Source organism: Ipomoea nil, unplaced genomic scaffold (genome assembly GCF_001879475.1).
Source record: "Ipomoea nil cultivar Tokyo-kokei standard unplaced genomic scaffold, Asagao_1.1 scaffold1770, whole genome shotgun sequence".
Taxonomy (NCBI): Eukaryota; Viridiplantae; Streptophyta; class Magnoliopsida; order Solanales; family Convolvulaceae; genus Ipomoea; species Ipomoea nil.
This window is the reverse complement of record NW_017618198.1, coordinates 2,536,081-2,606,117: the sequence shown is the minus strand read 5'-3', so window position 1 is coordinate 2,606,117 and position 70,037 is coordinate 2,536,081. Positions and strand designations below refer to the sequence as shown.

General features: G+C 35.1%; 7 protein-coding genes, 2 long non-coding RNA genes and 1 other non-coding gene across 13 annotated transcripts in view; 7 read left to right on the top strand and 3 right to left on the bottom strand.

Annotated features, from left to right (window-relative positions):
* Positions 1-386, top strand: part of LOC109192523 — a 598-nt gene extending 212 nt beyond the window's left edge. The window contains exons 1-2 of the long non-coding RNA XR_002056114.1: positions 1-49; positions 315-386. The exon at positions 1-49 is cut by the window's left edge and continues 212 nt beyond it. This is a non-coding gene — a long non-coding RNA (uncharacterized LOC109192523). The remainder of the gene's footprint in view (positions 50-314) is intronic.
* A 6,713-nt stretch (positions 387-7,099) lies between these two features.
* LOC109192522 (protein ROOT HAIR DEFECTIVE 3-like) lies at positions 7,100-16,133 on the top strand. The gene is made up of 23 exons (XM_019343202.1): positions 7,100-7,245; positions 8,241-8,390; positions 8,680-8,746; positions 8,830-8,932; positions 9,125-9,195; positions 9,303-9,366; positions 9,476-9,541; positions 9,653-9,700; positions 9,781-9,843; positions 9,933-9,989; positions 10,126-10,284; positions 10,371-10,439; positions 10,554-10,645; positions 11,192-11,270; positions 11,701-11,866; positions 12,610-12,734; positions 13,056-13,318; positions 13,417-13,513; positions 13,601-13,762; positions 14,224-14,328; positions 14,587-14,681; positions 14,859-14,955; positions 15,417-16,133. The coding sequence occupies exons 1-23, from the start codon at positions 7,242-7,244 to the stop codon at positions 15,663-15,665; spliced, it is 2,451 nt and encodes an 816-aa protein (XP_019198747.1). The 5' UTR covers positions 7,100-7,241; the 3' UTR covers positions 15,666-16,133.
* A 4,704-nt stretch (positions 16,134-20,837) lies between these two features.
* Positions 20,838-21,942, top strand: LOC109192247 (protein YLS9-like). The gene has a single exon (XM_019342818.1). It carries the CDS (start codon positions 20,922-20,924, stop codon positions 21,675-21,677), a length of 756 nt encoding a protein of 251 aa, XP_019198363.1. The 5' UTR covers positions 20,838-20,921; the 3' UTR covers positions 21,678-21,942.
* A 1,516-nt stretch (positions 21,943-23,458) lies between these two features.
* Positions 23,459-28,343, top strand: LOC109192536 (chaperonin CPN60-like 2, mitochondrial). Its single transcript, XM_019343217.1, has 18 exons — positions 23,459-23,611; positions 23,711-23,732; positions 23,950-24,081; positions 24,378-24,537; positions 24,653-24,828; positions 25,126-25,221; positions 25,311-25,415; positions 25,592-25,678; positions 25,798-25,887; positions 25,989-26,069; positions 26,182-26,250; positions 26,358-26,435; positions 26,895-26,990; positions 27,071-27,170; positions 27,282-27,385; positions 27,499-27,604; positions 27,773-27,851; positions 27,955-28,343. Exons 1-18 carry the CDS (start codon positions 23,574-23,576, stop codon positions 28,049-28,051), a joined length of 1,716 nt encoding a protein of 571 aa, XP_019198762.1. The 5' UTR covers positions 23,459-23,573; the 3' UTR covers positions 28,052-28,343.
* A 949-nt stretch (positions 28,344-29,292) lies between these two features.
* On the bottom strand, positions 29,293-31,994 carry LOC109192537 (nucleosome assembly protein 1;4-like). Of its 2 annotated transcripts, none has more exons than XM_019343219.1 (11): positions 31,791-31,994; positions 31,655-31,698; positions 31,440-31,535; positions 31,145-31,237; positions 30,880-30,964; positions 30,692-30,753; positions 30,426-30,610; positions 30,174-30,351; positions 30,024-30,067; positions 29,671-29,851; positions 29,293-29,525 (listed from the first exon to the last, which is right to left on the bottom strand). In XM_019343219.1, the coding sequence occupies exons 1-11, from the start codon at positions 31,858-31,860 to the stop codon at positions 29,523-29,525; spliced, it is 1,041 nt and encodes a 346-aa protein (XP_019198764.1). In that variant the 5' UTR covers positions 31,861-31,994; the 3' UTR covers positions 29,293-29,522. The 2 variants fall into 2 exon arrangements, with proteins under 2 accessions (XP_019198764.1, XP_019198763.1); XM_019343218.1 differs by having other exon boundaries at positions 29,293-29,515.
* A 4,406-nt stretch (positions 31,995-36,400) lies between these two features.
* On the bottom strand, positions 36,401-41,457 carry LOC109192538. Of its 3 annotated transcripts, XR_002056119.1 has the most exons (9): positions 41,207-41,457; positions 39,568-40,660; positions 39,355-39,458; positions 38,413-39,159; positions 38,138-38,270; positions 37,846-38,029; positions 37,278-37,354; positions 37,120-37,192; positions 36,401-36,984 (listed from the first exon to the last, which is right to left on the bottom strand). It is a non-coding gene; the product is annotated as an uncharacterized LOC109192538 (long non-coding RNA). The 3 variants fall into 3 exon arrangements; XR_002056118.1 differs by having other exon boundaries at positions 36,401-37,192; positions 39,355-39,479; XR_002056117.1 differs by having other exon boundaries at positions 36,401-37,192.
* Positions 41,458-48,849: 7,392 nt separating this feature from the next.
* On the top strand, positions 48,850-50,683 carry LOC109192226 (glutamic acid-rich protein). The gene is made up of 2 exons (XM_019342793.1): positions 48,850-49,353; positions 50,045-50,683. Exons 1-2 carry the CDS (start codon positions 48,879-48,881, stop codon positions 50,521-50,523), a joined length of 954 nt encoding a protein of 317 aa, XP_019198338.1. The 5' UTR covers positions 48,850-48,878; the 3' UTR covers positions 50,524-50,683.
* Positions 50,684-56,492: 5,809 nt separating this feature from the next.
* On the top strand, positions 56,493-61,413 carry LOC109192561 (5'-nucleotidase SurE-like). Its single transcript, XM_019343255.1, has 11 exons — positions 56,493-57,170; positions 57,738-57,832; positions 58,038-58,105; positions 58,243-58,286; positions 58,521-58,598; positions 58,684-58,837; positions 59,289-59,441; positions 60,186-60,296; positions 60,565-60,630; positions 60,857-61,196; positions 61,244-61,413. Exons 1-10 carry the CDS (start codon positions 56,839-56,841, stop codon positions 60,953-60,955), a joined length of 1,200 nt encoding a protein of 399 aa, XP_019198800.1. The 5' UTR covers positions 56,493-56,838; the 3' UTR covers positions 60,956-61,196; positions 61,244-61,413.
* A 1,393-nt stretch (positions 61,414-62,806) lies between these two features.
* TRNAN-GUU lies at positions 62,807-62,880 on the top strand. Its single transcript has one exon. It is a non-coding gene; the product is annotated as a tRNA-Asn (tRNA).
* An 87-nt stretch (positions 62,881-62,967) lies between these two features.
* On the bottom strand, positions 62,968-65,113 carry LOC109192253 (protein IQ-DOMAIN 1-like). The gene is made up of 5 exons (XM_019342826.1): positions 64,980-65,113; positions 64,626-64,880; positions 64,314-64,514; positions 63,801-63,914; positions 62,968-63,710 (listed from the first exon to the last, which is right to left on the bottom strand). Exons 1-5 carry the CDS (start codon positions 65,043-65,045, stop codon positions 63,177-63,179), a joined length of 1,170 nt encoding a protein of 389 aa, XP_019198371.1. The 5' UTR covers positions 65,046-65,113; the 3' UTR covers positions 62,968-63,176.
* Between the last annotated feature and the right edge of the window lie 4,924 nt (positions 65,114-70,037).

The window sequence follows — 70,037 nt, the reverse complement described above, 5'->3', positions numbered from 1 at the left end:
TGCTGTAGTCCGTGCATCCAAGCTGGCTGAACTTACAACACTTTATGAGGTATGATCAGAAGCAGACTTTTAGACCAAGTAGTACCAATGGGACAATATGACTAATCATAAATTTGTATTCTGTGCTATAAGATCCAGTGATCGTTGCCTTTGAACATCTTTTGGATATATGAACATATTTCATGATTTAAATTAAAGCCACAAAGAAAGTTGTTTCTTTATTTATTATTCTTTTTTTGGGGGGTTTGGGAGGGGGGTGCGGAATATTGGACTCTCAATATAATTAATTAACATTTGTGGGAGTTTTTGTGCAGACAAAGTTGAATGACGAATTATTTGGACCAGTTGGGTCTGTATTAGCTGGAGTTAGTGATGATCCATGGACACAAATAAGACAACTCCTACTGGATGAGATAGAAGCTGCAGTATCATCTTTTTCTGCAGCACTTTCTGGCTTTGAGATGGATAAAGAAACCAAAGATAATATGCTATCAAAGTTGAAGGATTATGCAAGAGGGGTAGTTGAAACAAAAGCAAAAGAAGAAGCTGGAAGGGTTTTGATCCATATGAAAGATAGGTACTTAATGACTTAATGTTTTGGTTGTAGCAACTTCAAGCCTTATATTTTCTAAAAATATTAAATGTATGAGCATATTGAGAAGTGCTCCAGAATTGTTGGCAGGTTTATAACATCATTTAGGTATGATTCCGATTCAAAGACCCGACTTTGGATATGGAACGAAGACATCGATGCAATTACCAAAACTGCAGACTCATCTGTATGGCTATCTCATTTTTACTCAAAACTAGGCTTCACAGAGCCAAATCTAAAGAGGAATCCATGGGGTTATACCTCTTGTAGTCTAGCCTTCTTGCTTGAATCTCTTCTTCCTCTTGACCTAGCTTGAGCCTCCTTCACCACCTACACTTCCCAAACACACCTTCTATCCTTAGCCTAGAACCTCAAAGACTAAAGAAACTATAAGAGAAAAGAGGCTAGAATGAAGGATGAACAAGCTTACTAGGTTGTTGTCTCTCTTCTTGTTCTTGGCAGACAAAGATATGAGGAAGAGGCAAAGAATGCGATCAGGAAAATGAGATGGAATAAGAGGGTTTATATAGGGTTCAAAACCCTATGATGATTCACAATAATTGGTTGAGGGCAAAGGGGTAATTTCCCAAGCTAAAAGATGATTCTATAAGGGATTTTGGATGTCTTGTGGTCCACCGTGTAACATGAACAATGGGCTAGAAATGTTATCTTTTATTACTTTGGGGTTGAAAGTGAATTTTCCCAAAAGCTACATGAATGAACACTTCTTCAAAATTCCCTTTTGAATTCTCCCGGTCTCACTCAGATAAAATTCTCGATTTAAATCTTGGTACACGAAGTACCCGAAAACATTGGAATTTTTGAATGGGATTCATTTCTTCGGTGTCGAATAAATTTTAAAATGCGACAAAAATTATTTTATTCATACACCGATTGATCGCAAAAATTTTTAATGGAGTGAAAAAGCTACTTTGGAATTTCTTAATACTGGATTTATAAAATGAAATTTTGGGTTGTTACATACAGGCTTATGCCTACCCTTGTAAGGCTTTTTGGTCTAGCGACCGTGCTGGGACGGACCCGGACTTGTGCATACCCTCGTAGGGCTTCTTGGTCTACCGACCATGTTGAGACAGACACGGGCTTATATCGGTGATGGCAAGACCATGATCACTTCTTAAACGCATGATTTTTCCTATTTTTCTTTCTTTTTCAGTTTCAATCTTATTGACAAGGATTTTGAAGCTTTTGAAGGTATATGATTTTTCTCTTAGGAACATGACCCATGTGAAACGAGAGTAATCATCTACTGTTACATGAACATACCTTTTTCCTCATATGCTTTCAACTTGAGTTGGACCAAAAAGATCCATGTGCAGGAGTTCCATAATTCTTGTGGTGTGGATTCCTGATGTTTTCTTATGGGTTTTCCTTGTTAGTTTGTTCTCAAGACACGTTTCACAAGTTTTGTTCTCGTTAATTTCGAGTTGTCGTGGTAATCCTCGATAAGTTCCAAGTTTCATTCCTTTCTTCATGTCATGAAAGTTTATGTGTCTCATTCGTTGGTGCCAAATTTGTGCTTCAATTTCTTTTGAGAGATTACATGTGAATTGATTTGTCCAGACGTAGCATTTGTCTGATGATCTATTGCCTTGCATTACACAGTGTTCATTTTGATCATAGACTTGGCAACTGTTTTTGGAGAATTTCACTTGTAGATTGTCATCACACAGTTGACTAATGCTGATTAGATTTGCTTTGAGTCCTTTTACCAAGAAGACTTGCGTAAGCCTCGGTAATCCGGTCACATTTAGTGTTCCACTTCCAATGATTTGGCCTTTTCCTCCATCTCCAAATGTAACATGTCCTCCTTGTTTTGGTAGTATGTTAACTAGATGTTCTGGTTTCCCAGTCATGTGGCGTGAACATCCACTATCGAAGTACCATATTTCTGTGTTCTTTTCTGTTTTGGAGGTGAGAGCAACTGTTTGGGTTTGATCCTTTTTGACCCATACCTTTCTGATTTGTGATTGTTTCCTCATAAGACGATTTTGTCTAATCCACCAGTGTGCTTTAATATGACCTGGTTTGTGGCAGTAATAGCATCTGACCCTTCGATGTTGGAAACGTTGTTGCAACATCTCTGGATTTTCTGATTGTCTTTCATTAGCATATTCAATCCTTTGTGAGTTTTCCTTCAGAATTTCTCCTTCAAGATCTTTTTCCTTTTCTTGGAGTTTCTTTAGTTCATCTTTTGTTTTCTGATGATCTCGAATTTCTCTTTCCTTTTCAATTTGTAGATCACGGTTCTGTTGCATGAGTTATGTATTGACTCTAATAAGCTCCTGCCATTTTGATTGTAGTAATGTGTATGCCACGAATAATCCTTGAATGTCTTCTTGGGAAGTGTCTTCCTCTTCTTGTCTAATGGTGAATGCAATGAAATTTGTATTTTCATTCTCACTGTCGGAGTCATCACTGAGTGTGGTAACATAGTTTTTATTTTTCCTTTTCAGATAGGTTGCACATTCTGATTGGATGTGTCCGTATCCCTTGCATTCGTAGCACTGTATTCCATCGGTGTTTTGGGAGGATTTTCCCTTTTTCTGATTTTCATATGAGCGGGGTTGTGAGTTTGAGTTGTTTCCATTGTTGTTTGGGAAACTCTTGTTTTTACTTCTGAACTTATTGAATTTTTTAACCACTTTATTAAAATTCTTGGTGAGTAAGGCAATGGTTTCTTCCATGGTTTGTGTGTCGTCATCTGAATTAGTAGTTTGAGTAGTTTGTAATGCGATTCCTTTGTTTGACACATTAGGTTTTCTTTGAAGCATCTCAAGTTCGTATGTTTGCAGGTTTCCCATCAGATCACTGAGCTTGTATGTGTCCAGATTGGTACTTTCTTGTATGACAGTGACTTTCATGAGGAATCTCTCTGGTAGGGATCTGAGTACCTTTTTGACCAATTTTGGTTTGGGAAAAGGTTCTCCTAGATTGTATGCTGCTCTAGCTATGTCAAGAATCTTTGCATTGAACTGTGTGATATTTTCGTTTTCTTCCATTTTCAAAGTTTCGAATTGAGTCTGTATCATATGTAGTTTTGATTGTTTGACAATGGTGTTGCCTTCATGATGATTGCACAGGATTGTCCAGGCTTCTTTGGCTATTTCAGTGTTTGATATCAGCTTAAATGCCTCTTCACTAACTGCTCCATAGATGGAGTTCATGGCTTTAGAGTTGTAGTCAGCTTCTTTGATTTCTTCTTTAGACCATTTTCTTTTAAGATTCTTTTCTCCTTGTTCATCAGTAGGTGGCACCCACCCTTCTTCTACTGACCTCCATACTCTCTCACCTTGGGACATGATATAAACTCTCATTCTTGCCTTCCAATAGGAGTAGTTTGCACTGTTTAATGCTGGGGGTCTGCTGCTTGACAAACCTTCTCTGGGAAAATCCATTGTGTTGTTCCTTTGGGTGTTGTAGGATCCTGCTAGTAGTTTTAGCAACCCGCTCTGATACCAATTGAAAAATTAAGGAGCAACACGCACAGTAGTGTTGAAACGTAAGTTTGTAACACCAGGAAATTGTAACGCAGTTTAGGCGAAATACCCTAATCTGCGAGGCACTTCTCGTATTGAGAATTAGCCTAAATTCACTATGAGCAACTTCAAAAATACAGAGTATAGGAAGATGAAAGCTTTACACAATAGATCTCACAATCTCTCATAATCTATTGAAACCTAACTCTTGTATTACTCCTAAGTGATAGACTCTCTCTCTCTCTCTCAATATATCTATATGCACTCGATCAGATTCCACCGGTAAGATCGCTGCTTCTATTCATCTAAGAGTCTTCTTAAATAGGTGATATTTGATCATAATCCTAGTTGAAGTATGAATCCAAGTTAGACTAGGATTTGAATGATACTTGTAGTTTGACTGGGAGACAATTGAATCTGTATTTTCAATTATCCTTTTTGCCAATAATATTTTTGACAATTTATTTATTCAATAGATGTGATTATGTATATTTGTTCACACAATTATGTATATTTGTTCATACAATTATGTATATTTGTTCATACAGTTATGTACATTTTTATACAATTATGTACATTCTTTTTATACAATTATGTACATCCGAATCAGAAAATTTGTGTGTATTATGTTAAGAGTTTATGTGTATTATGTTAAAAATTTATGTTTATTATGTATTATGTTAGATCATGTGTATTATCGTTTAAAAAGAGTATGTATATTTTGTTATATAATTATGTACATTCATGTATACAATTATGTGTATTCTAGTATAACATTATGTACATTTTTGAACAAGATTTTTTTTTTAAAGAAAAAATAACTATCAATTCACTGGGATGAGAAATTTCAAAAAAAAAAAAAAAATTAAACAACTCGTTTTGCATCTGGGCGCACAGTGCAACGCGCGCCATGGTGTAGGATATAAATTGCCATCAGCCACCATCCACCAATGAAAGAGAAGCTTTGGCACCAAGCTTCTTCTTTTTCATTTTCAAGAGAGGGCTCAGCAAAGAGCTACCGTCACTGCAGCTTCGTCGCAAAGCTCTTCCAGTCTTCATCCCGCAGGGCCGTGACGACTCCTCCGTGCATGGATGGTGGAACAGGATAATACTAAGAAGCTTCTTTGTAGATAACTCTAGTGAAAAGAGGTTCTAAGAGCCCGGGGACGAAGGAGAAGATACGTCTCACGCTGGCGATGGCCGGATATTGAACGTCAAGAAATGGTATGTGTTTATGACTTCAGTACAGGTTTTTCAGTGGACGAAAACACAGAGAGGATTAGAGTTCTATAACGAAGCAGAAGCAATGCATGGTACCGGATCATCTTCTAAAGCTGATGACAAGGAAGATTCTGATTTTAAATCCTCTTCTTATGCTGTGTTTTCCCTTGCACGCATGAGAGATTAAGAGAGGCTCTCTCCTTCCCGCTCTATATCGGTCGTGGCATCTGCCGGCGGCGGTTTTCTGGAGTTGCGATGGAGAGAACGGCGGTGGCCGGGCGACGGAGCTAGGATCTCCGGCGACCAAGCTCTGGCGTGGATGGCATGCATGCAATGAATGAACCCATTTCTGGGTTATTTTGATGGACAAAGCGGCGCGACACGAGATAGCTCCGGCTTGTGACACGGTTGGACCTCCGGCGACCGAACCATCGAAATGAACTGCGGCTGATGACGCGACTGGACTGCGGACGGCGGCAGGCGGTCGAACCGGCGGCACTCTGGCTTCGCAGACAGAGCCAGCTTGCCGGACTTGGCTGTTGGCGTCGGAGACAACACCGGCAGGAATTGAACTGTGCTTCGGTTTGCTTTTTCAGCTTGAACTTGGCTTCCAGTTGGAACGTTCCAAAGTGCACTAACAGAGAAAATGAACTAATAAGCATCATGGCATAGTGGTTAAGGCATTAGACCTCCAGTTTGGACGCGCCTGGGTTTGAGTCCCTCATCTTTCTCCAGAACAACTACATTGTTTTTCTTTGCCTTCCAACAGAGCAGTCTGGTGGTTGGGGTGTTGGTGTAGCCAGCTTGAACACCTGGGTTTGAACCCCCCCTATGTTTTGTCAATTTTCAGTAGTTTTTTGTTTGATGATAGGACCGTAACCTCTTGTCTCCATCCCCACAGACGGCACCATTTGATATGGATAATTCCCCATATAGAGAGTATATTGTATGTATGAACAATGTATGTAAACTCAAAGACTCTTTTGTTGTTTAGAGAGAAGGGAGAGGATGGAACAATCTAGAGAGAGAGTGGAGAGGGAAAAAAAAAGGCCCCCTATCAAAGGGTTAGGTGCCCTTATATAGGTGCAACCATTGACGGTTGACCTACGACCCAACTCTTGACCTGAACCGTTTGATCGAGACCCAAACTGGAGCATGAAGCGTGGCCAAAAGTTCTAAGAACGAAAGAAAATTATATCACGATTTTGTTTGAAATACTCATAATTTTTACAATATAATATATGTTTTATATTTTCATAGGTCATGTTCGGTAAAATGGTTAGCATATTAATCAATTTTGACTTATTTAATTACTATTAACTATTTGACTTGGTTAAACAATTAATACAAATATTCGATTAAATAATTTTTTGTTACAACTTGTTGCTCCAAAATGTTAAAATTCAAAAAATTGTTCAGAGTAACTTTTTGAAAAAATAATTTTACATGTAATCAGCTAACAATTACCGATTAACATATAAATTACCTAAAACTTTTTTACAATTAACTAATGTTATCAATTAGTCATACACTAACACAATCAACTAATAACTATTTACCAAACACCTCATAAACATTTTCAACCCCAAAATCTAACTCCCATTATTAAGATTCAAACCTATAAGGTTTGGCAAGTGTTCAAAAACAAGTTTTGGGAAGTGTTTAGAAGTCTTTGACGAGTGTGCTAAAAAAATGTGTTCACCTGTTAATTTTTTGGTTAAATTATCCCGCAGATTGACCAGCGCTGTTAAAAAAGTCTAATAACAAAGCGCTCTTTTTAAGACATGAGGGGTAGGCGATGCGTTAGTACTACCCGAGATCGCTCGCATTCCTTTTCTCCCAACTCGCCGATTATCGAACCCGGTCCAAACTCAGCGGACTAATCGTCTTCGCCCTCCCTGAATCTCGATCGTGCTTCGTCTTTCAGAATGGGTACTTTCATCTCTGCACCGCCTCGATCCATTCTTAATTATCATCGTATCAGTGTATCACTACTGAATCGCTGTCTTATTCGAACCTCTCCAATTTAGTGATCTGCTTTTAATCTCCGCATCCATTTATTATATTTGCTGTTTTTAATTAGGGCTTTTGCTCATATTACTGAGTGATATTTATTACTTGTTTTTATCCGCGGGTTGATCTTGCATTTCAGTTTAATTTTATGTAGTTTTGTTGCTGATGTTGCTCTGTAGCAACTTGATCTTGATTGCAAGTTTGGATTTTTTGTTAGTGTCTTGATGGACAAGTTTAGCTCAGAACTGGAAGATTATGCTTAGTTTTTTTTTTTTTTTTGATTAATTTTTTATTGGACTAATTTATTATTCAGATTGGAGATTCTACAGTGTTTTTAGTGCTGCTACAAGTTGCTGCTTAAGCTGAAGTGTGCAATACTACATATGCAAACACACATACATTACACACACATGCATACACAAGTATTGGCATTACATTACTTGTCAGAAGTTGGTTACAGAGTAAATTTATTTATTTAATTTTATTTTCTGAGTTTGGTGGGTAGTAGAATGGAGGAAAGGTTGGTAGCTCTGAGCATAGAGTTTATTAGAATGCTTTCTTTTGTTGAACTTTTCTACTTTTCCCTTTTCTGGCTATAAACCTTGTCCATCCTGTGGAGGAAAGGTTTCAAGGATAGAGTGGAAAAAGTGAAAGTGCAAACTTTTTGCCATACATTGATGGATTTGTGTTGCACATTTTTATGGAATGGGTATAAGTGCTATCAGATATACTGAAGGATAACTTCATTTGTTTCATATGCCTGATATCTTCTTTTACATATTAACTAATGATATTGGCCTGTGGGACTGTAGAATGCAGATGCCCTCTTGTTTTCTGCTTCTCCCTGTTAAGAATGAATATTTATTTTCTGTTTCATTAATAGAACATTTTGCTAATGTAATTTATTGTCACAGAAAAAACCGACGTGTGTTGTTCAACTCAACTCCTTGATGGGGATGGTGTATTCAATGTTACTGGAATTGAAAATTTCATGAAGGAGGTTAAACTGGCAGAATGTGGGCTTTCATATGCTGTTGTATCAATTATGGGCCCACAAAGTAGCGGTGTGTTTTCTTTTTTCTTGAAAAAGAATTTTAAGCGATCTTCCTCATACTTTTAGTCATGTCAATTTTTAAAATTTTTAGCTATATAAAACTGTTCATGTTTATCACGTGCATCATCAAACTTATTCAGAATCATGCCTCCTTTTGGAGGCCCCGAGAAATACTGTTTTTCATTAGAACTGCTCAGTGGCCCTAATACTGCTAGCAAACAAGGAAAAGCCTGTATCAACATATTCTAATTTGATGATATCCTCAAAAAATGATGATTTCAGTACTGTGATTTTGACAGGAAAGAGCACACTGTTGAATCATCTATTCCATACAAACTTTAGAGAGATGGATGCTTTTAAAGGAAGGCATGTGTTCATCAAGATCCTGTCATTATACTATTTGTGTGTTTCTGTAGTCAGAACAAACGGACTAAATTTCCTCTTTCTAGGTCACAAACCACAAAAGGTATTTGGATGGCTCGATGTGTTGGAATTGAACCCTGCACCCTTGTAATGGATTTAGAGGGCACCGATGGAAGAGAGAGAGGAGAGGTATGGTTTATATATATATAAATCATATCCCTTGGTAAATTATTTGCAAATATCCATCCGTGGTTGGCAGTAGTACTGATTGACACTAAGCTGGTAATGCTTGATGGTTCCTTTAGCTTACCTGCCTCTGCAGCCATTGGTGGTTTGATGTGACGTATATATTTTTAAATTTGTCTTTTATTTTCTTGTTAGGATGATACGGCATTTGAAAAGCAGAGTGCCTTGTTTGCCCTTGCTGTTTCTGATATAGTTTTAATAAACATGTAAGTTTGTCTTTAACGTAACACATACACATGAAGTACAATATTACATATTACAGAGTATATTATACAATCGAAAGCTTTTGTCTAACTAAGGTTGTAATATTCAGGTGGTGTCATGATATTGGCCGTGAGCAAGCAGCAAATAAGCCTCTATTGAAAACTGTTTTCCAGGTAAGCTTTGCAATTTTGAATTTGTCTTTATTTATTTATTTATTTTTGTGCATGGATGGGTGGGGAGGGGGCTATGGCAGATGTTCTGATTCAATTTCATCATTTGCAGGTCATGATGAGATTATTTAGTCCCCGTAAAACTACCCTACTGTTTGTTATACGTGACAAAACAAGGGTACATGCCTTCCTTCTTATTTTTCTTTCACTTATTTCATGAAGTTAAAACTTAGATCTCATGGGATATGAGTTTTCTTTTTCTTGATAAGCTTTAAAATTTTGCTTTTAGACACCCCTCGAAAATTTGGAGCCTGTTTTAAGGGAAGATATTCAGAAGGTACTGCATGTTTTCATTCTTTTTATTTCTTACTTGTATTGTAGTTGATTTTATTTATGCATTTACTTTGTTCACTTCAGATCTGGGATACAGTCCCAAAGCCAGAAGCTCACAGGGAAACTCCTCTTAGTGAATTTTTCAATGTGAGTCCCACTCAGATAAGCTCTGACATAACTGTACCTTTTCAATGCTGTCTGTGAGTACACATTTATTAAATTGAGTATGATGCTAGGTTGAGGTTGTCGCTCTTAATAGTTATGAGGAGAAAGAAGAACTGTTCTTAGAGCAGGTAATAAACACATTTGGCCTTGAAATTCATATATGTTTTGAGTTTTCGATACTTTCTATTGCCATGTGTTTTTTTTACTAATATAATAACTGAAAGTGTTATTTTCTTTTGTTTGTTTTTTATTTATTTTTTAAAGGTGGCTAATCTAAGACAACGGTTCTTTCACTCTATTGCACCTGGTGGGCTTGCCGGAGATAGGCGGGCAGTTGTTCCAGCTTCAGGTTTTTCATTTAGTGCACAACAAATTTGGAAGGTTATAAAGGAGAACAAAGACCTTGACCTGCCTGCACACAAGGTTGTGACCTGAAAATCTGCTGTAAATATTCAGGTTTAACATTTTTCTACTTGTTTCTGATGTACATGATTATGCTCCAACTACAGGTTATGGTGGCTACTGTACGATGTGAAGAAATTGCAAATGAAAAATATGCCTCTTTTACTGCAAATGAGGTATATTTTGATATTTGAGAAGATTTTATTTATTTATTTATTTATTGGTGTGAGCAGTACACTGTTTCCTCAACAATTTATAACAGTACAATCCTGCAACTATATAACTTGTAGGAATGGTGTCAACTTGATGAAGCAGTTCAGTCTCATGCTGTGCCTGGCTTTGGGAAGAAGCTTAGTTCAATGCTGGGTACTTGTCTAACAGAGTAAGCAATTAAGCATATCTACTTTTGCCAGATAACATGAAATGCATTTATAAATTTGCATGTGTTTATCTACTTAAGTACCCTATAGCTAATCTTGTTAGTACTTGGTTGTCATAAGTCAATACATTGGCTCTGTGATCTGAGAATTAAATGTATACATTTTCAGACAGTAATTTTATGTTTTGGTATAAGCATTTCTTTGAAATAATGTTTCTTATCCTCTATTTTCATATTCCACTGGGCCCTTTTTGCAACTGAACAATTGAGATGCAATGAATATTATCATCAAATAGGAAAAAGAGAATATCATTTCTCTCTTATTTAAGATTGTGGGACAGATAAAGTAAAACTGAAGTACCAAGTTGCACCATAAGTAGAGCTAGCCTTTGCCACTCCATGAATTCCATAATTTTGATTTTTGTTGTTTTACTGCATTTTTATGTGTGACTATCTTCTTGTCTAGTCAATTACTTTTCACATACGAAATAATTTTTTTAATAATTTAGATGATATAGACAATGGGTTCAAAATTCTTTGCATTTTCAGGTATGAGTCAGAGGTCACATTTTTTGATGAAGGTGTGAGATTGGCTAAGAGAAAGCAGTTGGAGGAAAAACTGCTGCAGGTAATGGTTTTTAGTAATTTGTTGATATTTTTCTAGTTTCTATTTGTCCTGCAAACTGGTGAAGAAATAGGCATTTATCCCCTAGAATTCCCGTTTGATTATCTGGTCTTTAAAAGTCAAAATAGGGTGTTTTTTCAAAGCTTTAGCAACTGCCAGAACTTCATATTGCTATCCAGTTTAGGAGGCTTCAATATCTTTGACATTCTAGGCTCATATATGGTGCCAGAATTTATCCGTCTTTTAATGGGAAATCAGCTATATCAAAGTTTGCTATTAGAAACGTGCTTGAAAACCAATCAAGTGTGTAAATGAAACGGAATTTCACTGAGATAATACAGTTCCAGGAATGAAAATTTGTTGTTTTCTCTGTTACTATTTGCTCTAATGCATATGCTGATTTGCATGAACTATTGTTTCCTTGTGTTTGTAGCTTACTCTACCAGCCTATCAATCCATGCTGGGACATATACGATCTGAAACTTTAGAAACATTCAAAAAGGAATTTGATATTGCATTGAACGAAGGGAAAGGCTTTGCTATGGCTGCTCGTGGCTGCACCGAGTCCTCTATGGCCCGGTTTGATGAAAGATGTGCAGGTAAGAAATGTAGAATTATCATTTACTTTGCCTCTTGGCTTTGTTTTAAGGAAAATGCTATTTTTCCTTCCTAAGTTTCCCCTAATAATTCACCCCATTATGTGGCTTATATTCATTGGGTGCCATGTATTGGCTGACCCCACATACTTTTAATTAAATACTAAATAACCCAATTAGATGGTACCAAATTGAGAGGGAAATTTTAGGAGAGGTGCCTATCATTACTCTTGTTTTAATGTCCATTCAAGACGTTGCTAACAAACATCAATCACTATACACCCTCTATTGGGCAGTAGGGAAGTGGAAAGTAGGTACTATTCATTATTTTATTTTGCTACTTACCACATATGAACAAAGAAAGTACTATGCTTTTATCAGGAGTATCTCTATAAAGGAGTGAACTCTCTTCTGTTTATGATTGAATGTTATAAACTTGTGTTATATGAAGTAAAGAGGATTTGATAAAGGAATATTTTTCAAACATGCCAGTCATTTAATAAGAGACTTTTCCTTAGGTCTTCTGTTCTCTGTCCCAATCTTAAAGTAACAAGGTAAGAAGGGGAATACGGAAGTGCCCTGAACTTCTCTGACTATTCATAAATCTTCTTTGCACTTGGGTGGTTATTGTATCTTTAGAATTCAAGGGTCATAGTTTTTTGGTAGTACTAATTTAAAGTTAATATGGAGTTTGAAGATTTTGTTCTGATTTCATCTAAAATAAGCACAAATAATTCTTTTTGCAGATGCTGTCATTGACCAAGCTAATTGGGACTCGTCTAAAACAAGAGATAAGCTCACACGTGATATAGATGGACATATTGCTGCAGTCCGTGCATCCAAGCTGGCTGAACTTACAACACTTTATGAGGTATGATCACATGCAGACTTTTAGCCCAAGTAGTACCAATGGGACAATATGACTAATCATAAATTTGTATTCTGTGCTATAAGATCCAATGATCATTTTCTTTGAACATCTTTTGGATATATGAACATATTTCATGATTTAAATTAAAGGCCACAAAGAAATTTGTTTATTTATTTATTGTTCCTTTTTTTTTTTTTGTGTGTGTGTGTGTGTGTGTGGGGGGGGGGGGGGGGGGTGGATCAATTGTTGTGAAACACATTTTCTTGATAAGTTTTGGGCTCTCAATACAATTAATTAACATTTGTGAGAGTTTTTGTGCAGACAAAGTTGAATGATGCATTATTTGGACCTGTTGAGTCTCTATTAGATGGAGCTAGTGATGATACATGGCCAGCAATAAGAAAACTCCTACGGCGTGAGACAGAAGCTGCAGTATCTTCTTTTTCTGCAGCACTTTCAGGCTTTGAGATGGATGAAGAAACCAAAGATAATATGCTCTCAAAGTTGAAGGATTATGCGAGAGGGGTAGTTGAAACAAAAGCAAAAGAAGAAGCTGGAAGGGTTTTGATCCGTATGAAAGATAGGTACTTAAATGTTTTGGTTGTAGCAACTTCCAGCCTAATATTTTATAAAATATTAAATGTATGAAACTTATTGAGAAGTGTTCCGAAATTGTTAACAGGTTTTCAACATTATTTAGCCATGATTCCGATTCAATGCCCCGACTTTGGACAGGGAAGGAAGACATCAGAGCAATTACCAAAACAGCACGTTCATCTGTATGGCTATGATTAATTGAAGATTGTGATGTCTGATCACCTATTTCAGTGGTGCACTTAAGTCTGACTTTTTTAATGTTTTCCCAGTCTCTCAAATTACTCTCAGTTATGGCTGCTATTCGCTTGGAGGAAGACACTGACAATATTGGAAACACCCTTGCCCTTGCTTTAATCGAAAGTAAATCAGGTGGTGCTGCCAACAAAAGCACCACATCATCTGACCCTCTAGCATCAAGCTCTTGGGATGAGGTAATTATTTGGCTTGGTGCATTGATGAAACAGTCAGTTAATTTGTAGTTAGAAAAGAAAGGAGAAGAAAGTGGCCCTTTATATATTTTACAAGTTGGAATGTTGTCGCTGTTAACAATTGAACATCAATGTTTTCCTATGCATTTTGTGCTTTATCAAAATTTCACTTGCTTCTCCTGTGGTCCACCCTTCTTGGCTTCTTCCACACTCCCAGTTATGGCTCCTGACTTTATTTCATTCTAACCCCCAATGTTCCTAGAGTTGCTTATGATTTTTCAATTTGAAATGCTATTGCTGTTAAATATTTGATATTTTCTTATTCATTGTTAAGGCCTATCACCATCTGCATCTTGATTGATTGAAGTTATGCATTTTCAAAAAATTCACTTGCTTTTCCTATGCTCCTGGCTCTCTCCCAATTATAGCCCCTGACTTTATTTTTTTTATTCTAACCCTTACAGGTTCCTACATCAAAAACGTTGATAACACCGGTCCAGTGCAAATCTTTGTGGAGACAATTTACAACTGAGACAGAATATACCGTCACCCAAGCTATTGCTGCTCAGGCATGATATTTCAATTACATGTGCAAATGCCTCTCTTTTTTATGGCAGGCTTTTAATTTGTCACGTGGTATTTGATGGATTTCAAAAATTGAAGCAAACAAATATGTGACTGAGCAACTGCATAAAATAATGAGTTGACAACTGTTTGCATAATGATTACAAGCATAGTGCATCAGATTTAAGTTTGTAGTTGCTTATGGGGAGTGTATTTGTTGTCATCTCTCATTCAAGAATTCTTACCTGTTTCTTAATTTTCAGGAGGCTAGCAAGAGAAATAACAATTGGTTACCGCCTCCATGGGCAATTGCTGCCATGGTTATTTTGGGATTCAATGAATTTATGACACTTTTGAGGTATTCTGTCTCGTGCTCCCCCCACCCCCCACCCCCCCCCCCCACCTTTTAATTTATTTTTTTCCTTTCCAGTGCCTTTTTTTTTTTTTTTTTTTTCTTTCAGGATTATTCTCTCTTCCTTTTCACTGTATGGGTATTGCTCATCATGTGGCTCACATCTGATTTTACTTGTTTCAGGAATCCTTTGTATTTGGGTGTTATATTTGTTGGATATCTGCTTCTTAAAGCTCTTTGGGTGCAGCTAGACATTTCGGGTGAATTTCGCAATGGTGCTGTAAGTTGTTATCTACTTGACTTATTTACAAATTAATTTGTAATTTGAATGAAACATCACAGGTTGCTTGTTCCCTTTACCTATAAAGCTATTTTCCCAACTTCTGATTTCAACTAGGGTGTTTATAACCTTTTCGAATTCTGCCTGACTAAAGTTTTAATCTGTTAATATTGCATGAAAAATTATGTTCAAAACTCATTTTCTGGAATTGGCATGATATAGCTTTAAATGGCTTCCCAAAAGTAAGATAAAAATGTATTTCTTATTCGATATTTCCTTGACATGCCTAGGATTGAGTATATTTTGAAATTTTTGGATTTTGACTTGCAAGTGGCACCTGATTCCAATGAGGAGCAAGTAATTTACCTGATTAGTTTTTTCACAAAATGGCGTTCAAAGTCTCGAGATTACTACTATAGCTTTGCTGAGGGTCTGATATTTAAATTTTCATGCATACACAGCTTCCTGGACTTCTTTCATTATCCACAAAGTTCCTCCCTACTGTCATGAACCTTCTTAAAAAGCTCGCAGAGCAAGGGCAAGCTCAAGGTCAGACGAATGGTGTACCTCAACATAATCCCCCCCTTGCAGCAAAGAGCTTCAGAAGTGGCAACGATCACGGTGATTTGTCATCAACAGGTTCATCCGAGGTAACCACAGATAACGGAGATGAATCCACAAGCCCCTTGTTTGATAGGAAAGTGAAGTGAGTTGCGGTTTACAAAGAAAGCACTCTCCTCTTCCTCTTGGCAAAGATGTAAGTTTAAGGTTAGCTCATCTGCATTTGGTGTGGTGCATGGTTTTGGTCTGTGGATTTCACCTTTAATGCAAGCAAGCAAGCATGTGAAGGATCACATATTATAGGCGCCTTCATTTCTCATGTAGAGCATACAGTGAGGCAGGCTGTAGCCTAGCCTGCCTGTTTCAGATTGTTCATCAAGAAAAGCCCCTTCCACACAGCCTTTATTTTCTGCCTTTTATTAGATTTTTTTTTTTGAAGTATTCTATGGCCTTGATTGTTCTTGATTTCATCTTGTCCGTCAATTTTGTCTTCCCAGATTGCAAGAGGCGTTACAAGATTGTCTGTATTTATGGATTACTGATTACTGGTAATACTATTATCTTCTGACTAGAAGAATGAACGTTTCATTATTGTTATTATTATTATTGTTGTTATTTTGGCCTCTTAAACGAATGAAGTTGATCATTTGATAAATATCAGTCTCTCAGATAAGCATTGTTATCTAAACAAATCTTAATCATTGTATAATCACGACCAAGGTTATATTTGCTTGGTAATTAAGCAAATATAAGATTTCCATATTTGGTTCAGGTTATTCTCAGGGAATGTCAATAACTTCCTCATTAAATTTTTAGCTATTGGAAGGGAATGTGAGATACCCTTTAATTTCTTAGGTAATTTCACATTCCATTGTCTTATTACTAATGTTGGGCTTTGGACGTTTTTATCAATTTATCTTATTACCGTGGTCTTAGTTTTAAACCAGACACAAGAATCTAACCTTCCTAGTAATTTGATATTTCCGGCAATCTAACATTCCGTGAACCAAACGTTACAAAATCATTTGACAAAGAATGAACAATGGAATCCTACCGACTTATGGCAAGAAAGTATAATTAAGGAGGAAGAAAAGAAAATTATTTCAGGCGGCCAATAATCCTGGAAATTTAACTAAAGACGCCTTTAATTAGGTGGAGGCTCACCAACTGTGACCGTTGTTGGGTTCCTCTCCGATTTGGGTGTTTAGTATTTTATTACAGGCAAAAATTTCAAACCTTTAACTCATTTGTAATAAAATAATATAAGTTTTGACATTCATATGATACTATGCAAAATTGACATTGCCATAATTCTACCAAATTTTTTAACCAAGAACTAACCATCTTAATTGACTTACACATTTGTTATATATGTTCTTTCACAAGTTTAAAATAATACTAAAATATTGTTCACAAATTATATTAAAATTTAATTTAATTGTATGTGAATAATATAACATATATAATTGGGGTCTAAACTACCGGAGAGTTATTATTGAAATTGACTGCGTTAATGCTTACAATCTTATTGCAAATAACAAGCCCTATGACGGCCCGGGAAGGAATATTGTTGACTTTTACAGAGCAGTCAAAAACTGGGACTGGAGCATCAAGTTTGGACACATTTCAAGAAAGCAAAATAAAGTGGCCGATATCATTGCCAAGCAAACTGCCGTTGACGATGAGCAAACAAGATTTTTTGCAGAGGTTAGTGGAGATATGCGGAGAGCAATGCGTGATGACGAGCTTGGCTTGCTGGGAGCTTATTCTTCTGTGAGGATCAGCCATTGATCTTAGATTTTATTTCCTCCCTTTTACTTAAAAAATAAAAAATAAATAATCGATATTTTTTTTATTGTATTGAGGGTACTATCAGCACCACCGAAAATTCTTAAATTATCCTCATATATGAGTCTTATTAATATTTTTAAACCAAATGAATAAACAAATTTAGCGTTTCATGAATTTGATAAACTTTTTAAAAATATTGTAAGTCAAATCGTGTTATTTTTTTTTTGTTAATTTTTTTTTGGACGGAATAAAAATTATTGAAATTGCAGGAACGGTAGAATTTTTACACTAAATCATTTCTTAGAAGTGTAAATTGAAATCATCTTTATGTCTAAAGTCTAAACTCATGGGTACACGGAGCTGGTTGAAGAATTTGGTAGAAATCAACAGTTCAACGGCGATGTGGAGCCCATACATAGCATAAGCGATACGCCAATATCAGCCGTTGGATGTTATGAGAGAGAGAGAGAGATGAGAGATCGCTATCCCACGTAGAAAGGAATATAACTCCACGTAAGAGAGAGGATGCAATTACGCCCATGCCAGTTGTTGAGGTGGAAACATCTCTTTTGCGTAGCTACTTCCCTTTCATCTTCCTCACCACACGCGTCTACTTCACTCACATTTTCTCACCTTTTTTTTCTTTTTTTTTTTTTTTTTGTTGAGGAAAATTTGAAATTATTATTCGAGGATGTTTACGATGTTAGAAATATTATGTACAATGAACTTGACTAAAAATGTATTAATAATAATTGAACTTATGATTTTTGATAATTAATTATATTTCACTTACTCGGTTATTTATTTTCAGTAATTTTGTCACTATTTTTTCAAATTTATAATGATGTTGTATATAATTAGCTTTAGTGAAATTGTATATGTATTTTGTCAGTGATATAAAAGTAACAATAATATTTTGTATAATTTCATTAAACAATAGAGAGTATATATATATATATATATATATATATATATATATATATATATATACACGCACACTATTGGGTAGTAAAAGTATTCATTGCTACTAAAATCATGGGTATCATTTTGCCTACTTAAACTTCTCTCAATTTTGATTATTAACTATGAACGTGTCGTATTTAAGATTTGGAAGGTCAAGTGTCTATTTTTACTTAAGCCATTATCATTCCTACATGATTAAACAATAAGCTCTGCTTAGTAAAAAATATGAAATTTTAAAAAATTATTTTGAAATGTAAATCCCCATCCCCATAGCATTTTAAAATAAGCTAAGCCATGAACTTTTAATTATTTATTCGAGAAAATTTTAATTTTGGTCATATGATTATATGGGTTTGTTAATTTTAGTTTTTGACTTTGAAAAATGTCAATTTAGTACCTTTTTTTTTTTTAATGTTACTGGCTCTATTACATTGTAGTATCTGTTCATATACTTTCTCAACCTACTGAAACACAAAGAACCAATAACACATCCACTAAGGTTCGAACTCACAATCTTCCAAATGGAGACCACATAGTCTTGGTGTCAATTTAGTACAATTTTTGTCAATTTTGGTCACTCCGGTCAAATTGCCGGCCAAATTCCGCCGGAAAATTTTAATTGTTAAAATAATGAAGGTATTTTGATCATTTCACGTCTTTTTTCTTCTTTCCAAGCGAGTCCATCCTTTCCTCTCGTGTTTCCGGCGAATGCAGCAATGAACTAAGATGATGGGGAAAGGAGGCTTAATGATATTAAAGATAGGATTCACAAGGAGAAAGAACGCCGAAAACGGGAGAGAAATGGATGGACTCCCTGGAGAAGAAGAAAAGATGCGTGAAACGACCAAAATACCCTCACTATTTTAATTATTAAAATTTTCCGGCGAAATTTGACCCGCAATTCTTCTCATTAAAACCTAACTCGTCTGCATTCTCATTACAATATTGCATTTATTATGCGATATTAAATGATTAAGTGACATAATTTTATTATTGTTGCTATTATTTAAAAAATAATTTATTATTATTAATATTAATTAAAAGGAATTTATTATTATTAATATTATTTAAAAGGAATTTATTATTAATACACATATAATTTTACCTCTAATAATATACATTTTATATTAAAAAAAAAAACAAAAACATTTTGTGTATACAATCCATTGAATTTTTTAAAATACAATAATTAAAATTTTTTGTTAAAATATATATATATATATTATCAATATATCACTAAATAAAATTTTAATTGTCAATCACCTAGTGCTCATATGGTACATTTGTGGCTCCCCTTGAGGGAAGGTCACAGGATTGAAACGATGGTTTTTTTTCAAAAAAAAAAAATTCCAACTCAACATTATCTTATTAATGTTCTCTAATTAACTTCATATTAAATGCATTTAATATGTTACAATAATTATTTCTATAGATATTCATATAACATTATTAGATAATTAGAATATTAAAACCTACATGTATATAGAAATATTTTCTCTCGCTAGGTTTCGGCGAGTCTTCTCCCTCTCGCTAGGGTTTGCGAGTCTTTTGCTATCTTGTTTAGTTCGTTTTTTTAGTGATTGTGTTTTGTCCGATCATGGTTGTCTAATTTCTATAGAAGATAAATGGGGACGATCACCAATTATAGTCCATTCGCGGTCCTAAAAAAAAGAATTGTTTTTTAAAAATTGAAAAAAGATAAAATTAAATTTAAAAAGTGTACACTTGGATTCACTCCATATTTTAAAAAGTAATGTATATGCAAGTGCCAAGTAGGGACATGCAAAATATATAAGTTATCTTAACACTCAATTGAACATCTTTAATTTACTTTTTTTTTTTTTGAAAGTACATCTTTAATTTACTTATTTAAAGGAGAACGTAACGATTTGAATTCATAATTAATCTTTTTCACTTATTATCTCAATTATATTATTCTACTGACTTAATGACCCTGTTTGGTAAAATGGTTGTTAGCTGATAACTGTTAGTTGTTAGCTGATTGTGTTAATTAGAAGGTATAAATAGTTGATAACATTAGCTGATTGTAGAAAAGTGTTTGGTAAATTAGCTGTTAGTTGATAGCTATTTGGTATTTTTTTTTTCTCAAAAAGCTAATTGAAAAAGTTGTTAGGAGTAGCTTTTTGAATTTTAGCCTTATGAAATTGCAAAAAGCTAATTAACCAAACATTTATATTAATATTTTAACTAAATCAAACAATTAATAGTGGTCAAATAAGCTAAAATTGACTTATAGATCAATTTTTTACCAAACAGGGCCAATATCTTAGCTTGACTCTTTAAAAAAAATAAATAATATTAAAAAATATACATGGTAGTTACTTCTTATTAGTTTTGAAAAATGGCGCCAAATTGTGATTGATTAGTATTTAGCACTCACTCGCAACTGAAAAGCGTGGGAATGTACAACTAACTGCGAGTTGGTTATGAGGTTACATCTCATCTCACCCTTCTTCTCTGTCGGTTCAGATTCCACTCTTTCTTCATCCATAATCTTCCCTCCATATATCTACTTCTTATATATATACACATATACGTACAGAAACCCTTCATCTCACAGAGAGAGAAAGAGAGAGAGAGAGAGAGAGAGAGAGGATCTAATTCCATACAAATAACTTATAGCTGCAGTTATGGCTGATAAAAGTGACAAGATCAACCCAACAGCCAAGCTTCCCCCCGTCGCCGCCGCCACCAACGGCGGCGCTAAGTCACAGACTTACAATGCCCCTCGCCCCATGTACCGCCCCAAACCGCCGTCTCGCCGCCGCGGCAGCCGCAGCTGCGTCTGTTGCTGCTGTCTCTGGATCACCTTCCTCGTCATTATTCTCGTCCTCCTTGTCGCCGGCGCCGGCGCCATTTTCTGGCTGATCTACCGCCCCCAGCGCCCCGATTTCGTGGTCGACTCCCTCCAGCTCTCCCAGCTCGCCCTAACCTCCTCCGCGCTCACCTCCAAGTTCACCGTCTCCCTCTCCGCCCGCAACCCTAACAAGAAGGTCGAGTTCATCTACGATCCAATTTCCGTCTCCGTGTTCTCCGGCGACGCCGCCATCGGATCCGGAACGATACCTGGATTCGAACACGGCGCCAAGAACACTACCGCGCTGAAAACTAACGTTGCGGCTGCCGGGGAGAGTCTCGACGCCGATCAGGTTTCGGCGATGAAATCGGCGATCAAAAACAAGAGCCGTTTCCCGGTGAAGATAACGCTGGACACTAAGGTTAAGGTTAAAGCCGCCGGGCTGAAAACGAAGAGAGTTGGTATCAGAGTAACTTGCGACGACATTCGCGTCGCTGCTCCGGCCAAAAAGTCGCCGTCGAAAGCCACCATTCCGAACGACAAGTGTAACGTTGATGTCAGGTTCAAGATCTGGAAATGGAACTTTTGAATACGAGTTTAAATCTACAAAAAAAAAAAAAAAAAAACGGGTTGATTTTTGTTCTACACAAACACAATAATTCTTTTTTTGTTAGAACAAAGAAGAATTTTGTTGTAATGATACACATACACATATACACATACGTGTAATTGGGTTTTGTGCAGTGTTTAGGATTTGAAGGTGTGATTCCTGCTTTAGATATTGTGCTTTGTGGAAAAAAGTTTGTACCAAATGCCAAATTAAATTGTTGCAAGACTCAACTTGGTTTGCTTCACTCAATTCCAATTTTTTTTTATTTAAAAAATAAACCTTTACAAATGTAATTAATATATACTCTATATTTTTTTAAAACATTTTTAGTCCAAAGAATTTAATTATTCATTTAGACCAGGACTCTGTGGTTTAATGATATCCGGGTTAGACTTCCATTTGGAAGGTTGTGAGTTCAAATCTCAATTGAGACGTTATTGGCTTGGCTCTTTGTGTTTTTGTGTTTCAGTAGGTTGAGAAAGTATATGAACAATCGAGATACCATCACACAACTGACAGTTGACAGTCATGACTTCAAAATTCATTATGTGAACCAACTCTATTTGCATTTTTTTTTTAAATTACATTCCTCTTACTTGTGTGAGATTCCTATGATGTCTTCAATTTGTGTTACATATTATATTAGATCATACCTACCATTTGTAAATAATACTTTTTTTTTTTTTTTGGGATTGAAGCTAACTACCGAATTGAATATTAAAGGATAAATTTAAACAATAAAACATGAATGCGCACACTACACACTACACGGAAAACTTAAAAGAGGTCTCGTGCATGCAGCCACACAAGTATGGAAGCACAAAATTGGGGATGCATGATCCTCAACCTTACCTTAGTACTATAAACTTTTTACAAATTAGGGAGGAAGGGAAAAATAGAAAAGAAATCTTTCAACTTTCCTCTTTGGTTATTTTTAGAAATCTTTTCATCCCAATTCTCAACGAAGTTTTGAATAAATTTATTTAAATGGGTTAGGCCCATTGTGCCGTATAATATAGGTGAATTGATTCGAATTAAAAAATTTCAAGGGACAAAACAATTCTTTATCTATTTCATTCCTTATGAAATAACATCCATATTGTTTGTGAACAAAACATGTAGTTAGTGACTTGTTAATGTTAAAATATAAATTTAAATAAGTCAATCCGTTCCAGTCATGTCACACTAGCCTAATATATATAGTAATCTTATGCTTTGTATTAAACTTGAATATATAGCGGATAGTAAAGTCATAATCCAAAATATTAATTATTTCAAGAAAAAAAATAAAAAATGCAAATTGCATATGTATAAAATGTTTTATCATGTATATTAAATTCACATTTTTTAGCTCATAAGTTTCACATTTTTTGTATATGATAACTTTTGTATTTATAAGAATTAAAGAGAGAGGTGTCTCTAAGGTGATTATTTTCTTTGATTGCCGGTTGGTCTGCAAGTTATTCAATGGTACGTCGTCACAGGATCTGTCATATGCTGATTGTGTTTTGAGTCAGTGACGTGCTCTACAACAACACTTTGAAACAGTGTCTTTTCATGTTATTTCGAGATCAGCAAACAAGATTGTTCATGCCTTAGCTAGAGCTACTCGTTCTCAGTCTGGTCCTTTTTGTTGGTTGTCTTTGATTTTTTCTTGTATTGAACATTTAATTTAGTGAAGTTATTTGTTTTTTCCCTAAAAAAATAAAAATAAAATGTAAGGCCAAAATATAAATTTAAAAACAAGAGGGAGTATAAAGAAATGATAATGAAAGGCAGAGTTCAAATCTTAAACCCTAAACCCACAGGATTCTCAGAAGCCACTGCAAAAATCTCAGATTCTCTGCCTTTTCATCTTCTTCGCATTATCAAGCCATGTACAGAGCTGCTTCCGCCATTGCTTCATCCATCAGGTATTTCTCTTTTTTACTTTGTATTCAACTCATTTTTCTCTACATTTTCGTATAAACAGAAAAACCTGTAAGAATTTACTGCTCTCTATTTCCTATCAGGTCCTCTGCTTCCAGAAAACAGGTAAAATTTCTAACCTTCACATCGTCCTCAATCTAATTATACATTTCGGCAATCCTCACGTGTGATTCAATCGGCTGTGGTGTCAGCGGATAGTTCCAGAAATTTGTTTTGTTGATTGTGATCTTATGTGTCTGTACTGGTTGGGGACTGAGGGGAGCTGGTTTGATGGGAATTTCATGACTTTTGACGTGTTTGCTTGCTTGTTTGTGTGGTAAAGATCTGTAGTAGGGTTATCTCCAGCAGAAATTATGTTGCCAAGGATATCAGTTTCGGAACTGGGGCTCGAATGGCCATGTTACAAGGTGTTAATGAGCTTGCAGAAGCTGTGAAGGTTACAATGGGACCTAAGGTAATTTTACACTTATTCCTGGCAGTTGCTTTTTAGAAGTCTTCATGCCATTCCTGTAAAAGGTTCCAATTTCAAATTAGAATCCCTACTTCACCGAATTATCTTGTAGAGGCATTTTAGCAAGTTGAAATCCTCTGTGTGGGTTCAATTTTCCAGATAGAGAATAGGAAATATCATGCTTACTTTCGGCATTCGTAATTCTAGAGATATATACAGATTCCATTTTAAGCAATGTTGTAGTGGCATCATGGCTACACTAATCAGAATGGTTACTCGTTCTTTGCAATGATCTCTAGGGTCGCAATGTGATCATTGAGAGCAGTGGGGGAAATCCTAAAGTCACAAAGGATGGTGTCACTGTAGCCAAAAGTATTAAATTTAAGGAAAAGGCAAAGAATGTAGGTGCAGATCTTGTGAAGCAGGTTGCTAATGCTACTAATTCTGCTGCTGGAGATGGTAATGACTCAACTGTAGATCTCACAATCTCAAAGTATATTATAATATATTATTATTATTATTCAATATATCTAGCTATATTGAAGATCATAAAATTGATGCCACATGACAACAGGTACAACTTGTGCTACCGTGCTAACTCAAGCTATATACACAGAAGGGTGTAAAGCAGTAGCTGCTGGTATAAATGTGATGGACTTGCGCAGTGGCATTAATATGGCCGTTGATGCTGTTATTACTGATTTGAAGAGCAGAGCAGTTATGATTAGCACACCTGAAGAGATTACACAGGTTAAGGGTTAGGAAAAGTTGTCTTATTAATTTTACTTCATTACTTTATCTGATACATTTTTAGTCATCAATTTACTAAACTATTGGGGTATATGTTTGTAAATTCATAATTTTTTAGGCTCTCTGGAAATATAGCTAGCTATCCTTGTTTTTTCAACTAGTTGATTTTTTTTTTCAGGAGCAAACATATTGATTTCACTGGACAAATAACATTTTTTTGATTGTTCCTACGTGAAAATATATGGCACTCTTGAACTTATCCACCACCTCTTATTGGAGTTATTTACTTTTTAATAGGTAGCAACTATATCTGCAAATGGTGAGAGGGAAATTGGAGAATTAATAGCACGGGCAATGGAGAAAGTAGGCAAGGACGGAGTGATTACTGTTGCTGTGAGTATGCTCATGCATGTTCTATGTCATTCCCCAAGTCGTATACATAATGGTAAGCGCATGAAATCAAAACTTGCAAACTTGTGCAGGATGGAAATACCCTGGATAATGAGTTGGAAGTGGTGGAAGGGATGAAGCTTGCTCGTGGTTATATATCCCCTTATTTTGTTACAGATGCAAAGACTCAGAAATGTGTATGTAAAGATTTCTGCAAATACTTGCTCTTAATTCTAGGATTGGATATTTGACCATGTTATCATTATGTAATACAAATGCTCACATCATACTGGCCCCATAGTTTGCATAAGTATTCTCATTTTGAGAGTGTGTTTGTGCTCATGATATGTATAAAGTTGCTTTAATGTTATAGGAACTGGAAAATCCCTTGATTCTTATTCACGACAAAAAGATTTCTAACATATACTCAGCTGTGAAGATACTAGAGATGGCTGTACAGGTAAGCACTTTCCCCTCAAAATGGGTATCTAAAAGTAAAGACACTGATAAAATCTTCAAGTCAAATATTTGCTATGATGATTTTTTTATTGTGGTGTGTGTGGCTGTGTACATATATAGAAAAGAAGGCCTCTGCTAATTGTTGCCGAAGATGTGGACAGTGATGTTTTGACTATGCTAATTATCAACAAGCATCAAGCCGGGGTAAAGGTAATATTTATTTTCTTATGATTCACTTCCTATTGCATTGTCTGTTGTCATTAGTTACTTCTGTCCGTGGGATTTCTATGATTTGCTTAGTTTCTTTTTAGATTTGTGCCATCAAATCTCCTGGTTTTGGGGATAATAGACGAGCCAATTTGGAGGACCTTGCAATACTTACTGGAGGGGAGGTGAGTGGCTCTCTTTCCTATTTTGTGATACTTATATATATATATATATATATATATATATATATATATATATATATATATATATATTTTCTGAGGCCTAATTATTCTGTAGGTCATTAGCGAAGAACGTGGTTTAACTCTTGACGCAGTGCAACTTGATATGTTTGGTACTGCCAAAAAGGTTTGTATATTGAGTTTCATGGTACGCATTTTGATGTTTTTGTTAAGGTTTTTGTGAAACACAGTAATATATATTTGGGTGTCCATGTGCTGATTTCATTGGAGCAGGTCACTGTCTCTGTCGATGACACAATAGTCATACATGGAGGTGGCGACAAGAAGCTAATTGAAGAAAGATGTGAGGAGGTAGTGTCTTCACTTTTTGTGTTCCTCAGAAAATATGCTTTCTGCATCAGCTTCTAGAACTCTATAATTTGAAGCATATTCTCTTCATGTCCTGTCAGTTTGTCATACAATCTGACTCCAGGATAAATTTGTTTCAAACAGCATAGATAGATAGGTGATGCTACTCTCAAATTTGTTTCTATATTAATGAAAAATCATGTAAGATAGGCAGATAGCATACATTTTTCTCTAACCCAACTTGATCTTGGAGCCAGCACTGTGAGTCTAGCCTTTTTATCTTTTTGGTTTGTTCCTCTGGATTATATAAATTGACGCGTAGAGATACAAGGAAGACACTATTCCTTCAGGATAAAGAGTCAACTTTTTGTTTGCATTGCCTAGATAGTTGTTATCTTGTTATTGATAGAATGAACTATATTTGGTGCACTGACAAATGAAAACTGATGCACTTTTCAACAGCTGCGAACAGCCATGGATAAGAGTACTGCCATGTTTGATAAGGAGAAAGCACAGGAACGGTTGTCAAAGCTCTCCGGTGGTGTTGCTGTTTTCAAGGTATATTCCTTGTCATATGATGCTCCACTCTTATTCTCTTGCATTCTTTACATTTTATTTTATTCCTTCTGCCTTTTCAGGTTGGAGGGGTGAGTGAGGCAGAAGTTGGGGAGAGGAAAGACAGGGTTACTGATGCTTTAAATGCAACAAAGGCTGCTGTGGAAGAGGGCATTCTTCCAGGTATACTATATTGCTTCAGTAAATCAACTCCCCCCCCCCCCCCTCACCACCCACCCACCCCACCCCAACCAAAAAAAACAAACAAAGATCATTGGGTATTGCTGTTTTCAGGTGGTGGTGTTGCTCTTTTACATGCAACAAGAGTTCTGAAAGACCTCAATACTGCAAATGACAGTCAAAGAAGAGGAGTTCAGATCATTGAAAATGCTCTTAAGGTGTGTCAAGCCAGGAGTTTCTATATATATATATATATATATATATATACTCGTATATATTTTCTCCACAAAGTTACATTCTGGGCTGAATGGGTTTGCGTTTCCTACAACAGGCACCTGCTTTCACAATAGCATCAAATGCTGGTGTAGATGGTTCTTTGGTTGTTGGGAAGCTTTTGGAACAAGATAATCTAAATTTTGGCTATGATGCAGCCAAAGGTTAGAGCCTAAGGAACCATGATTTCTATGCTACTCGTATAATTAGATTCCAGAATCCTGATTCCTCCCCAAAATGATTCCAACCAAATTCAGTCACAGTTAAGTATTATGGAGTATATCGTAATTATAATGGGCAACCTATTCACACTATTCTCATTGTATATGCAGATCAATATGTGGACATGGTAAAGTCTGGAATTATTGATCCTCTCAAAGTTGTTAGAACAGCATTGATGGACGCTGCCAGGTGAGAACCACGAGTCTTGTACTCCTGTACCATTATACATTGAACATTTATTTACTATTCTTCATCTTCAATTCTATAAACAAACAACCATTTCTATTTGCAGCGTCTCACTATTATTGACCACAACCGAGGCGGCTGTTGTAGACCGCCAAGGAGAGAAAAACCCGCTTGCAAATCGCATGCCAAATATAGATTATTAAGTTACTGATCTGATTAAATATACTGTTAGAATTGAAGATTTTCTTGAAAGAGTTGTGCCAATGTGGAAGCTTAAGTCTGGCCTCTTATATGTATACCAACCCTTTAGACTTATGTAACTTCATACTAAACCCTAAACCCTACAATCCTACATGTTTAAATCCATTTTGAACACTTGGGGAGTGCAGGTTTTAGTACTATACTCTCTTTTATATTCAGACTATTAGAAAAATGTTATTTGTAATATCCAACTTTTAATAAGTGCTATAAAATTTTTCACATTTATTAGTTATTTATATAAATTGATTGATCTTATTATATATTTATGAAAAATTCTACTCCTAATTTTGTATGGTGTCAAATTCTAAAAATAAAGAGATATTTATTTAATGAGTTTTGATATCTAGTTCTAATAAATCTTTGGTTAATCAGAAGTATTTAATCGTTACAAAAAGTATTTAATAAAATCATTAGGATTGGTTGAAAGATTATAGTTGAAAGATTTTTAAATGTATTTAGAATTTTAATTTTAATTTCCAATAATTAAAACGGAGTATTTTTTTTCTGTAAATCTTTTTTAACTTACATCTTTTTTCTTTAAATAATTTTTTTTTTTAAATGACACTTATATTAATTTATAAATCAAATTTGTTAATTAACTTACTACTAAAAGATTATTAGATTACCACCACAACTCTACAAGTTCATTAATTAAGTTACTATTACAAGTTAATTATTTATTATTATAAGTTAATTATAGTTGATTTATTAAATCCCTATTGCATGTGACATTTTCCTTCAAAAAAATAACACGCAAATTTTCAAGTTATGAAACTATTTGTTTTTATTTTTTTTATCAATCTATTATTATAGCATTATTATTATTATTATTATTATTATTATTATTATTATTATTATTATTGAATTTGATATGAAAGCAAGTCTCACTTCTAAAAAGTAGTTGAAATTGTAAAGATAATAGTGAAATAATTTCAAATTTGATGATATAGAGTTGAGAGTAAGCCATTTTTGCAAAAATGGAAATATTGCAAGGATAAAGATAATTTCATTCACTTTTCAATAATAGCCAATAAAATATAAAAATATAACTACAGTGCATGTTATGCAATACGCCAATATCACAATTCTAACAGAAGTACTGAAAACCGATAAATTACTAACAACGAATAGACGGCAAAATATGGGGAGTATAAAATATAAGAATTGAAAAATGAAAAATAAATAAAATAAACAAATAAACATTCAATAATTAATAAAATAATAACAAATGCATAACACCTTAAAATGCCCAAGGACGCAAGGAGAAGCAAAAAGGCTAATCAAAAGGACAAATATCTATATATATGTATAGAAACCAAAGACAGCATGACTCTATCTAGCTCCAAACTGTTCTTTTGCAGAACTGATCACTGTTGTCCTTCCGCGACTTGTGCTAGCCCACTCTTCTGCAGTTTACTAAACCATTTAAAATATCAAATGACTATTGTGTCTTAACTTTGATCCATATGGACTACAATGATATTTCAAAGGTTAATTTCACTGCCCAATTATAAATGAAAATATAAATCTCTGCAATTATGTAGGTTCACTAAAAGTTCACCTTTTTACTCTTCCCTTCTTCCTGCTCCTCGTCATCTTCATCATCATCGCCCTCATCATCTTCATCGGCGTCGTCATCATCATCATCATCTTCTTCAATATCCTCATACTCATCCCCTTGAACAGCCTCCCCCGTAAACCATGATACAGCATGAGGTATGATTTTGTCGCGAATAGTTGAGCTGCAAAAAGCAACCACTAACGTCATATCAAATTTACAAATCACTAACAAAAAGATAACATCATATACAATTTATATGCGAGTGAAGAGTGGAGGAAAACGACAAGATTTAAAAAGGCCACCACACTCCCACAAAAGAAAAGAAAAGAAAAGAAAAATGATTGTTGACACACCCAATATCATAGTCTTGTTCCATTTGATTATGAAGTTCTTCAGCCTGTTCAAAGATTCAGCAAAAGTTAAGAGAGTAAGGTAAGTTTTGAAGTGTTATTACCAAACAGTATGAAACAATGATAATATAAACAAAAAGGGGAAGAACCTACAGTATCATCATCAATATCATCATCATCCTCTGGAACTTGTGGAGGGTTAAAAAAGTTGAAAAAACTATCACACTTCTCAATTTTGGTTATAGGTTTGGCATTCTTCGACCCCTTCTTTGGTTTCTTCTTTAGGATCTTTTGCGTCAGGCATTTGCCAGGATGCCATTCAATATCCATCCTATAAGCCACCAAACATAAATTAACTGACAAACAGGGCATAATATATAAAAGACAGGTGTTGAGGACAACTACCCAATTGCCTTATCCAATATAGGCTCATCATCGTCAACCATGTGATATGTTTTCACCAAGACGTTGTTCTTGAAGAAAGGATTAGCGTCAAAGAAGAACTCAAGCTTAAAACCCTTTGGATCATCAATCCTACACCATTTTATGTCCTTGAGATATTTTAGAGCCTCTTCATCCCGGTCTGAGATCTGAACAAGTAACGTCAGCTTAGTTTAAAGAGTGGGATTAACATCCACACAGTAATCAAATATCGAATCTCAAGAGGTTACCTCCTCTGCCAGTATCTCATTCATCTTCATCGCATTCAACCAGAAGTTGGGCACACCTTTTTCTGCACAAACATATCATGCTAGTATTAAACTGAATGTCCATTCATAATACTCATGCACCCTAGAAACAGAATGGATAGTGAAAGTCAAAATAAATGATGTCATCAACAGAAAGAAGTATGTCTCACCTTCTGTTCCCTTGTCATCTCCCTTATCAACAGAAGCTTCACTAACACCTTCCACTTCAACAACACCATTCACTATTTCATATCTCTGCAAAAATGATCAGACCTATGTTATTAGGTTGGGGAAACACCCTAGAAAATTTTCTAAGTGAAATCAGTTGAAATGTCTCTAAACAATAAAGAACTTTGAGTTATAGAAATATAATAAAGATCCATTTTACCCAAATATTATTCCAAGAGGTAATAATTATTGAGATATGCTTTTTACCTTGGTGTAAAGGGGTTCATACAGCTTATGGAATTTAGCTTCAAGTGCTGCTCTCTCCTCAAAAAACTTGACCTCTATCTCATTATGTTGGCTCTGCAAGCACAAACAACACATCAACCTTATTCTTCAGTCCTTTCACTATTTTGGAGAAGTGATTACAAAAAGTAGGGTGAGGTTCCCGGTAACAAGACTGAAGCCATTAATCTATCATCAGGCAAGTTATAAAATCATTCGAACACAAGAGTGCCTAAAAAATAATAGAAAATAAATCAAAAATTACAAATGAAATTCAAACCTGAATCTCTTTCAGAGCTTCTACACGCTTCCGTACGTTCGGTGTCAACGTCTCGAGAATATCCGAGTGCTGCCCAGCCAAAGTCTGAAGCTTATTCTATATATATATCACCAGATTGCACAAAATCAAACACCAAAGCCATAAGAATCATCTACTCATTGAAAAACAGTACAAATTTAATGCAGAGAACACAACAGTACAAAAACTTTCACCACCTTCAACGCATTAACTAAGCCAGCGCGATCCTCTGCGCTCAAAGCTACAAACAAAAACGGAGAAAAACATTAAACAAAAATTGAATTGAAATCAAACTAGCTAAACGCATATGCCGTACGGAGAACCGATAAATACCGGCGGCGGCGGCGGGGAGGGAGGAGCTGAGATCGGACATGTCGAACTGATCCTTTTCAGAATTACTCATATTTTCCAGATTGAGATTTATGTAGAATCAAACAAAAAAAATTGAGGAAAATTACAAAGAAAAATCGAAGAAAAAGGAGGGTTTTGAGTGAGGGTCGAGACTCGTGAGTAGAGACGTGACCTACGTCGAGTTTGAGGATAGAAATGGAAATTTGTGAAGTGGTGGGAGTGGGAACGCAAGCGCGAATGCGCCACGTGTCTCCAAAGGGTGGCAAATCGGGCGAATTTGGTAACCCGGTTAATAAATCCTGCTAAATACTAAGCCACAATCGTTGCATGAACCATGATTCACAAATTGTGCGAATATAAATAAAAAGCACATTTTTTTTTAAGGAATAAAGTTTAAATTAGCCATTAAATGTAACGTGAAAATGTAATTGGACCACCCAACTAAAAAAAGTACAATTAGACCATTCAACGTTGTAAAACTATGCAATTTGTTCCAAGTGACCTGAAGTAGCATTAGATTGTTGCACGAGTGTTATATATTATCTATATCAGTGAGGTTTTGGAGGATCTCGTTTGGACTATGTCCTCTCGGATGATTATTATGGACATTGCGGTCTCAGTATATGTAACGCGGTGTATTCCCATGTTACGAGGTTGGAAACTACCCGCCATGCTTGGAATCCTGGACAGGGGGTGTGCACGCTAAAAGTTCGATACCTGATTCCACAGAGATAAAGAACGGGTTATTGCGACTCTGAGAAAAGAAAGAAAGAAAGCGAGTCAAGAGGCTCAAGAGATAGAGAACGAGTCATTGCAACTCTGAGAAAAGAAAGAAAGAAAGCGAGTCAAGAGACTCAAGAGATAGAGAACGGGTCATTGCGACTCTGAGAAAAGAAAGAGGCCTCCACAGAAAGTATTATATTTTACAAACGAGTGTATGAGTATACTTATAGTATTGCACGAGATTGCATTTGAGTATAGTATTGCACGAGATTGCATAATGTGAATGTTTGCACTAAATTGCATATTGAGAATGATCACTTGAGGTTGTATATTGAGTATGATTGCCTTAGTTGCATATTGATATATATTTACCTTACATGAAGAGAACTTGAAAGCATGAGATTATTTCCTTATTGTTTGATAGCATGAAGTTATTTGTTAAGTTATGTGTTAGCATGAGATTGTTGATGATATGCTTTACATGATTTAGATTTGCTACGATATGTATGCGATAGTATGAGCATGTTGTTAAGTTTGATATCGTTGAGGTATGCCTATTGATCTTTTAGGTTGTGAGCATATAGAAAGTTTTGTGGTTTATATTAAAACTTGTCTAAGTGATTGAGATTGTTAAACTTGAGTTTGTGAACAAATGTTTTTCCAAAGTATATATTGTAGTACTTTACAGGGTTGAGGGTAGTTATCCTTAGCTTCGTGCTAAAGAGTGTTTTCCTACTTGTCTACTTGTTGTTTTGCAAAACCCCTTTCAGGTGGGCCCAGCGTTGGAGGGATGTACGAGTTAGACTAGTTTAGTAGATTCAATAGTCTAATCTCTTTTCATTTATTACGATGTTTTGATGATAGATTGTAGACTTATGCTATGTATATTTGGTGATAGACATCGAGGTACTTTTCCCCAAGTTACTTTAATGTAGTAAAATTCGGAGGTTAGTTTGACTTGATGTTTAGTTTTACCCTTAGCCTGTGCAATCACCGTGGGAAGGTGGTTGTGGCGGTGGCATTCCCACTAAGTTTGATAATTAAGTTTGTTTTTCCGCTGCTTAGTTTATCTTAATTTGGTTTTAGAACTTTAATTAAGTTTAAGAAAAGTGGGGTGTTACAAATTGGTATCAAAGCGATACGAACCGCAGGAGACTTAGGAAGTTTGACCCTTAAGATTGAGTATAGAAACTCTAAGTAAAAGTCCTAGGAAGGGCAAGTTAAGGAAAGACCTCTAAGTTGAAGTCTTAAGAAAGACAAGTTAAGAAGAGGACTTTAAAGGAGGAATCCTAGGAAGGATCAGATTAGGTAAAGAGCCCTAAGTTATGAAATTTGAGATAAGAAAGAGCTCTAAGTTATGAATTTGAGATAAGAAAGACTCTAAGTTCAGTGACTAAGTATGAGAATCAGAGTTAAGAGGAACTCTAAGTATCAGTTAGGAACACAGTGAGGTTGTGAGTTCCCTTGCGTTTGCTTATCTGTTTATGTGCTTTATCAACGTGTTTAAAGTACTTTTGCTTATCTTTTGAAAGTAGAGTAGAGAAGTTATCAGTGAGAAGTTGAAGTGAAAGCTAGAAGTTGAGACTTTGAAAGTTAAAGTTTGAAAGTGGAAGTTTTGTAAAAGCTGCTAATGTGAAAAGTATAAGAGCTTATACTTGTTTCTTGTTTATGTGCCTTATTTGTTGTAAGCCTTGCTTTAAGAAAATGAAAGTTAGAAGTAGTTAATCCTTGAGTATCTCGTTGTGTTCATTGTGTCAATCTTCTATTCTAGATCCCTTGTTGATGGCATGATAATCCTTGAATTAGTACTGTCGAGTTTGAGCTTACGCTTTCTGGAAATCTCTCCGCAGTTTGTTGTTGATTCCTGAGTTATTCTGACTACTTCCAGTTTGTTTGCAATGTCTATCAAAGTTATCTAATGTCTAGAGCTGAGTATGGGAAGTTGTTTTGATTGAGTTGAGCCTTGAATTATTGCTAACGTCTATTCTTGACATTCCATGATTTATTGTTGAATCTGCATCTATAATGCTTAAAGATTCTTTCTAAGTATTCTTATGAGCTTTCGTTGACTTGCAATGCTATTATAATTGAATCTTGAAACTAGTAAGATCTTGTTGAAAGCCTTATTCTTGGAATCTCATTGTATTTGACTTGAGCTTATTATCCTTGAATCCTTGAGTCCATATTGTTAGAATCCATTGAGTTGTTGAGTCAAGATCTAATTGTTGTTGTTATGCCATTGGAATCCGTATTTGTTGAGTTATTCTTATGAGCTTATGTCTGTTGAGTATTCTTGAAAGTGTTTTGTTCTTGAAGGACTATTTTATTGACTATGTGTCCTTTTGTGCTCTCGGGTTTCGTTGCCATAGTCCTGAGACCGTCCATTGTAGTATTCTTTCCTTGTTATTGAGCTATTGAGCCTTTGAACTATTGATTCAAGATCAACTTTCTTTCATATCTCCTTTTGGAATCCACTAGTGTTGATCTATTGCTTGGAAATGAATCCTTATTGCATCTTTACTTGGAATCCGTTAGTATTGAGTTATTTCATTGAGATTATTCTTTGTTGTGTCATTCTCTTGGAATTCGATCCGCAGCTTTTGTTTCACAAGACTTTGTTGAATCTTGGAAAATCGTGACTTTAATAATCATGACATGGGTTGTAACGAATAGTTCTTTCGAGTTTCAAATTTAGAAATCTCTTACTTTCTTCTTTTGTGAAGTCAAATTCCTTCAAATCAAGTGTGCATCTAATTGGTGAATCCAAGTTTGTCAGTTGGGTGGTTGCCTTGTTTAACCTTGTTAGTTTATGTTGATACTCAATCATATGGTTTTAGGTAGCAACATTTTGACAAATGCCCAGATTAAGATAGATTCAGACTAGCTATTGTCTTGTAAGAAGAAAACCAAAGAAAATCTGGATCACCTGAAGGTTCATAATCTCATTATCACTTACAACAAGGGAAATTATTGTAAAATTATGCATAAAAAGAGACAAGACCTTAACAACTAATAAACATGTTCTACTGAAGGAGTGAAGGGTAATGAAAGCTTTTGTCCTGTTTGATAAATAGTTAGTCTATCAGTTAAAAATGGCTCATTTGACCATAACTATTAACTGTTTGACTTAGTTAAACAAACAATATGTGTGTTTGATTAATTAGTTTTTTGTAATAATTTAGCTTCAAAATGTTAAAATTCAAAAAGTTGCTCAAAATATCTTTTTCGATCAGCTTTTTTAGAAAACTCATTTTGTATATAATTAGTTATCAACTAACAGCTAATTTACTAAACACTTTTCTACCATCAGCTAATGATATCAACTAGTCACCCACTAATCTAATCAGCTAACAATCATTTACCAAACACTCGCTTTATCTATCACATTTTGTTGCTTACTAAATAAAATAAAAAAATTAATGCGTTGTTCACTTCTTGTATGGTGCTGTTAATAGACCGGAGCATTTTTGTCATTAATAAACACACTTGAGCCCTTAGATCTTTTGAATAGAAGAGGAGAATTTGTCATTAGTAAACGCACTAGACTAGGGCCCTAAGATCCAATCATTATTGCATGCACCCTGATTCACACAATTGTGTGGACCATAAATAAAAAGTAAATTTTTAATATATTAAAGATACATTATTTGTATACTAAAAGTACATTATTTAAGGGTACATTATTTTAGTACTAAAAGTACATTATTTTATATATACTATCAAATAATGTATCTTCAATACACAAATAATGTACCTTTAGTATATTAAAAATGTACCTTATTTCATGGTCCACACAAGTTGTGTGGACCATGGTCCATGCAATAATTTGCCCCTAAGATGTTATGAACAGAAGAGGTAGGAACTTGGAATGCAATATAAGAGAGATTTCATGTCATTGTAACATTGTACTTTTACACCTTGCTCCAATAAACAATGAAGCATTTGCAATTTAATGTAGTAATTGCATAGTAGTAGTAGAAGGTTTAAATTCTGAATCCTAAAAGCAATGAAATGATTGCTTGCAATTTAATACACTACCATACAACACTGAAATTCTGAAACCCTAACATACTCTAAAATCACTTCCATATACTCATTGAGGGTTTTCCCAATCAATTCTTTCAAAGAATCTTGTTTTGCAGTTTCAGACATATACACATATACATTAACATGATCCTTTCCACAATCATCTCTGCAACTTTTGTTGTCTTTTGTCAGATAGCTGTTCAACTTCATCCCGGCAAAGTCAAAATTAATGATAATGGAAAACAGAATGGAACTAAACGAATCGTGGAATGAATGGAACTAAACGAGTACCCCATTAACTGCATACAGCCTCAGCAGACAGTTTCTTCATGACGTTCGGGCATGGATCTCCTTCAAAGGCTTCAGGCGTTACGGGTACTGTGCACGAATTCCATCCAATGCAGTACTGCAAAGATTAACATCTTAGCTTCAATGAAAGGAGAATTCAAGTATATTACCTATACTTGTAAGGCTCAAACTTCAAGAGCTCAGTTTCAGAAGGCATTACACCCCAAAAGCACAAAGACACCTTATATAAAATAGCCTTCTTTCAGCATCTTACCATCAACAACTTCAACCATCTCGTTTGTCTCACGATCCTATCCTTGCGATATGTGATGAGAGGAAGAAAATCACTACAATTTTAACAAGGGAGAATATCATTTATTTATACTGTTAATCCACCAAATGAAGAAAAAGAAATTAAGTGAGAAATATTACTCAAGCTCAGTAGAGCGGATTAGCCTTGGTGATTGAACGGAAGTTAAGCCTAGCTTCTTGGCAACAACTCCTCCACCCTATAAATATGTAGTAAAAATAAACACACATCTGATAAGATCAACGATGAAGTTTAAATTGCAAATACAAATACTATAATGAATTCACTTCAAGTATTGGCACTATCAGCCTATTAATATTGCATATTGTATGGCTTTCAATTATTGGAATAACCTTTGAGCTCCAATACTCGTCTACCTATTACAGAGATCAATGGATTCTTAGCAGTAAAGTTACATTCAAAGGTAATTAGCTACTCAATATCTCTCTAAGCAAGCAATGAGGAATAAAACAGGTGTTTATGAGGGAAAAAAAAACACTTTATTACAAATTTCTCAGCCAGTGCTTGCAAGTCTATTCTTAGAATCAGCTTCACTGTGACTTTTTTTTTTTTCTGTACATCATTCACTGCCACAACCTACATGGTCATCTTTCAAAATGTTAAAAGATAAGATTACTGACATTGCAATCGAAAAACAGCCAATCACAACGGATAACAAATTCAAAGTACCTGCGATAGATGCCTCTTGTATTTGCCATTCTTGACATGAGCCCACATGCCCTCAGAAATTCCATTGCAGATATCAGTTGAGAAATTTCATTCCTTGGAACTGGAATATATACTGCAGAGCCCTTTAAAAGCCTGCACACAAATGCTTCCTTGACTTACAAAATACAACCAGCACAGAACACTTCTGAAAATCAATAAGCATCCATTCACTAGTAATCATCAATCAAAAAACTGTAGAGAAATAATATCAGGAAGAATAGGAAAAGTGCCCGGTTAACATCACACTGTTTACCTGCTTCAATATAAACAAAGCCTTTCTCATGATCAAGAGCAAAAGTGGAGATTATTTGGAGCTTCACTCCCAGAAATCCCAAGTCCACATATTTCTGCATAAGGCAGAAACCTGAATGCCTTTCACAACCAACCTACAGTTCACAATCAAATTGCATAACTAGAAGTTGAAAATAACAGCACACAAGAAAGTGAGAAACCTGAAGTGAAAAATGGAAGAAAAGTTATTGCTAATGAACGTGATTATGAAAAAACTATTTTTCAAAAAATTATTACCGGAAAAACGTATACCATGCATTTGACTTTCCATAGTAGGTAGGGTCTTTGGAGGAGGGCACAGATATGTCCTCTTGAATTGATCATTTCTTTTCATATCCATCTTCTGCAAATTTAGCAAAACTAGAACCAGCTTTGTAGCGCTCTCTCAACATTTTCCCCAACTCTTCTTCATCCATTTTGTCCTCCTTAGGTACTAAAGGGAAAACAGGGGCTTTCTCATGTTGCTTCCAGACTCCATTATCAGTGGGAAATTCATAGTTTTAATAAAATCTAAATTTCCAAAGACTAGTAAATTAATATCATAGGAATAGATAATGCATCCACATATAGATGGGGCAATTAGTACATATATGTACAATATAATATACTGTTAAAGAGTAAATATGCCAAGTTTGTAACCATTTCTCTATACATAACAAACAGCTAAATTAACTTTTTAGCATTCCATAAGCTCCAGAACAGACTCATCCCATATAATACAGTTACATGCTTTGTGTCATAAAAAATAGAAACGAAACAACAGTTGATAGTTAATACTCTGTGCCAAGGCATATAACTACAATTTCGTGCTTCAATAAAAGAGCAGGTCACAAGTGATGAAAATGTTCATAAACACAATTCGTTAAAACAACAAAACTTCTGGTTTCAACCTTGCTTCCCTTGACAGGCCATTGACAACTAAAGCAGAATTAAAAAGACGGTCAGTCCAAGGCACCAAGCATGATCATGCCCACATCAACACACCTGCAAGGAAAGACAATGAAGTCACAATAATAGAATAGTTGTAAACACCTTTTGAGCAAGGGCTACATAATACAGCAAATGTTGGAGTAGCAAATGAGAATACCCATCAAGAATCTCAGGAACTTGCTCAAAGTCCAGCATGTAAAAATCAACTTTTTCAAATTTAATAGATAACAATTTTGATAAGATCACTACCTCAAAAGAAACGGAGGGTCTTAGTCATGTACAGGGCTTCATCCTCACTCCTCCCCCTTTTACTTGTGCTCCCCAACATGTCTTGGTCTTCAGGAGGGGCAGAGCTGTCTTCTGGAGGGGCAGAGCTGGAAATAAATACATAAACAGTAAGCAAAGAAAAACAATGATCAACACTAATTTAAGCATATATGAATGGGAAGAAGGTGTACTTACGCAATACAAAAAGATTGGATATTATCCCCAAGCTGCAACTTCTTGTAGTAAAGGAGGCTTGAGGAGGCTCCAACACCACTTGTTGAGTTTTGGATATCATGTTCAACTTTAAAATCAATTTGGAAGACATACAATAAAAGATTTATACTATAAGAACCAGTCACTGCACAAAATTTTCCATCTCCCAAATCAGCCAGCCGTGTCAGATAAGTTCTATATCCATCCCTTATAAAGTTATCCCTGCCTTCAGGATAACAACTTTCCTTTAGAACCCTGTAAGATATGGGTTCGAAATCACCGTCATGAATTTTAACTTGGTATGCACAAAGCTCAGTACCAGAAAAAGCAACCAGAATATGAGTTTTTCCCGAAAACTCATTTGAAAGTCCTATGTCACCATGGTGACTAAAAGGAAGAGGAATTTGTTTCTTATCAAATCTATCCAACAAATACATCTTCTCCTCCCATTTTGAGAATTTGGTGTTGAAACTAAAGACACTCTTAGGGTACTTACTCCGTTGGTCACTAACAAACAAATATATATGGCCGCTAAGAAAAAAAGTGACCTAATGTGACAGTAAAACCAAGTACATGATCATGTGCGAGAGGGGGAGATGGAAGGGTTTCAAAGTAATCTCTAATGGGGTTAAAGTACTGAAAACACAATTGCTCTTTGACCCTATGCTCATAATGTTGATGATTATTTACTGAGAGTAGGAAAATCTTATCCTCAGCTACGCGAATAACCCGTGGTTCCACCATAGATTCAAAATCCTCCCGTGTGGTGTAGTCGAGACAGAACTCACTTCCCATATCCATAGATAATTTGTGACTTTCCCTAGATAATTTTTGAAACCTACTGGGATCGAAAATATACATCCCGCGACTAAATTCAAAGCTAGCTCCCTTTGTGCCACCAACCACATATACAACATGATTATGACTGAGGAGTGCCGGATATGATGGAAGTTGAGGGGGACATACATGCTCAACGGTTAATTCATGTTTGCAACCTGGAGTGATAGGAATTTTGATACGATGGAGACCATCAAGGCATGTGAAACAAGCATAAGCATATCCGGTATCTGTCATACTGAAAAAGAACAAAAGGAATTGAAGATTATTGAAATCGCGCGGTCATCAAAAAAAGTAAAACAAACAAAAATCAATGATTTCTTTACATTCCCGCCCTACAGAGATTTTTCGGGGACCCTTTTTAATTTATGCCTATTTAAAAAAAAAAAAAAAAAAAAAAAAAAAAAAAAGACTAATATTATCAAAAATTCATATGGTTAAAGCCTTGAATCCTTAATCAAAATACACTGTGTGAGTTATAACCAAAGTTACAAACAATATAACTGGCAAGTCCTATTGGCTATTGGCTATGAACCATTACAAACTTTGCAAACAGTATGCATTACAAACATTATACTAAAGTCTAAACAGAATTACAAACTTAGCCAACATATGCATTACAAACATTACAATAATAAACCATTAAACAATAAACACTAAACAGTAGTAAGTCCTATTAGGGTATTTTCAAACAATTAGAGCTCCATATATTTGCAAAAAATCCAGCCATGGCAGCACGTATAATAATTGAAATTCTTTTTAATTTTAATATGTACAAATTTACCTTCAGACGACGGATGGAGAGAGTGAGCCGGCGGTGAGAGACGAGAGACCAGGGTGGTGGCCGATGAGAGACGACGATGACTGACGACAGAGGGAGAGAGTCAGACCGCGGTCGAGAGAGACAGACGAATCTGCCGGACTGCGGAGGGAGAGACAGAGAGTGGTCGTCTTGGTCACTGGTCTCCGGCGAGTACTCCACTGACTCCAGACTCGTTGCCGTCGTTGGTGAATGGTGAGGGAAGACTACGGCAGAGGTGGAAGAGTCGGCTTGTAAGACTTAGAGCATCTGCATCAATTGGGGAGATTTTGGGATAACGTATTAGGAAAGAGAATGTTGGAGTGGAGAATGTTGGAGTGGAGAAAAAAAAAATAACAAAAAATTAATAAAAACATTGTAGCGTCAGGCGCGTGCAGTGCACGCGCACAGCCAGTGTTAGTTTTTTTTTTTTTTTTTTTTTTATATTATCTTGATATTTTCAGGACAATTCTTCTCTAAAATAATTTCATTCCACATTTGTTATTAACTCCACCCAAGATAATTCATCTGACAATAACTCAATGATGTGGATGCTCTTAGACGGAAGGGTTGAATGAGAGATAGAGACTCGAGGGAGTTAGGGTTGCATCTTTTGTTTTAAACTAGTAAGTCACCCGGGCGATCATATTATTACGGCTCAAGATATAACACTTTTGATAAATTAAAAATATCTACATCTACATCTACATCTAGAATCTACAATCTACAATCTCTATATCTATATACAATCTAATAAGAGCCAATAATGTTAGGTCCTTAACTGGAACAAAAAAAAAAAAGTCAGTATAATTGTTTCTTAAAATGAATAGTTTATATTATTTTGATTTTAGTCTTATTTAATGATTTTCCTTATTTACCATTTATTATATCATTTTCTTCCTGGGATGTTCTTGTGCAAGTTGTTGCAGTTCTCTACCATTTGTGGATGGTGAGAAATACGACGGCTTGGGAGGTTTTTCTGCGAATGCCAAAGCATGTTTAAAAGGGAGCCACAACGCCGTTGCAAGTGTGGACTGTGGCAGGCCAGCACGCTACGGCTCTAGCAACGTAGCAACAGCTTTCTCCAATTATTGTTGGTTTACGATGCTATTTCGACGCCTCACATGATCCGGAGACAGGGACATCGACGTGCAGAGCAGTGCTACTTACGGATGGGGATGGTTTCGCAGCTCCTATGAATGGGGTACTGCCACCCTATGAAAATGCCCTTACCGCTAAGGCACTCGCTTGTATAGAGGCGTTATCTTGGTTGAAGGCTCGTGGTATTACATCCGTTACACTCTACACGGACTGTGAAACTCTGAAAAGCTACATTACCAACCTATCTTCTACACCAAGATCATATGTTGGAATTGTGATTGATGACTGCAGGGCTACTATGGCTACTTTTTCAGATTGTTTTATTTCCTCGGTACCTAGGAATCTAAATGTTATTGCTCATACTTTAGCTTCGACTGTTTCGGCTCAGGCCACGATGTACAGGGACACTGTCCCGCCTGATATTATTTTGCCGCATCTTTAGTAATAATATATACTCGTTTGTTTTGCTTTCTATATATATATATATATATATATATATATATATATATATATATATATATATATATATATATAGATTTTGGATCCGGTGAGGTCCCTATTGACAGGTGAGATCGTGAGGCTCAATCTTGTTCGTTTATTTGTATTTTTTAAAGCTCCAGATTTAATGATGTATAAGGCCATGTGCGCTGGTTTTTTTAGAATTAGGGGCATTGGTGTCTTTTTGTTGATATATTTATTACGGTATATTAATTAGTATGCAGATTTTTTAGGCGTATGCAGGGCTAATTATAGTCTCAAATCACGTATCAAGATTTTTGCAGAGTTATTGCCGTCTCTTCAACTCCTTTTCCTTGCGTGACTTTGTTATCTTCTCCGTCTCCATTAGTTTCTTCTGCGGTTCCTTTTTTCGCCGGCCGTTCACTCTACGAGAAGCCCCGTCTCTGTTACGCTCAGCCCGTGCCGTCCAAGCAGAAGTCATGGCGGGTTTTACCAATAAGCGGTCCGAGCGTCAGAAGGGTGGGTCTTCCGGTTCCATTCCAGGTATTCCGTCGCTGTTTGGTCAATTAGGTTTGCTTCGTTTATTTGTGTGTTTTGTACTGATTTTGCATTTTTACGGTGGGGAGAGCAATGTCAGCGGGGTTATTTAGTGTTCTAGTTCCTGTTTTGGGGGTGGGGGTGGGGGTGGGGGGTTTTAGGGTTTTTTTCGGTGCTTTTTCGCAGGTTATTTCGTCTAGTGCAATGTTGGTTTTTTTTTTTTTTTTTTTTTTTTTTTTTTTTTTTTTTTTGCGTGTTTTCGGGACTGTGGGTTCATTGCATGGCTGTGTTTTGAGGGGGGGGGGGGGAGGGGGGAGGGAATGGGTTGTCTTGCGTGGTGGTGATTGGTGGGGGGGTGGGTAGGGTCCCGGTGAGGACCTGCTGTGTTTGTGTATTTTTTTTTTTTTTTTTTTTTGCTTTTTGTTGTATTGTTGTTGATTCTTTCCGGTGTGGGGGGTATAATGACCAGGGGCACATCCCCGATGAAGATGAAGGAGGGAATAATTCTGTTTTGGGAATGCTAGGGCAGTAATGGCTTTCATACTCACCAGTGAATATTTATTTCCCACACACATAGTATCTCCTTCTCTTCAGCTTCAATTCAATTACCATCTTGCCCTGCTTGTGGCCATTATTTTTGTAGTTTTCTGTATAGTTTGTAAGAAGAATGAGATTAGGCAGGAAAGTAGAAAGTATAGACTGATTGGTGCAGAGGTGCAACAGATGGAAATGGGTGCTTGCTATGCTTTTACTTTGGATTCTGATGAAGATGAAGGAGGGAATCATAATGCTTTGGGAATGCAAGGGGTGACAGCTAATGCCTTTCATACTCACCAGTGAATAAATTAATGATTAAATGTAATATTTTAGCTACATTCACACTTCTATATTCGTAGGTTTTTTTTTTCTGTGTTACTTTTTGAGAAATTGGATTTTCTTAGGATTTTGTTTATCTTGGGTGGGTGCGTGTGTGTTGTGTGGTGGGTGCATTTTACAATAACATTTGATTCAAGGTAATATTTTGTCGTCTAAATAAGAACCAATGTGTGGGGAAGTTTTGGACCATTAGATTAGATATGTAATGACCTCTTAGCCTTCTCCAAGAACCAAGGATTGTTTAACTGTTAAGTATTTTGGGAGTACTTGAATGCAGCAATGATCAAAAATAAATTCAGAAGCCAAATACCTTGTAGCTCTGCAATATTCTACTCTAGTTTTGGACTGATGGTGTGATTGACCCTCTAGTTTATCCTGTCCCATGGTAACCACTGCACTGCATCCTGTATAATAACATTAGATTCAAGTTAATGTTTGTCCTGTAAAAGTAAAACTAAAATAGTTTTACATTTGATTCAAGGTAATGATTTGTTTTATATGGAATCAGAAAAGTCCTTAGTTATTACTTCTTTGCCAACTTTTAGTAGTTTTTCAAATATGTCTTTTAATTTTTGTGGGTGCATGTGTTTGTTTTGGTCGGTGCATTGGTGGATTAGGTGTGTGCATATGGTGAGCCTCCGTAGATTTTGGTCTGTGTGAGGCATTTTCATATATTCTTAAACTTTTATATATTCTTAGGGTTTTTTTTTTTTTTTTTTTTTTTTTTTTGTGTGTGTGTGTGTGTTCCTTTTTGAGAAATTGGGGCTTTCTAGGATTTTTGTTTTTCTTGGGTGGGTGCATGTGTATTGTGTTGTGGGTGCATTGTTCACATTATAGATGTGTTTTTGTGTCTTATATTTTTGTTACAGATCTTAAAAATATTGCTTTTATTGTGAGAATAAGATATTTCCTTATATATTTTTTAATATATTATTTATTGAACTTTATTTTTTACATTGATTAATTTTTCATCTTTTTGATGTCCTTTATTAAATGTACTGAATGCACTGATTTTAGTAATGTAGACCAAATGTAATAAAATTTCACTTTGCGAATGTATAATTTCTTTTTTGGTTCATGATTTTTGTTTATAAATAAACGAAGTCTACAGTGACATGTGTATGCAACTTCCATGTTACAGCAAAATGCACAAGTATCTGAACATCAACGCACACACCACCTTATATATATATATAGCGCTAAAACAGATGAATTCAAACATAGAAAAATTAATTTTGCTATCATTTTCATTGTAAACTATCTAAATTTGGCATATTAAAACAGACACCTAATAATATTTCTTATTAACACTTTCATAAAATAAATATATACATATAGATGTGTTAAAATGCACCATCAACACACGTTGCACATGCTACTGCACATATACGCACACACCACCGTATTCAAAAACTGTGGTCCACAAAACAAAACAAACAAATACTACTCTACCAGTAATTTTCTTTCAAAACAGAGAAACAACAGGCATCCACCCCCACCCCCAACAATAAATGTTGATATAAAATAACGGGCTCAAAATTGTCAAGTTCCCATTCCACATTTCGCACACGCTATAGCAATTACATGCACACACCACCCTATATTAAAATTGAAATTTAATAAATTGAAACAGACAGCTCATACTATTTCTTAGTAACACTTTCATGAAAAAAAAAATACATATAGATCCGTATAAATGCACCATCCACACACTAAACGGATCATAATTGACATGTCTCCATTCTACAATTCGCACACACCAAAGCAATTACATGCACACACCAGCGACTACCATGTTCCCTAATGGTTTAGAAAAATATTTTTCTTATTAGATCAAAAACCTACCTGCGTGCACTTCACATTACAGAACAAATTTTTAACTTACACGCAACGTACCCGGTCTATGGTGTTGCACACGCCTTCACTAACTAATGCACACACCTGTAGTCGAAAATCACAAAAAAAAAAAAAAGTCCTTGAACACATACCTCTGTCCATTCACAAGCTTAAAACTGATTTGGCATGCACCCTCCTCTGCGCACGGTAATGTTGATGCAACACTACAACAATATTATTACAACTTATTACCATTATTATATACCCTAATATAATTCTAAAGATTCCAAATTAATTCTATCCAAAATTAACCACTCTACTACAATTACATTATTGTCCTTCTACTATAAAAATATCCTTACTTGCTATATATTTGTCATTCAATCACAACCATCCTTTTAGAATGAATTGATGGATAGGATGAGGTCTCATGATCTCATTTATAATAGGGATCTCATGGGATCCGGAGCCTCTATTTATATATATATATATATATATATATATATATATATATATATATATATATATATAATTTTCTTCCCTTTAAATAACCTTAAATTCCGTTAGTATAAACTTTAGTCCATTAACTATTTATCTTACTTATTAGTTTTTATAAAAATGTCTTAGGTTCGAACCTCATCCCAATTAAAGTTGCCATAATTATTAAACATATACTACGAATATGTTAAAACGTATTAAAAATATATATAATATAAAATTTAACATAAACTTAGCCTGATTAAATACATAACATTCAAAGTTGAACATCAAATATTATAAATCAGAAACTTTAAAAATCATTTGATTTTATTGCATTAAAAAAATATAAATTTAGATTAAGTTTTTTTTTTTTTGGTTTAATTAATCTTCTTTTGATTATTTGGAAGTTAGAACAAAACTTATTTCAATTACGCTTTTGCATTATTTGAATGATTTAATCATTATGTTATTAATAATTTTTGTATGTATTTTTATAATAGTACAATTGTACATTACTTTACAAATATTATACTATTATTTTTTATTAGACAAAATTGTTTTTACATGGACTCTAAAACAGTACGATCATTTTTTAAAGAATTGACAATGTTGACATCCCACTGCCCTCGTTTGAATAAGTTTACACATCAGAATATTATCAATGCATGAAAACTTCTAAAGAAATTTGTAAGTTAATTTAATTTTTAGAGTTAATACCTCTAGTAGTCTACTGATCCTCCGAGTATTAGCCATATACCAACTGTAATCATCACTTTTACACGACCACAAGACAGTCTTCCTAATTTTAAAAATTAACCACATGTGGTCCTCCCGTTAAATTTTCTGTCAAAATAATGTTAAGTTGGAGGGCAAACTTGTCCTTTTACTTGATTTTCACATCGACAACCATCTAGTGCAGAAGATTTTAGAAGTATACGGTGATGCCTTCTTGTTGTTGTGTGCCCAGAACAAGAAAAACGAAACCGCCCAGTAAATTAATCCCATTTCAGCGATGGTGCTGTTGTTTTGGTATTGGTTAGTGGAAAGAAAACCATTGAGCTTGGTTTAACAGTCATTGCAAAGATCACGGGCGGCAGAGAAATTCTAAATCCAAAAAGCGGTAATGGTTGAGTTGAAACTACTGACTGCGGAGTACGACAAGGCGGTGGGGCACGGTGGCGTTTACGCTTACGGTTGAAATTAAATATGCTTACTGTGACATTACGAGTGATGCCCCGCCCCACCCGAATCGTTTCTCCTCTTAGAATAAAATATGGAAGCTGAAAATCCCTCCTAAGTGGATGTCGTTTTTATGGAGAGATGTGAGTAATGTGCTTCCTACCACATCCAATTTATATAGTAGGAGGGCAGAGGTCCCTCTTGCATGCCTTTTGTGTGGAATTCATGATGAGACTATCATACATACTCTAGTCTTTTGTGAATATTTTAAGTTTGTTTGGAATGTTTCTGGGTTATTGGTGCAGTGTAGGATGGGAGATGTCTTTAGTGGATGGTTGGAGGAGATTATGTACAAGGTTGATGCGGCGCATATGGAAAAAATGGCGGCAGTCTTGTACGGTTTATGGTCACAGCGTAATTCGGCTCTCTGGGTAGCTGCTACTGCCTCCCTCGCTGCTTGGCAGTCTGCCCACTTACGGCGTCTGGAACCAGCGGCTTCTCAACCGCAGCAGCAGCCTGGAGGCGTCACACAAGTGTGCGCGTTCGATGTTGCGTACGACGCCAACTCCGACGTGGGTTCGGTTGTATCCTTTTCGACGCAGGCGGAGGTTTCGTTGCCGCCGGCCAGCTGCGGCATTGCCTCAGTCCATTCATGGCGAAATCACTTGCATGCAAGGAAGCTCTCTCGTGACTTCATGACCGGAATGTTATGGAAGTAGTTTTGTATTTTGATTGCTCGAACCTTTGTCAGGTTCTGTCTTCGTCTAAGTCGGATTATCGTTCCAATTATGGATTAGTTGTTTCAGCATGTAGAGTTTTGATGTGTACTTTTATGTCGTGTTCTATTTCGTATGTTCCTCATACTTCCAATTGTTTAGCTCATTCGTTAGTAGCCGTTTGTTCGCAGGCCAACTCTATGGTTTGGGAGGGTGTGCCTCCTGATTTTGTAACGGCTTTGCTTGATTAATATATATCTCGTTTTACCTTTCAAAAAAAATATTACGTAGTAATTAATTTGTTAAAAGTGTTTTAATCTTAAAATATTAAATTAAACTATTTAAATTTCTGAACCGAATACCAAAATCAAAATTGAATAATACTTTAATTTACATTTTAAATTTGTTTAGAAGTTTAGTTGAGAAACCAGTATCTTTCATATGGCTGCTACCGCCTCGGACTTTGGTCATCTATGGAAATAGAAAGTTGTGACGGGTCCAAAACCCTACTGATACCCGGATCCATTACAGTGTTCGGAAGGGGGGCAGGTGTCAAGGACAACGATCGGGCCGTCTCTCGCCGCCAAATATTGTTCCAGCTCCACCCTTCGTCGGACCATGAAGGCAAGGACCCGCGGGTTGGTTTCGAGGTCGCCGGCAAAAACCCGGTTTGGGTCCACGGCAGCACCAGCGGCGGAGTGAAGGCATACCGTAGCTCCGAAAGAGGCGAAATGGAGAGCGGCGACATGTTCTGCGTTTCTGCGAAGAATCCCGTTTGGTTCACATTGAAACGAATCGATTTTGACGGTGAAGGTGAATCGGATACGGTGAGAGGCTCGCTGATTGGCTCGGAGTTAGCTGGGAGCCTTGGAAGCGGCCATGAGCAACGAGGGATTGACGAATTGGAGCTTGATTCCATCAATTTATCAGATATTGACCCTGTTAAAGGTGCGTTTTTAGGCTCTTTTCTCTATTCCATAATATTTTTTTTTGAGCAAATACCAAATTTGGTCAAATATTAGCAAAATGATATTTTTGATTTACATGTTTAATTCTTACCAATTTTCATCCACTACTATTATTTTAGTACTAATTTGCATCCACAACTATTATTTTAGTGTCACCTAAGTCAAATTTAAAAATTTTAAAGGTATTTTCGTCGTTTTCAACTTAAGATCTCAATTTTTACGAGATTTAAAGTCCTAAGATACATCCCAATTGGCAATTTTCTTTCACATCCTACCTTAATTTGAGGAGTAGAATTGCAAATCTTAGAGCTTAAATTCCTTTATTAATGCTTAAATTGGGATATTAATTTGAAAATGACTAAAGTACCCGTAATAATTTCATATTTCGTCATGTCTTAAAGAGTGGTGACTGGTGTGATGAATTTTAACACTAAAACAATAGTCGTGGATGAAAATTAGTAAGAATTAAACATGTGGACCAAAACTGTTATTTTGCTAATAACTGGGGACCAAAATTGGTATTTGCTCATATTTTTTTCTAGAAAATATTAACTACAAAGTTTTGAAAAGATTATCTTATTTGTGTTGCGTGTTCTTATAGTGTTTTACCGTTAGTTTAAGTTGAATTTTGCTGATTAGGAAGTTCTGTTGGTAATTGTAAAACTGTGCAGAGTTTGGATTGGTGGTAATGGGGCGTGAGTTTGATGGTTATCCGAAGAAAATGTTAAGGGATATCAAGAATTGGGATTGGTTTATTGAGGAATTTAGAGTTGAAAGTGATTGTGATGAGGGAAGAGGGAGGAAGAGGAAGAAAGTTGGCAAAAATGATGATGAAGAGTGGACAGGGGAGAGTGAGGAGGAGAAGGAAGCAATAACCAAATCAAGAAAATCTCAAAGACCCAAGTATATGACTAGGTCCAATGATTGTGGTAAACCAAGTAAGGGTGTTGGAAAACAGAAGCTTTCCGCCCAAAGGAAGAATACGAGTAATGAGGATTCGGAGGACGATGAGACACTAGGAGGTTTTATCGTTGAAGATGATGAGATGGAAGAAGACAAAGACGTTGGGGATGAAGAAGAAGAAGTAGAAGAAGAGGAAGAGGAGGAAGAATTTGATGAAGCTGAAGACGAGGATGACTTAGAAGATTGATAACAATTGCAAAAGTTTGCATAGTGCTTTACTGCTTTAGGAGAGTTGTTGTAAGTTTGTACTGCAGAGTATAACCTCTTGACTGACTTCCATGAAGTAATCTCCTGTATCATATCCTTCTTCCATATATTTCATACCTTTCAGTTGATTACCAGCTAGTCCATGATCTTTCTTCCGATATTTGGATTCCCAAGTAGTTGAACATAAAGCGCTTGAAAGGACTTATTTTCTGTTTTCTTTGAATGCTATGGAAGCAAGCTAAATTTGTTGATATCCCATGTGTACAACCCATTGATAAGACCAAAGGTGACACCATTAGCAATTAACACACAGAAAGCAAAAATCTTCCATAATGCATTGGTATAGAGAAACTTAGAAGGAAATGGCAAAGAATATTAATGATTTATGTGGTTGATCGAATGTCAAATCTTTCTGGGTTGGTTCCTGTTGAACTTGGAAAAATGGCTACCTTACAAGGTTAGTATCAAAACCTGTGCCTTTCTGACTTTCTCTCCATCTTTCTTTACCATTATGACCAAATGAGATATCTTTACCTTGTTTTGGGCGATATGCTGGTTAATTAGTTCTTTTCCAATGGTTTATAACTAATAGCTTTGGACAGAAATTGCAGTGGCGGCCTGGACAGTGAGCAGCTGAGTTTTGTAGGTGATGTTGTAGGGTTAGTTTCATCCTTTTGACAATGTTCAAGTGTTTTGACATGATTCTTATAGATTTTGTTGAGGTAAAAAAGGGTTTATGAGCCCTAGCCCTGTAAGCCCACACATGTGTAGAGTAGATCGTTCATGTCTCATCTAATTGAAGTGCATGATTCATTTCATTATAAGATAAAAGATTGCATCTTAACCCAGAAAGCTCAGTCTTTCTTCTCTTGGACCGGGCTGCACAGCGTGTTCGCCACCACACTGGCTGGCTGGCGCATTGGCCGTCCGTTCGCTTACACTCACTGCTCCGCTCATCCATTCACTCCTTTCTTTTTGACATCCCATTTCCTTATTCCCGAAAAAGATCCTATCAAATATTTCACATTTTCTATGATTATCTCTTCGGTTCAGTGCTCTCTGAACCATGTGGGAAGGTTTCCCATCACAATGATAAACCATGGGGGAAGAGCCTTAAAGAGAATTCAGACAATCCACCCACCAGGGGAATTCAAACAAATGGTTTAGATTTGTTTATGTTTGTTGTTGAATCTTTTTGAAAGATGAAGGAAAGGTTTTCGGTTGTTTACCTGCCTTTCTTCAACCATAATTAGTGAACAAGTGGAGTAGCATTAGCAGAAGAAGGAAGTGAGACTTGAGATGCAAGGGGCGGAGACCAGATATTCTCTCTCTTTGAATCCAGATACGCTATAACTAATGGGCAACATGTCTGCTCATTCATGTCCGCCATCAAAATGAAGGCTATATCTTAATAAGAAACCGTTGTGCTCCATCTCAACTAAAAGCCTAAGCTGATAGTTGGATTGCACATTAATGGTTATATGCTCACAAGTATTAGTCTAAAAGACTAAAGCGTTTTCCTTGTATGCTGATCAACCCGAAGGAAGAAAAAGAAGTCTTTTTGGTTGACTCATGACTTCAACCCCCTCTGAAAGTAGAGTTCGATCTTATGTCATTGTTCACAATCTATCACAAGTTTTAGTTTACTCTCAAGTTAATGAGATGAGATGGTAATTGTTTTAACTCATTAATTGATGCCAACCAATTTATTTATCTCTATTATGGTCCATCAATGGAGCAATTAAAATGTAATATGACTATCAAACTATACAAATAATGAATAATGCTACATTGATCAAACTCTACCAAATCTCTTACGGAGTAGTATTTAACTTGATGGGATACATACCCTAGACCCATTATGAAATATGAATAGCTCAACAACCTGCACGATTGATCTATGACTGTATGAGTACGGATTTGTGGCATTTATTACCAAGAAGGCCTAACATTTTATTGGTTATAAACTAGCATTCGGGATTTATATACTGGTTAAGCTTTATTACTTAAAATTTACGTATCAATCAAATTTTACTTATTAGTTAGACTCGTCTACTATTAAGAAACTTTTGCCGAAGAAGTCTTTGTGAAGCCTCTTTAGTCGAGAGGTTGAGCTCAATGACCAGTAGGTTGACATTAGTGTGCGTTGAACATTGATTAATTTACATAATTAAACATAATTTTGTATAATTAATTTAGGTAAGTCTATTCAATTTATAGGAGATCGATGAATCATGAAATAAAATAATTATGACACATATCATAAAAATACCTTTCTTTTATTATTTGATATTTTTTTAATATAAATAACATTTTTCAAAAATTATATATTGATGCCATAATATATTCGCAATTACCTTTTGAATATGGATCCACTTTACAGCATGTAAACAACTTTCTCGGCAGACATAAAGTCATAATTAGTCAGTTCTTAAGTCTAATGACTAGACTTTTGCCGGTAAATTTCAATTTAAATGGGTGGGCCTTCACCTTCAAATTCAAATCGCAAAGAAAAAGTGACTATAAAAAAGAAATGGCAAACAAGGACAGGGAAAGCTATCTAAATCTGAGATTAGACCCAATAATAGAAAAAGAAGAAAAAATCCACTTTAATCAATTATATAGAAAGTGGAAAGTTAAATGTAGTATTCATCAGGATAATACACATGGCATATGCCCTACTTTGATGGGTGAAACAAGCAAGGAATTTGCTATTTCTTCAAGGCAATATATCCTTTCTTCCTTACCCTATGTTTCACTTCTCTATTTGGTTAGCTAAATATGGGTCTAATTTTATGTGTATAGGTGTTTTTTTTTTTTTTTGGAGGATAAGGAAAATTTGCACCCATTACTCAATGGTGTAAATTGAATAAACTCCGCCTTGTGATTCGAACTGGCAAATAATCACAAAGAAGTAAATTAGCTTAGGTCTTCTATAGCTGATCGACTCAAACCAAGAAGAAATTGATCCCACTATGAATCGAATTTGGAATCTTGTGATTAGTGATTACCAAGCCTGAAGAATGACCAACTTCACTAGAGTTTCCCCCCTATAGATTTAAATCTAGTTTGATTTGCTACAAATTTTATTGAAAATTACATCGTATGTGACTCTTAGACCCACTTCTAATTGGGATATGGTCAAAGTGGATTTAGGTTTTTTTAAATGAGACAAATAAATCGATATATTATAAAAAGTTCAAAACAGATAATATATGAATGAAAAATTAATTTTCAAAGTAGACCAAATTGAATTGGAAAAATGGAGGTGGAAAGACTTAGAAAATGCATTTGTCTCGCATTGGAAATAGATGTGAGTTTGCACTAGTATATCTTAACTATAATAAAGCTATATGGTTTGGGAAGTAATTAATGTTACAATTAATGTCACAACGTCCTTTATTATTAAAAAAAAAAAACACAACATTTGAAAATTAAAATAGCTATATATTATATAATCATATAAAAAATGTACTTTTAAAAAATAAAATAGCTATATATTATATAATCATATAAAAAATGTGTTCAATTAGAGTTTAAATTTACTCATACAAAATTTGAAATTTGCTTTCCAAATGTAATTATCTTAGTTATTATTCGTATTGTGAAAATTATAATATAGATGAAATACAATTAAGAATAAATCAATGTAATTATGTAAATTCTATCTATAAGTTTATTTGAATATGCACACAATTATAGATTATATTAACCATACAAAATTTTAATTTTAATTTTAATTGTAATTGTAATTTTGTATTCTATAAAAATAATAAATACTAGACCAATGGAAGCTCAAAAATATTATTATATTAAACAATTTAAAATATTTTAGTTTTTCTATTTTTTATTTATATTTATAATAACACGATTTTTTCCCGTGCATCGTGCGGGTGAATTACTAGTAATTATATATACAATCCCCTTTTAAAAAAGAGATTGTATTTGCACAAAAAAAAAAAAAAAAAAAAAAAAAAAAAAAAGAGAAGAAGAAGAGATTGTATTGTAAATCATAAATGCCCTCTCTTGCGTGTAAGGGGTCTATAGGAATTAATTAAAATTTAATATTTAAGAATTAACGTGGGTTGTTAGGAAGTTACAATTTGATTTTAAATTAGACGTTAACATGGTTTAATGCTAATTTCCTTAGAGCAAATATCAATTTTGGTTCCACGTGTATTAGCAAAATGATAATTTTTAGTCCACATGTTTAATTTCTACCAATTTTCATCTACGATTATTGTTTTAGTACCAATTTTCATCCACGGTTATTGTTTTAGTGCCAAAATTCTTCACGTCGACCACTCATTCGTTTAAGACATGGCGACATCTAAAAATTTTAAGAATATTTTTTCCCTTTTCAACATAAGATCCCAATTTGAGCATGAATAATGAGATTTAATCCCTAAGATCGATCTCAATTCGCAGTCGAGAACTGTAAATTGGGGTCGATCTTAAGATTAAATTCATTTATTCATGCTCAAATTGAGATCTTAATTTAAAAAAGATGAAAATACCCTTATTAATTTCATATTTCGGTATATATGAAACGGAGGGCTGACCGCTGTGTTGGATTTTGGCACTAAAACAGTAGTCGTGGATGAAAATTGGTACTAAAACAATAGTCGTGGATGAAAATTGGTAGAAATTAAACATATAGATCAAAACTGTCATTTTGCTAATACTCGTAGGACCAAAATTGGTATTTGCTCAATTTTCTTAACATCTCCTATAAATATTTGTGCTGGGCAAATTGTTTTTGTGTTAGTTCTAAAACAACTTTCAAAATCTTGATTTTCTTCTATCTCGAAACTTATTTCTTTGAAAATTTTATGCTAACACTTCTAAAAATAAATGTTCACGTGTTGTTCTAGTTCGTCAAAAATATTATTTTTGAGTGCTCAAAAATAATTTGGTAAGGATAGTGTGTGATACTATTTTATCTAAATGATATCATTTTGTATTGGGAGACGGACACTACAACGTTCATAGCACTCTTGAGAGATAGCGAATCGATTTTAATAATAATGTGTGATACACTCATACACATCATGACTTGACCAAATTGACCGTTGGGATTATAATTCTCGCAATTTTAAATCCTTTTATTTTTATTTTTATATTTATTGATTTATCAACTTATTCCCCTGATTATTGGTCTAAAATAATTCAGGTTAATTAAAAAAAAAAAAAAGAAAGTTGATTCTTCATAAAGAGGTTTTGTTTGTTTATTTATAAGTTGACTCAGATTTTGTTTGGTGGGTTATAACTCATGATTTGGGTTAATAACAAAGAAAAATGAAAGTTGATTCTTCAAATTAAAGCACAAAGCTGAAAATAAAATGTTAGATAGTCAAAATCAAAGAGTCATCTTGCAAGTTACAGTAATGATGATTAAGTGGATTAATTAATTAAAGGCCAAAGAACAACTTTGTCACGTAGAAAATCTCATCCAATTTTTTTTTCTTTTACGTACGGCATATTATTCAAAAACAGAGGGCCCCGCCTTAATATGCAATTGAGACAGGCCACGTGCCAATTCGCTTACATCACCTGATTTAAAAATATATACTCCGGGTATTTTATTTTACTACTCGGGTATCGGTTCACGCTCCTACGAATAGCGTTGTGAACACGCCCCCTTGGTAACAACTAACAAGTGTACCAGAGAAATTTTTAAACCAACTTATATATTATTATTATAAGTAGGTTAAGAAAATAATTATGAATAAATAATTATAAATTTATTCAAGATCAAGGCTTGAATTCAACACCTTCCACATAAAGGACTAATGTGATACCAATGGACCACGATGTGAGTCTCAAATTTATAATTTGAATATCTTTCATCTATAAAATATAAAAATTTTGATTAATACATTTCACTGTTAAATAAAATATATAAATGTTCGTGTAGAGCACGCACTTCATTGCGCTTTGCTGTGATCTCGTCAGCTCCGTTCATCAGCTGGTCCTGAACTCCGCCATTGAAGAAGAAGAAACTCAAACCGCCTCCCCCACCACGCGCACTTCTCTCCTCCTCTCCACGCTTATCTCTCTTTCTCTCTCTATATCTATATGCGCACAAAATCTTTCTCTCTCTACTCTGCAGCTAGACGCCGTTTGAACCGGTTGTCTTCCATTTTCAGCGCTTTATTACTCTCCTTTTTCATCACTCCTTTCTCTCTCTAGGGTTTTGAATTCGGTTGATTCTTCAACGCCTGACCTACTACCTCCTTATCTCCTTCGTTCTCCTCTCTTCTGTGCTCCGAATATCCACTTTCTCTCTCTAGAAATGACTACCTCTGCAATGAAGAACAGCTTACTACCTCCCGGCTTGGTCTCCAATCTCGAACAGGTGCTTCTGAGCCGCAAGGCAGGTGGCGCCGCCGCGGCCGGAGAAGGACACCAGGATCGACAACCTGAGTCCGACAAGAACGATTTGGCGGAGCCTTCATCTTCGAATTCGAATTCTAATTCCGGCGGTGCTGCCGGCGAGCTCGATAGCTCGAAGCCTATTATTTTGGTGACCAATGCCGATGGGATTGAATCCCCTGGCCTTACTTATCTCGTCAGTGCTCTGGTTTTACAAGGCCTCTACAATGTTCATGTCTTGGCTCCTCAATCGTGGGTCTTCTGCAAAGCTTCATTACTATTAGTGGATATTTATATATACAGATTTCTATAAGATATGTTATCCAAAGAAAAGTTTTTTATAAAAAAATAAAACAAAAGCAAGGAAGAAAAGCTAGACTTAGATTGCATAAATTGGGAATCTTGGTACATTGGATATCCATCCTGATAGCTTGAAATTTAGACTTATAGTCCATGGATCCCCAAAGGAAGTAATGAGATTTCTTACTGCTTGCCTTATCGTAGGTTCTGTGAATTATGAGCTTATGCTGGTTTGGTATTTGTTACTTGACTCTAAAGATTGTAGTTATAATCAGGTCTTGCAGGATTTCTGCTCCCAAAGCATATTTCTCCCTGATTAGCATGCCTGAGATTTATTAGTGATATGCCACCCTTAATCTAGTAATTATGTTCTGTGGGCTTGATTAGATTTATTTATGGAGTTTGAATTTGGATCTCATAACTGAGTTTTGACACTTTTTACTTAGCTGCCTGGTGCTTTTATGGTTTTATGATTATGTTTTTTTGTTTTTTGTTTTTTTTTTTTGGATGGTTTGATAGAGATAAATCTGTAGCTGGTCATTCTGTTACACTGAGAGAAACTGTTGCAGTGACTTCAGCTGATATTGAAGGTGCAACTGCTTATGAAGTTTCTGGTATGATGGCAATCTTTATGTTAGTGCTTTAAAAAAAAAAAAAAACGAAAAATAGATTTAAGCATAATTTTGTCTGCATACTTACTTTATCCAAGTGTATAATTCCTCACAGCAGTGTGTCTTCATTTTGAGATATTTTGATAAGATTGGGCCTTCATTTTACTGTTTTAACAAATGCAAACTTTTGAATTCAAATCTGCTTCAGGGACTACTGTAGATTGTGTCTCTTTGGCTTTATCTGGTGCACTATTTTCATGGTCAAAGCCTCTATTGGTATGTTATACTCTTGATATTAGTATATTACTGCATCAGACAGAATATTATTGTAATTGGATATCCTGCTCTCCTATTTATTGATTAGTGATTTAGTGCCAAGTCTGGTTATTCTCTTTTCTCCTGCAACCTCTCAGGTAATAAGTGGAATCAACAAGGGCTCATGCTGCGGCCATCACATGTAAGTAGTTCTCTACTTCTCTGTTTCTATTGGTTATGTTATATGTATTCTTCTTGCTCTCCTCTCATCATATACTGTTGAACTGAAATGCAGTTAGCAATTTAGCATTTATGTCTTAAAAAGCTTAAACGGTTAAGTTGTGAATTAACTACGTTTATGACTCCTGGGTTTTAGATTCTCACTTCTCTTTCACTTAATAACTCTTCTTTATGCATATTGCATTGCTATCTCTAGGTTTTACTCAGGTGTTGTAGCTGGTGCCAGGGAGGCATTGTTTAGTGGTGTTCCATCCATATCAATATCTCTTAATTGGTATGTTCTTGTCCTTTTTTTTGTTATTCTGCTATGATCAATGACACTTGATAATCTATTAGGGTGATTGATTATACACTTTCAGGAAGAGCAATGAAAGCCAGGAAAGTGATTTCAAGGATGCTGCAAGTGTTTGTTTACCTTTAATTACTGGAGCTATTAGGGATATAGAGAAGGGTGCTTTCCCCAAATTTTGCTCGCTTAATGTGGAAATTCCAACCTCTCCTCTTGCTAACAAGGTTTGCTTTTACCATACCTACAAAATTAAAAGAAACAGAGGGTATAAAACTGAAAACAATTTGCTGGATCTGGTGTTGAGAAGCTGCATATATATGTTATTGCTTCGGAAAATAGAAAAGTGATACAAAATTGACTGTGCTTGTTATTCAATTAAATTGTTCATGATACATCTATGGTTTCAGCTTCTGCAAATTCTCATTGAGGTAATTGAGTTCCTTGTATAGGCCTATGAATTTTGTACTCCACATGCTTGTGGATGGATGATTTATGTTAGTAATTAATTTTATGGTTATGAAAGAACTGGTTTCTGTAGAAGGAAATGCTATAGTTGATCAATAAATAAGTCAATTACTTGAGCTCATTATTTTTCTTAGGCATTGAGCTATCAATTAGTTAAGCATAGGCACCAACAATGTTCATTTCTATAGGTTTATGATCTGTTTTTGTCAGGGATTCAAATTAACAAAGCAGAGTCTTTGGAGATCAACACTAAACTGGAATGCTATTCCAGCCAACAGGAATCTTGCTTCATCGCGCTTTCTCTCTAATCAGCAAAGTCTTGGCTTGCAGCTTGCTCAGCTTGGCCGAGATGCTTCTGCTGCTGTAAGTAGAAATTTAATCATTAGAGGTCATTGTTCAAGTAATTCAATATCTGAAGAGTGAGAGTGAGCCTATGACAAGATTTTGGGAATTTCCAAGGGTGATATTTAGTTGCATACATAAACTTTATTTGGTGTATAAGTAACTATATGGCTCAACCGCTGAATTTTAATATAAATTCATTAATTTATAAGGGTTCTAGTGAGCAGCAAAAATAGGGGAGGGACTTGCATTGAGAGTTCAAATTATTAATTGTAGGCTATTTTGCTCTTAAGTGTGAGAAGAGTTATTTTTACTGTCTTGTTAAGATAACGATCTAGAAAGCATGAAACCAAATTTGGGGTCATGCATTCAAGTTGTACTCATATAAGACACCAACAACTTTGTTTCTTAGCTAAATAGTGATGGTAAGGATGTCCTTACTTAGTTGTAGTTTTTGTAATGAGCAGACTTGGCAATGGGCATCAATTTTTAGTATACCCAAAGGGTAGGGTGGCTAGTGACTAAGAGGTTTCTGCAGCTTCATGTACACAACATATAGTTTAGCTAAGTGGTTATTATATACTTAACTAGAACTTACAGCTTTGGCAAATATAATCTGAAGTGAATAAACTGCTCTTCTTTTTTGTCTTTCTGATTGGACATGTAGGAAGGTAAGAGGCCCACCACCTTGAATACGTGCCAAACTATGTGTAATAGTGGCATCATTTTTAGCTATTCAGATGTTTCTGTTCCAATTTTTCTCAGGGTGCTGCGCGCCGCTTGACCACACAGAGGAAGAGTATAGAGGTTGTTGAATCAGTTGGTGTTGCTGGAAAGTCTGATCCCAAACGGACTGTCAAGTACTTCAGATTGGAGGTAAACTATATCTTGTTGCAATTTATATATTACTGTGGTTCTGTGCAAATTAGTAATGCATCCTGCTTTGTCATCAGGAGTAGAGGGAGTAAAACTTGTCATGATGATATTGTATATATTGCCTTTGCTTTGTTTCTCTAATATGCTATTGAATTGCAACTTTGCATTATTATATGTTAATAACATGACCTTGTCCAGATAGCCTTCTGTTTCAAAATGGTTTGGACTTTTTGTTATAGGATTGACTTGAAGGTTTTTAACATTGCAGTTACTTGACAAGAAGCAGCAAGAAGGGGATGAGGATTTAGATTTCCAAGCACTTGAAAATGGCTTTGTAAGTATTTGTATTCTCCCTCTTGTAAAACTTTCCTTGCTGATATGAGATTCGTTTTAATATTATATACTCGTCTATGAATGTAAAATAAATCATTGCCATAGGCTGTTGAGTATAAATAACTACATTTCTTGAGTAATGCAGAGTTTGCAGACTTATTTAGAGCCTCAGTTTCAACAGAAATGTTGTGTGATCTTAGAATCTTGATTGGTTGTTATGTGAACAGGTTGCAGTCACTCCAATATCTCTTTCATCGCATGAACAGGACATCCGGTCAGCTGCTTCAGAGTGGATATCGACTGCCTTACAAGAAGAGCGACAATAGACTTGTTAACCTCGCTATATTTAATTCTTTTGTACATTTAAAGGTGAAGTGTTTCATTGAGGTGTTCAAAGTGTGCCGGGTTGTAACATTGGTGCCGTGGCTATTTATCCTTTGCCCTTTCCTATACGAACTTCCCCAATCTTTTACACTTCTGTGTTGAAGCCAATGCTTCCCTTTTTAATTTAAAATTTGGCAGCATGTTTGTAAAATAGTAGTAAAGTACCTTCCACCCCCCCTCTGATTTTCTCCTGAGGATGGTAAAAGTGGTTTGGCTGGGTTGAGATTCTCTTATATTTCCTGTCGGTTTTGGTTGACAGATTTGGTGATGTGGGTTTGTTTGTTTAATCAACATTCTTGTAAGCAGAAAGAAGGCAGGTCTAATTTATTATAGGTCCTGTGCGCTTCCTAGAGAGTTGAATGTACTGCATCTTTCATTCTAACTTGAGGCAATTACTGAATCTCAAGCACTTAATATTTCATTAATTTGGTTTTAATTCTAGGACTAGGATTGCAAATGATCATTGATGGTTCATAATTACAATCACTAAGTTAAACGATGATATTAAGTAGTTCAGGCTCCAATTAATAGAGGAAATATACTCCATTTAAATATGATGTTGGAAGAGACAGAAAATAACTAGGTAGTGACTTCTCTTCTCCCCGGGGTCTCCCACCTGACAAAGCATTTGGGAGGATGTAAATCTGGTGACTAGAAGACATGACTAAATGTCGATGTGCACAAGAGATCTGTTTATCATGGTGATTCAATGGTTTAGCATACATGGCTAAATGTCGATGTGCACAAGAGATCTGTCCACTTTTGGGCATAATTCTCACAATGTCGCTGCCAAGGTTTGAACCTTGATCTCTTCTCTAAAAATTTACCTACTGAACCAGTGAACTATGCTCATGGGTAAGGTAGTAACTTGTCTAACAAGATATGAGATTGAATTCTCTAAATGTTTGCCATATGAATCTGGTGTTCTTTGTTTCAATTTCATAGCATTGCTGTCATCAAATACAAGCTACTCCATTAGACAATGCAAGAAGAAAAGATAATGGAGTCTCTGTGTGTTCATGGATTTATGCTTATGGATGATTTAATCTATATCACTACTTAACTAGTTATGCAATTGAGTGATGTCCCTATGTTAAAAGCAGCATATTCTCATCACTTAAAAGCAAATTTGCTTTCTGAGTTCTTAATGCTTCAAAAAAATAAAGAGATATCAACCTTATCATCAAGAGTGAAAAGAAAATAGAAGATAAAGAGATATCAAGCTTATTATCAAGAGTGCAAGAATACAAAAACAATAAAGAAGCTTTTGTTTTAAAAGTACAAGAAGACAAAAATAATAAAGAAACTTTATTAAGTTCGTATTACTTAACTGTACAACTTTAAAGACTATTGTAAATGTAAGAGTGATGTAAGTAATGACGTAATATGTTTTTCCTATATAAGAAATCTTTCATCTGAATAATATTATCAGATCTTCTACCATTTAAATATGATGTTAGGTGAACGTGGACATCACATATATAACCATTAGTTACTAGTTAAGAGGAGAATTGTGAATTCCAGTGGGCAACGTATAGGCGCAAAAGCAAGCTCTTTCTATGTTTTCAAATTTAGAAAGATGTTTATAAAAATAAAATAGAGATATCATATCACAAAGATGTCTATCATTTACCTTGCTGTTTGAAATTTAGTAGATTCTGGTGATGACTGATGATTGTGTGAGCGTTTGTTAATTGAGACGCGAATCTGTTTCAGAGCAGTTTCTAAGTTTGTAAGCGTTTTTGGTTTAGATTAACTAATATATAATACAAGTGTACAATTTTTAACAAGTAGCTGGAATAGCTCAGTTGGTTAGAGCGTGTGGCTGTTAACCACAAGGTCGGAGGTTCAAGCCCTCCTTCTAGCGAATTTCTTTTTCTGCCACAAACTATGCTTTAAAGAGAAATAAAAAAGGCAAGACAATACTACACAAATCACTAACAAAACTTGTACATAGTAAACAAACTCACTCATTACACATTATCATATTATAATTGTATGATACATATACACTCTCATTCTTTAACCTATTATCAGTTTCAACACAACAAGATGTTGAGATCCACCCACCCAGGGGTAACCATAAATAAACACTAGTCTTTAAAAAAAAAAAAAAAACCAATTTCTCTTGTTCCAATTTTGATGATTCTTCACTATCATCATCTATATAACTGCAATAGGCGGGTACAGATCCTTGCACAGGCTCTTCACATTATCAGCACTTCTCCTAGAAGAAAGTGGGCTTGATTTCCTACACAACTGAAAATCATCTGTTGAATGCCTCTGTATGGTCTTAGAGGGAGAACTATGTTTTCTCTGCTGTTTATTCTTTGCCTTAATGGACTGTGTGAGACTCATGTAGCTTGGTTTGCTGCTTCTCCTCTCCTCTTCTGATGTTGTTTCGTTCGACGACGACATGGATGAATGACTGGTTGTGCTGTCATCATACCCAGGGCACTGATCAGATAATGCACCAGTTAATTGGCACCTCACTGGTGCTTTTGCTGAAATCCTTGTAGAAATGTTATTTCTTCTGATCTTCACTGAATTATGGCCAGATGATTCAACAGCAGAGCCAGATGAGTCAGATCTGCTCTCCCATGGCTTAGTTGCCACCCACCTATCCAGCCAGTTAAAGTCCCCATGGCTCTTGTCCACCATATTTGGACTCACCCTCTTGCTTGTTGTTCTTGGTTTCTGAGAATCAGATTACAGACAATAATCACATATCAATGGGACCAATCAAGTATCAAGAATTGAGATTTCTCCAGGGGTTATATGCATTACCAGTTGAGAATTGGCATATGCAATTGCTCTTTCTCTCTTTATGGCTCCTTCTTGCTTCATTTGTAATTTAGACCTCACTTCTTCCACTGATCCGGGTCTATCACTCCATCCATTCTGCAAAAAGCTTTGAGGTTAGGAGCACTTTCTGAAGATCAGATACATCTCTAAAAGATTAATTAGTGCTCATTGTTGAACAAATAAAATTGAGAAAATTTCATTTTCGGTCATTCAGTTATATCCCAGTCTTGAGTCATATGCAGGACTATTTTAACCCCTAAGTTATACACAAAGTAGCGAATTTAGTCTCTCGAGAGATTATTTCTGTCACTAATATATCACTTAGTAGTCCCCAAGAGACTAAAATCGCCAATTCATGCTTAACTTAGTGATTAAAGATAGTCAGGCATATAACTAAGGAATCAAGTATGTATCATGAGTATAATTGAAGGATAAAAATACAATTTTACCAATAAAATCTAAATTTCGGTATTACACATTAAAGATTGGGTATACCTCAGCTTGCTTGATGGGATCAAATTTGGTTTTTGCAGATTGGAGAGGTGTCTGAGCAGATTGAGCTCTAACTCGAGCTTGAACTCGAACAAGAGCTTGCATGCACCTTAATGTCACAGCAGCTTGATTCCTAACCTGTCGACCGCGAAATATTGCTTGTATCCTCACCACTGCTCTCAACGCCCTCAAAGCTCGTCTTGCCTGCAAAAACTTTCCTATTAGGTATGAATCTAGCAATCTGTTTATGAATTCAGCTGCAATTATCGGCTTATATATCACTGTAAAATTGAAATGAAAATCAGCGGAATTTACCAGAAAACCGCGAAACGCGGTCTGGATTCGAATTGCAGCCCATTCCTGCTTGATCAGGACGAAATCCTTGTGCGGAGCCCTAACCACAGTCGCCATGGCAGCTGCCAAAGCGCTGTCGGATACGAACGAAGATATGGATCCCTCGGAATCTTCCAGATACTTCACTCCTTTTCCGGCTCTGGAAGACGGCGTCGCGAACCCCCCGGATCCGCTCCTCCATAGCTTCCACAGCCTGCTTTTCACACTCTCCTTCTCCTAAACAACTCAGTACAAATAATGTTTTTTAAGAAAATGTAAAAAATTGAATGAATTTGTGATTATGAACATGAAGAATTGAAGTTCTGAGGAGCTTACGGGGTGTTTGGAGCGGGATTTGCTTAGAGTGATCAGTGATTTTATCCATTTTCCAGAAGCTCCCATGCTTCAACACTCAGAATTCATAAATTTTTAAAAACTATTTTCGTTCTTCTTCTTCTGCAAAGAAAAAGGTGAAATTGGGAGTTGAGAAAGAAAGAATGAAAGAGGTTTGAGCGTGAAATATAACTGCATGGAGGAGCGTTTGGCGGCAGACGGACGGGTTTGAATTTCGAATTTCGAAACCCAAAATCTTTAACGGCTAGTATTCCACTTTTGACTGATAAACGACGTAGTTTTACTTTTCCTTTTTGATTTCTTTTCTTTTTCTCCCTATTGATTCCATTCAACAACTTTCGTGGTCAAGCACCAGGATTTTCAAATTTTCAACTAGCTGTTGGGCCAGGCCCATATGGGTAGGTGGAGAAAATAAATTTAGATAGTTTATATTGTGGACCAAAGTTCACATAGCATTGTGAATTTTGGATTAAAACGACATCGTTTTGATCTTTAACTTTTAACGAACTTTTTAGTTTTTTTTTTTTTTTTCATTTCTCATGTTTCTATACAACTAATAATATATTTTAGATACAGAATTTATACTCTTAAAGTATATAATTTAATAACACAAAACACAAAAAACTCACAACACAAGGTACATACACATTATATATTTACTTTATTTTCAAATCCAATTTAGGTAGATAATTTATGTTTTATAGGCACAAAATTTCACAAATACAAAACATAAATTCATAACATAAGACACACAATACGTTGTATGTTACACGACTATTAATCTATTTTAGGTACATAATTCATATTCTTAAGGTACAAAAATTTATAATACAAGACACAAAAACTCATAGCATAAGACACATATACATATTATGGAGTATATATTTACTTATTTTCAAATCTGATTTAGGAAGAAAAGTTATGTTTTATAGACACATAATTTCACAAAATAAGATATAAATTCATAACATAAGATACATAACAATATTTTGGTATAGGATGGGAATAAGAGAGTTGGAGACAAGAAATGACCAAAATACCCACGCTCAATCGGAGTCCTCACAGGCTTCTGGATGGAACAATGCCGGAGGGAGTTATTTGACAAACTTCAAATTAATTAGAGGACCAACTTACTTGAAATTGGAATTGAGAGACTACATTGATAGTTTGCCAACAATTGAGGGACCAAATCGTTGATTCCCCTTTACTTTTTTTGCGTGCATTAATTTCGTCCGTTGTATATATATATATATATATATATATATATATATATATATATATATATATGACAAATAACCCTTATTATAATTTTATTATTATTACACAGTGACATTTTAGTCTTTATATTACATTTTTCCTTTCGGTAATTATATTCTTTAACACGGAGTACTAAATACTGAGTATTATGATTTGATTTTTTTTTTAATTTTCATATTTTGTAATTTCCTAATTCCCTTATTTAAACCAAAAGCGATGTTATAACTTATAACATTAGATTTGATGCATGAAAGAGGAGGCCACAAGTCAAAGAATGACAGACCACTCAGCACAGTGAATAATCAAATCATATTCAGTGAAGGAACCCAGGTATCAGTAAAAACCACTAGAATACAGAATGCATGCATGCACGCGCGATATTTTAACCTATTTTTAAAAAAATAATTAATATGTTGCAAGCTTAATTTAATCCTGCCCAATTTCTACATTTTTAGTAACATTCTTCCATAAGCGGACACACAAATTAGAGTTCCTAATATGTACAGTTTTACACTAATCCCTACCACCTGACAGGCCAATATAATGCTTCCACCTTCTATGATTATAGATTTATAGAGAGAAAAAATCATAATTTTTTTTGTACTTTTAAGTATTAATGATTCTTATTTAAAATCATCTGTATGTCTTAATTCTAATTAAATGGAAGTAGTCTCCTTCATTAATTAATTTTGTGAAAAATACAATTCTTATAATTAATTTTTTGGGTATTTTAAATATTTTTAAAAAGAAAAAATTCATCTACATAAGAAAGGGAGATAATTAAATGTGTTGATGGATTTGGAATGGGAGAGTGTTGCAATAATGGAGTGCTAGGACATCCCAATGGCGTATATTGGGGTGCCAGATTAATTAAAAAGTTAATGCAAAATCATTGGGGAGAAATGTTGGTATACTATGACATTGCTATGCCTTACAAAAGAATTATTTTTTTCAAATTCTTTTATGTTATGTTTTAATTTTTTTAAAAATAATTTCAATAGTAAATGACAAGTACAATTTACTTTTTTTTTCTCCTAAATCTTACAAATTAAGTGTTTCTCTTATATTTTGACGTACAAATGCATTACTCGCTATTATACCACTTTTTTTATAACACGCTATTATACCACTTAGTTTCTCCATATTCAAATTAAAAAGTTCTCCAAAATAGATAAAAATGGCAAATCATTTCATGATTTGTTAAACAATTCAAATGTAAACTAGAAGTCAAGAGCTAGAAATAATCACAATTAACACCCACAAAGCGAGCTTTACAAACTGTGTCATACTTTCCCGGTAGTTTCCCCCATTGCCTCTAAATTATCGGTAAAATATGTCATCGAACTACACACGATAATGTAATTGTGTCATTTAACTTAAAAAAAAAAAAAAAAAAAAAAAACAAACTCCAATTAAATCTGTAAACTAACCAATTTCATGCTAGTAGTCCAATTTGCAAGTTTTTTTAGATTTCTAAATGGTCACCACAAATTTAAAAGTAACAATAATTATTTTTAAAAAAAAAACATCTCAACCAGAAACGAAGAAACTCTTCAATATTTATTGTAATCATATATTTCGAATTATTTATCAGCATCCTCTATTGGCAGCAATTGTCATTGACAAACTCCTCAAACAATATCTCAACAACGAATGAAAAATCAAAAAATCAATGACTTCATTGTTATAGATAAAATGTAAGTACCCACTCTATTACTCTTATTAAATTAAATTAAATTAATTAGTAGCTACAACAAAAATTAATTCATATGTTAATAATGCGGAGAAGAAACTCCAATTCACAAGGAGCAACATTATGGATGCCTAGGTAGCAATCAATCTATCCCAAAACACACTTAAATTCGGATGTACAATTACGTTTTATAGTTAAACTTGTTAGGGGTGTAAACGAGCCGAGCCGAGCTCGAGAACTAATGCTTGAACTCAAACTCAGTAATTTTCAGGCTGCTCGAACTCGGCTCGAGCAGCTCGATTGTTCGAGTTCGAACTCGAGCTCGATTTTGACATTGAATTTGACATATTTAATACTTTTGATTTAAAATTCAAACTACTTTGTTTTATCCATACATAAATAATATAAATCTTTTAGAGATTTTGAGTTTAAAATTTTAATTTCTAATTGTTATTTTTATATATTATTATTATATTATATTATGTATTATATATATTATATATTATATGACTCACGAGCGGCTCGACGAGCCACGAGCCTAGAATATCTAGACTCGACTTGAGCTTGATACTAAACGAGCCGCTCAAGCTCGATTTTGACCGAGCTCGAGCCGAGCTTTCACCGAGCCGCTCGCGAGCTGCTCGACTCATTTACACCCCTAAAACTTGCTTAACATTAGAACAAATAATCCAAATTTTATTTCTTAACTGTATATATGAAGATTATAATCCATTTTAGCATTTAGTTTTTAAGTTTAAAATAATTCACTATTTATTCTAAAATCTAGATTGATTATTTAAAAAAAAAAAAAGTTTGTAATTGATGATGAAATATGACATTGCGATTAAAAGTGAAATTATTCCTAGCAGCGCTGACCTATATATGCTATTGAAACTTCTCCTTTTCACAGAGTTTAGCAGCTAGTGCATAGTGGAGATAAAAACAAGGCATTGAATGGTGCAAATCAGCTTTCCATTTCTTTATACTTTGCTTCCCAAGTTTGCCATCACACCTCTTACCCAAAATGTAAACAAGTTGTGCCATATATATATATATATATATATATATATATATATATATATATATTCCTTGCTGATAAGTGCACTTAATAAACCTTGACTTCTATGTAAGATGTCGACAAATCACACCAGAAAAATTTTGTGGGCTGAATTTGACCGATATAATGTTTGTAAGAATCAAGTTCATATAATTCAGCAAAGGGATTAGTCACTGTGTCCGTCGGTGGAACCCTGAGTATACCAAAAAAAGTTCATGACCTTCTAGTACAATCATCGCCGTTTTCATTTCAAATATAGTTGAAACTTCTATTGTGTCTATTTCAATATTCATTCTCTATTTTTAAAACTAGATAAATATATATTTATATTATGAGACAATTATAATATAATGTATTTGGGCAAAAAGGGTGATTTACTGAACTTCTGAAGTTGAAAGCAGACACTTGGAGCTGTCCAGTAGAACATTAGGCTTTATACCTTGGATAACAAGGAGCCGCACCAGAATAAATGCTGCCCTGACATAATCCTCCTAATCTGCACAAACAAGTTTTAAGTAATTGTCTTTTCTTAACTTAATTACATTTTTAGTTGTCTCAGACACTGATTCCTAGTATTAATTTCCAAGATTTTGAACAAAAATGGCCTATAAGCCTATGTTTTATTTTCCACCACTTATGGAATTTGACTGTCAAATGGATAGAGGCTCTGCAGTCTAGGCAGGCATCCAAATTTCCTACTATACTATACCCCCTCTCATTCATTGCTTTATGTACCTCAAAACTAAGTCCAATTTCTAAATATTTGTACCCCTCAATTGCCAGCGAAATAAAGGTATTAACTTTTTGTCAAATTGGTCAATCAAACTTTGACGCAAATAAAGGTTAAAGTGGAAAAGGGCGAGATGTTGAGTATATAGCCATTAATGTGCAATCCAACTATCAGCTTAGGTTTTTAGTTGAGATGGAGCACATGCTTCAATTTGGTATAAGAGCCACCCATAAGCGACTACAGGGGACGTGTTGAGCATATAGCCATTAATGTGCAATCCAACTATCGTAAATGTGGATAGAG

Coding starts and splice junctions, on each gene's coding strand:
- LOC109192522 (XM_019343202.1), top strand. Junction 11,867..12,609: donor GTTTGATGAAAGATGTGCAG/GTAAGAAATGTA, acceptor TTCTTTTTGCAG/ATGCTGTCATTGACCAAGCT. Junction 13,514..13,600: donor CCAAAACAGCACGTTCATCT/GTATGGCTATGA, acceptor ATGTTTTCCCAG/TCTCTCAAATTACTCTCAGT.
- LOC109192247 (XM_019342818.1), top strand. CDS start 20,922: ATGGCTGATAAAAGTGACAAGATCAACCCAACAGCCAAGCTTCCCCCC.
- LOC109192536 (XM_019343217.1), top strand. CDS start 23,574: ATGTACAGAGCTGCTTCCGCCATTGCTTCATCCATCAG. Junction 25,222..25,310: donor ACGGAGTGATTACTGTTGCT/GTGAGTATGCTC, acceptor AAACTTGTGCAG/GATGGAAATACCCTGGATAA. Junction 27,852..27,954: donor GCATTGATGGACGCTGCCAG/GTGAGAACCACG, acceptor TTCTATTTGCAG/CGTCTCACTATTATTGACCA.
- LOC109192537 (XM_019343218.1), bottom strand. CDS start 31,860: ATGAGTAATTCTGAAAAGGATCAGTTCGACATGTCCGATCTCAGCTCC. Junction 30,754..30,879: donor AGATGACAAGGGAACAGAAG/GTGAGACATACT, acceptor ATGTTTGTGCAG/AAAAAGGTGTGCCCAACTTC. Junction 30,352..30,425: donor ATATTGGATAAGGCAATTGG/GTAGTTGTCCTC, acceptor GGTGGCTTATAG/GATGGATATTGAATGGCATC.
- LOC109192226 (XM_019342793.1), top strand. CDS start 48,879: ATGGAAATAGAAAGTTGTGACGGGTCCAAAACCCTACTGATACCCGGA. Junction 49,354..50,044: donor AGATATTGACCCTGTTAAAG/GTGCGTTTTTAG, acceptor AAAACTGTGCAG/AGTTTGGATTGGTGGTAATG.
- LOC109192561 (XM_019343255.1), top strand. CDS start 56,839: ATGACTACCTCTGCAATGAAGAACAGCTTACTACCTCCCGGCTTGGTC. Junction 58,106..58,242: donor CATGGTCAAAGCCTCTATTG/GTATGTTATACT, acceptor GCAACCTCTCAG/GTAATAAGTGGAATCAACAA. Junction 58,599..58,683: donor ATATCAATATCTCTTAATTG/GTATGTTCTTGT, acceptor ATACACTTTCAG/GAAGAGCAATGAAAGCCAGG.
- LOC109192253 (XM_019342826.1), bottom strand. CDS start 65,045: ATGGGAGCTTCTGGAAAATGGATAAAATCACTGATCACTCTAAGCAAA. Junction 64,515..64,625: donor CCGCGTTTCGCGGTTTTCTG/GTAAATTCCGCT, acceptor AAGTTTTTGCAG/GCAAGACGAGCTTTGAGGGC. Junction 63,915..64,313: donor ATCCCATCAAGCAAGCTGAG/GTATACCCAATC, acceptor AGCTTTTTGCAG/AATGGATGGAGTGATAGACC.